The sequence below is a fragment of the Myxocyprinus asiaticus genome, chromosome 12 (genome assembly GCF_019703515.2).
Source record: "Myxocyprinus asiaticus isolate MX2 ecotype Aquarium Trade chromosome 12, UBuf_Myxa_2, whole genome shotgun sequence".
In the NCBI taxonomy this organism is placed as follows: domain Eukaryota; kingdom Metazoa; phylum Chordata; class Actinopteri; order Cypriniformes; family Catostomidae; genus Myxocyprinus; species Myxocyprinus asiaticus.
Genome location: NC_059355.1, coordinates 37,586,222 through 37,658,310, shown reverse-complemented (window position 1 = coordinate 37,658,310; position 72,089 = coordinate 37,586,222). Strand labels below are relative to the sequence as shown.

Here is a 72,089-nt window from a genome sequence, read left to right as displayed (position 1 = left end):
GTCAAAGGTGTAGAAGTATGCAGAGAAAGCCTGAGATGGGTACAAAAACATACAGGAATTCATAACCATGCAAATTTCTAATTAAAACCTTAGTAATGGGTACTATACAGTGAGCTGGTCATTATCGCAAAACTTGACAGGTTGATCAGGTCTTGTATCACCATAAAGCGGTTATTTTCTGATAATGGCTGACTGACTGCATTATCCCACTTATTACATGAATTCATACCAAATAAATGAATAATTGGACAAGAAATATGGATTTCAGCTAAAAGTATGTTATTATGTGAGAAAAAAGAGACTGCAAAGCGATATGACACTTGCCTGGAGCAAGTTGCAGTATGGCGGACATTATGTAAAAATATTTGACCGCAGAAGGCTGTGATCAACCAATCAGAATCAAGTATTCCAGAGAGATGTGGATTAATTCCATTTAATTACTTTCTAGATAATATCAATACCGTAATATTAAATATGACAGTGAAACTTTGTAACACATTTCTATTTAGCAAAACACAGCAATTCCTGTTGATTTTTCTTTTTTTCAAATCCACAAGTTCTTGCAAAATACGATAATAGAACAAAATATGTGTTTTCTATATGTTGCGCAAACTGTATATCTTTCAACAATACTTGTTTTTTTAATTTATTTTTATTTATTTTTTTATTTTTTATTTCAAATCTTACATTAAAACTACTGGTAAAATTTAATAAATGTATATTACCAGTAACTATTCAAGCCAGTTTGATAAAGAAAGCAACACTCACAAAGAATTCCCCATTTACAGGAGGCTGATAGACCCCATCAATGCCACAGTCTGGAGAAAAGGTGCAGTCAGTTAGGTTAACAATGTTCTCCATTAGAGAAAGACAGAGGGAAGAATTACTGGTCCCTGAGAAGGTGATCTTAGCTGTAGCGTTAAAATTGTTTGGTGTGACCACACAAGGAGAGTTGTAAAGTTCAGCCCAAGTAAGAGTTAAGTTATATCCTTGATGATAGCATGGGTGATTGACAACAGATGATGCTCCAGCAGTCTAGATGGAGTAAAGACATGATACCAGACATTCAATGTGAATATGCATGATAAATTGTAAATATTGTTTCTGCCACAAAGTCATGTGCTGATTAAAACATTTATCTCACGTTTGAATGTGCATATACTGTGTATATTGGTATAACCAAAACCAACCTTGTGAAGCCAAGCCTGAAGCTTCTTCAATGCTTGGTCTTTGCCATAGCACTGGTAGCTGTGAGTGTACACCTCATATTTGTAGCCATAGAGCTTGGGATTAAAAGATGATTCTGGAACTCTCACGGGGTCTCTGAGGGTGAATGAAATCTGTGTTGATGCGCCACCCAGATCTAGAGCTCCAAGGATCCGTCCTGCTTTAGGGTGGACCCACTTTCCCTCAAAAGTGTGCTGCAAGGAAATCCATTAAGAGTTGCTGTTGATTGATTGACCTAATTGGGTTAGCTTTAAAAAAAAAAGCTTGAAAGATGAGATTGAAGATAGCATTACAAGTTCCATTGTTTCTATTCTTCATTGGCCTTTAAATTTCTGTTTAAATTTGGGAAACATTAAAGGTGCTGTATGCATTTTTTTTTTTATATCTCACAAAAATGCCTGCCATATCACCAGAATTTAGCAACAGTATTTTGAAACTTCTGCAGCTGAAATCGCTCTGTACTTTCTGAAATTCAAACCACTGCCCTCAGTGGCGTATGCTGGAAGTGTTGCAGAAAGTATGGGCATGTGTAAGCTCCAGTGTCTGGGTGAAATGTCCACAGGGTGGCTCCAAAAGCGATTTGTAATGATGTAATACAGTTAATATGAATGCATATTTTTTTAACCATACATCAAAACTCAAACCCCAACCCTAAACCAAACCATCAGTGGAGAAAAAAATTTAATCTTAGAGGAAATTCACCTCCAAATGGCGCACATCATTGTTTATGTGAACGTGATTACTTCCTGATTTCCAGTGGACCTGATACTGTGTCACTGAGGCCAGTAGTGCCAGTAGTAAAAACCCTTGAATTGATGCAAAGATGTCTGATGAGAGATGGCGCTTGTCAGTAACTCAGCATAATGGGGTTGATGTCAGGGTACTGTAACATTCGGTCATGTTAAAATTATGTCTGGAAGGTGGGGGTTTGTAGAGACGGAGTGGTTTATAAGATGGAGCAGTGTAATTCAGTGGCTGAAGGCTAGCGGAATTCATCAAAATGGTTAGAATAGCATATAACACCTTTAATAGGCAATCAATCATATTTTCATCTATTCAATAATCAATAAAGCCTTGTAGTAACCTTGATAAAGCTCTCGAAGAGGTAGTTTATGGTGATCCAGCCATAGGCCCCCTCCTCCATGCCAGTGAGTATTCTGGCCCCTCGGAAATCAAAAGGATAACTTTGGATTGTTTTGGTGACCTCTGCAAGGATAATGTCTGCTTGACTCTTGTTCTCTAAGCTGCATAACCAATGGTAATTGTTTTGACAAAATTACCCTTTCATGGTGTCGCAGACAAAGTACTACATAGATCATCAAGAAAATCAATATAATCCAGCACAATCAATACTGTAAATATAGCCAAATATTTTTCCATAATATTATGACAAATAAGAGGTTGATGAGTACATTTACCTAAGAAGTCGCATGCCTGCAGTGGCACCTAGATACACAGGTGTGGCCCTTTGCTGTCCTGATGGTATTGCTGCCTTGGCAACAGCCAAGCATTTCTTAAGACTTTCTCCTGCACCTGGAGGGTTTTGGACATAGCTGGATATGCCATCACCTAGTTAAAAATAAATTTAAAATATCAATTGTATGCATGATTAAAAAATGTAAGGTAAATATTATATTAAAATACTCTATTGAACTTATATTACTGTATTAATATACTGTTTTATGTTTATACGCCATTTTTCTAAAATACAACAATCAAGGCATCAACTTGGCTGAACAGAGACCTAAATAATAACATATTGTGGCGGAATGATCCGCCCCTCCAGCTCGTCATCGTCGCCCCGCCTCTTAGGGCCGCCCTTCAGCCAGGCTCACGGGAGTTGGGCAGGAGAGCGAGAAGAGGTGCATAATTAAAAAGCCTCGTTCTGACATCGGTGAATGAAGCACACCTGTTGTGAATAATGCTTCATCACCGCTGTCTTTAAAACGCAGAGCGCACCCCTTCACGGGGAGCCGGCTTCAAATCGCCATGTGTGCACACACTGGCATCCTCGCACGCACAGGACCAGAGCTGGGAGGGTTCGGACGAGGTGATGAGCCGCCTGACCCGCTCCTCGGACCCCCCGGTAAGATGAGTCGCCGGGGGAGAACTGTATACGTCGCGGCCAACGGGCTAGACGCCGGACCGCCTTCCCCTCTCAACTAATGCGGGCCTGGGAAGTCAGGCCGCCAAGAACGCCGCCGTCCCTCGCGCCGTGGACACTGGAGGGGTGAGTGTGCGGCCGACGGACCCAGCTTATGCCTGGGCCATGCCACGGACATTACCCCGCCCTTCACAGAGCCCCGTCTCACCGCGAGGATGCCAGCTTCCCCCTTTATGGACACTAGTTCCCCTGGACACTTTACTTTTATTTCCAATAAATGCCTCTCCGAGGCTTGACGCCACACCCATTGTGCTGTCTTTTGCTCACCCCGCCACAATATCAAAACAATAAAGTATTCCAATAGATTTATAGTATCCTTATAATTTATAGGCTATATGTCAAAGAGCTTAAAAGCAACTACACTTGACGTTTGTGTGTACACACCGATCAGCCGCAACATTATAACCACCTGCCTAATATTGTGTAGGTCCCCTTTATGTCGCCAAAACAGCACCAACACGCATCTCAGAATAGTATTGTGAGATGCTAGTCTTCTCACCACCGTTGTAAAGAGCAGTTATCTGAGTAACCGTAGACTTTGTCAGTTCGAACCAGTCTGGCCAGTCTCGATTGACCTCTCTCATCTACACGGCATTTCCGTCCACAGAACTGCCGCTCACTGGATTTTTTATTTTTTTGGTTTGTTTTTGGCACCATTCGGAGTAATTTCTAGAGACTGTTGTGTGTGAAAAATCACAGGAGATCAGCAGTTACAGAAATACTCAAACCAGCCTGTCTGGCACCAACAGTCATGCCAAGGTCCAAATCACTGAGATCACATTTTTCCCCCCATTCTGATGGTTGATGTGAACATTAACTGAAGCTCCTGTCCCATACCTGCATGATTTTATGCACTGCACTGCTGCCACACAATTGGGTGATTAGATAATTGCATGGATGATTGCTGGTGCCAGACGGGCTGGTTTGAGTATTTCTGTAACTGCTGATCTCCTGGGATTTTCACACACAACAGTCTCTAGAATTTACTCCGAATGGTGCCAAAAACAAACCAAAAAAAAAAAAAAAAAAATCCAGTGAGCAGCAGTTCTGTGGACGGAAATGCCATGTTGATGAGAGAGGTCAACCGAGACTGGCCAGACTGGCTCGAACTGACAAAGTCTACGGTAACTCAGATAACTGCTCTGTACAATTGTGGTGAGACTTGCATCTCACAATGCTATTCTGAGATGTGTGTTGGTACTGATTTGGTGACATGAGGGGGACCTACACAATATTAGGCAGGTGGTTTTAATGTTGTAGCTGATTGGTGTATATATGTGTGTGTGTGTGTGTGTGTGTGTGTGTATGTATGTATATATATATATATACACACACACACTGTATATAAACATTTTGACAATTAGAACTTTTACATATGAGTACACTAAACTGATGGAACACATTTACCTATAAATATAATCACCTCCATGCATAGCATATATGATGTTCTATAGCCCCCAATGAAAAGAGAGCTGTTAAATTTTACAGTACTTTACTCACCATCTACATCACAGCTCAGACTCTGGGAGACTATTCCAGTGCTATTCTCTTTGCTCCCGAGCCACTGGTACAGGAAGAGGGCCGTGTGAGTGGAGCCGGCATCAAACACAATCCCATACTGAGGAAGTCAAACAAAGACTTTCATTTGAAAAAAAACCTTGACTTATGGGGTGTGACTGCTTTCCTAACACTAAACACACACACACACACATTTCTTGAGAAAATATTCCTGAGACACTAACTATCACATTCATGTTGAACTGATGTAAAATTGTTTTGTGTTTAGAACAAAAGCAAAAGTTTTCCTAAATAGAAACACATTCCTTTGGCCATTCCAACCATTCAATTATAGCATTTATATTGTTACATTTCTAAATGTTTACAAAAAAAATGTCTAGTTATAAAAAATAAAAACACTGGTATCACTTTACAATGAGGTTGTGTATGTTAAAATTACTTAAAGCATTGGGTATCATGATCTAACAATAAATATTTTTAATAATAATAATTATAAATATATATGATATTATTATAAATATACTACTATTCACTCTTAGTTCATGTTAGTTCATAATGCATTAAAGGAATATTCCAGGTTCAATACAAGTTAAGCTCAATCGACAGCATTTGTGGCATAATATTGATTACCACCAAAATGAATTTCGACTCACCACTCGTTTTCTTTAAAATAATAATAATAATAATAATAATTTAAAAAAGCAAAAAACAAGGTTAAAGTGAGGATGGAATGAAAGTTCAATGAAAGTGAATGGGACGTTAAAATACTCACTTTTTCAAAAGTATAGCAACAAGACAAACAGTATGTGTGTTAACCAGATTTTAGTGTGATAAAATCACTTACTAACCTTTTCTGTGTAAAGTTATAGCCAGTTTTAGAACTTTGTTGCCATGAGTATGTAATGTCAACCAGTGCTTGAAGTGGGCGGGTTCTCACATTACGCAGTACGTGCACTTCTCTAATTTAGTGTACAGAGTACAGGCAGTTTTTCTTGTGTACCATCACTTCTCAGAGTCTCCCGGTACGAAAATGTATTTATTTAATTTAAGTAAGTGATTCGATGAGGCCCGCCAATTAAAGGTATGCATTCCCGCGTAACTTCTTCAGATTTCTTGCGCCACCGGATTCAATTTCCGAGTTGTGTGCGGTTCAGGAGTGGGAGGTCAGAGAAGAGCATAAAAATCCAATGTGGATATCTATTTTTATATTATTATGAATGCAATATATATAGACGATCACTGATGCTGTTGCATTTGTTGAGAGTGTTGTTAAACTCACCGCTGAGTTTTGGGCAGAGAGCGCTCGGATTTTTACTGTTATTTTATCAAAATCAATCGGAGGGTCAGATAAAAAGTGGCGGCAGAGCTCTGCATGGGACTGTTTTTCCCATATATATATATATATATATATATATATATATATATATACAGTGGTGTGAAAAAGTGTTTGCCCCCTTCCTGATTTCTTATTTTTTTTGCATGTTTGTCACACTTAAATGTTTCAGATCATCAAACAAGTTTAAATATTAGTCAAAGATAACACAAGTAAACACAAAATGCAGTTTGTTATTATTAAGGGAAAACAAAATCCAAACCTACATGGCCCTGTGTGAAAAAGTGTTTGCCCCACCTGTTAAAACATAACTGTGGTTTATCACACCTAAGTTCAATTTCTCTAACCACACCCAGGCCTGATTACTGCCACACCTGTTCTCAATCAAGAAATCACTTAAATAGGACCTGCCTGACAAAGTGAAGTAGACCAAAAGATCTTCAAAAGCTAGACATCATGCCGAGATCCAAAGAAATTCAGGAACAAATGAGAAAGAAAGTAATTGAGATCTATCAGTCTGGAAAAGGTTGTAAAGCCATTTCTAAAGCTTTGGGACTCCAGAGAACCACAGTGAGAGCCATTATCCACAAATGGCGAAAACATGGAACAGTGGTGAACCTTCCCAGGAGTGGCCGGCCGACCAAAATTACCCCAAGAGCGCAGCGACGACTCATCCAAGAGGTCACAAAAGACCCCACAACAACATCCAAAGAACTGCAGGCCTCACTTGCCTCAGTTAAGGTCAGTGTTCATGACTCCACCATAAGAAAGAGACTGGGCAAAAATGGCCTGCATGGCAGAGTTCGAAGACGAAAACCACTGCTGAGCAAAAAGAACATTAAGGCTCGTCTTATTTTTGCCAGAAAACATCTTGATGATCCCCAAGACTTTTGGGAAAATACTCTGTGGACTGACGAGACAAAAGTTGAACTTTTTGGAAGGTGTGTGTCCCATTACATCTGGCGTAAAAGTAACCCTGCATTTCAGAAAAAGAACATCATACCAACAGTAAAATATGGTGGTGGTAGTGTGATGGTCTGGGGCTGTTTTGCTGCTTCAGGACCTGGAAGACTTGCTGTGATAAATGGAACCATGAATTCTGCTGTCTACCAAAAAATCCTGAAGGAGAATGTCCGGCCATCTGTTCGTGACCTCAAGCTGAGGCGAACTTGGGTTCTGCAGCAGGACAATGATCCAAAACACACCAGCAAGTCCACCTCTGAATGGCTGAAGAAAAACAAAATGAAGACTTTGGAGTGGCCTAGTCAAAGTCCTGACCTGAATCCTATTGAGATGCTGTGGCATGACCTTAAAAAGGCAGTTCATGCTCGAAAACCCTCCAATGTGCCTGAATTACAAAAATTCTGCAAAGATGAGCGGGCCAAAATTCCTCCACAGCGCTGTAAAAGACTCATTGCAAGTTATCGCAAACGCTTGATTGCAGTTGTTGCTGCTAAGGGTGGCCCAACCAGTTATTAGGTTTAGGGGGCAATCACTTTTTCACACAGGGCCATGTAGGTTTGGATTTTGTTTTCCCTTAATAATAACAATCTTCATTTAAAAACTGCATTTTGTGTTTATTTGTGTTATCTTTGACTAATATTTAAACTTGTTTGATGATCTGAAACATTTAAGTGTGACAAACATGCAAAAAAATAAGAAATTGGGAAGGGGGCAAACACTTTTTCACACCACTGTATATATGGGAAAAACAGTCCCATGCAGAGCTCTGCCGCCACTTTTTATCTGACCCTCCGATTGATTTTGATAAAATAACAGTAAAAATCCGAGTGCTCTCTGCCCAAAACTCAGCGGTGAGTTTAACAACACTCTCAACAAATGCAACAGCATCAGTGATCGTCAAGCGATCCGTGGTCCAGTTCCGGACCAGAGCAGGCATGTTTAAACTCAACTGGGCGTACTTCAGTTACACTTCTCTACAAACCATGAACGAGCAACTTTTAGGAGAGCACATTTTATCACATCTTATTCCATCTTATCTATTTATGCAGATTGCTTTGCTGCTGGGTGCAGTCAAAACTACATACAGAAATTAATAATAATAATTGAGTTTACTACTAACAATGAGAGTACCTGCACTTTTTTCTTCCACTTACTTCTCCCTTCAGTTTCCTGTTCCTTGTCTGTTGAATATACTTTAATATAAATCCTTAAGCTTGACCAGTATGACTTTCTAAAAGTTTAACATGTCCTAGTTAGATTCAACACAGATTACTTTAAAACTTTTTCAACTTTTCAAAACAGGTCAAACATTTGCTGAATAGCAAGTCACACATAAAAGTGTCATCAGCTGGCGCCATCCTATATTTAATATGATAACATCTGATAAAGCAAACATCAACACACTGACACTGTAAGTGTCAGCATATATGAAAGTTAACTTGGCATGACATTTTCTGGTGAATTCTTCCTGGTGGGGCTGAATGCAAATATCCCACAGATACCACACACGATAACTTACTCCTCATAGTACTACATGAATGTCTTTGCACCTGTGTTGAGTGTGGCAGATCCAAAGTGTGATGATTAGCAAGAGAGAGAATCAGAGCGATGAATGTTGTACAAGCAACAGCAGCAAACGCAGCGCCCAGCAACACAGGCTTCATCTGAACTCCCATGAATTCTATCCAAAAATAAAAACAAACAGAAGCACCACAGGTACTACAAAGTTGGGACCCACATGCCGAAGAGCTGAGTTCATTTCATGACATAGTCAAATAGTGAAATCCTGGTTCAGACATTCATTTTTTATTGCTTTGTTTACACTTTACAAGCCCATTCAAATCTTCAAGGAAACATTCAAGAGAGTTAATGATTTACCCAGAGCTTCCAATGGTCAGTGCTATTTTAATGCTGATTGGAGGATAGAGACATAACATAATAGACTGAGAAAAAGCAAGCATCTTACCCTGTTCTGTAGAACTCTTTTTATGATTAAACTTTGGCTCCTAGATGCCAGATAATGAAGAGAGGTGAAACTGCACAATGTAGGTAAATCCACACATTTCCTCCAGTCAATGCTTCTGGGAACTGAAGTTATACTCCCACTTCCCCAGTATATATTCAGCCCATTACACACACCTAACAGCATATACAGACACACATTCACACTCACTCACTTTTCCTCATTCACACACATAGATAGGTTCTGGGTACTGACAGACATCCTTATCTTAACAAAACTGAAACCATAAACTAAACTTAATGACTAATAATGATTTTAACTTAATAACTAATCTCTCTGTGAATCTCTTGTGTTAAAGTCCTTGGCTTAACAGTGTAGTTAGTGCTTATCACAAATTTACACAGATGAATTTCAGTGAAACTTGTCTTTTCTACCATTTGTAGTAAAAGTTGAATGAACCTATTGCTTAAAACCTCCATTACAATGTTCTGAAATCTAAAAATAAGGATCTAAAAACAGAAAATGTATTCAAGTATTTATTTCAAATATCAGGAAAGTTTAGCTTGACTGAACACCATTTAGTGAAGTCAAAGCCAAATGAGTCAGCAATTTAACAATTACATTGCGATAATGACATAACTTCTTACAAAATCAACTAAAATCAGCCTCTAACGTGTTGTTTTGTGAACTGCCAAACCAACAATTGTTATATTGTTGTGACTTAATGTTATGAAATCTAGGAATTTTTTTACAACTATTGGTCAACTTATTTTTATTTTATTTTTTTTTGAGACTGAGAATGTCATTCATTTTTGTCACTATCTCAAACTTTTATAATTTATTTTCTTTAACTCAATTATTCATTCATATGCAGGCTTGAATTCCTTAATCTTTATCATATTTGAGTGATATTACAGTCCAGACAAACCTTAAGAGCAACTTTTACTTCAATCTCATATACTTCAAATGACATGAAAAACTCATATACTTGAATGAATGGTTTTACTAGCATACACTCACTCTTTCTTACTATTTCTATGGCAATGTCCTGTTAGATTTGAAAAACGTGTGCAAAACACTCTCATGTGTCCCTGTAGCTCAATCACCTCAGCATCCTAATTGAGGTCTTACAAAGGATTTGCAGCTAACCGTGTACTTGCACAAAAAAAAAAACTCTAATTGCTCATGGTCACACTCAGTTATAAATTAGCAAGAAAAAAAGCCATGGTTCAGTTGGGACGTGTCATAAATCACCACCTAATTTTTCAATGAATACCTTCTGCCTACTACTGTCCTAACTGTTGTTCCCAATCACACAATCACACCTGTTGCTCATACTCTTTCACTCACAAACAAATACACACAAGCTCTTACATGTGTTCATGTATCAGTGTTTTGAAAATTGGAGCCTGTAGACAATAGTGATAAGTAATAGCAGGAATCAGTAAGTTCCAAGGTGTTTGATAATCCTGACATTGACATTGTCTTAACATAATGCTCAGTTCTCTCTGAGAAGCAAAATTGTCCTTGACAAGAAAGCCGAGCATATGGCAGAGTCTGGGAATGGCTAACAACTACTGAGAATTACTGAGAATGGATAACAACTATGTTTTATTTGCCTAATTAATCACCATACATTTTAGTTAAGTGACTTACATAAATACTAAGCACTGACTTTAATGCCAACAAAAATGAAAAGAATATGACTTTTCTGTTTTTGGCCCTCTAGAATTCATATAATTGTTGAATTGTAAAAATTGCAATTAGGAATTAAAGCTGCAAGCAGCGATGAACGGGTCCTCGCACCCTGGTGCACGTTGGGGCTGCTGTGCCAGGGGAATGTCACTCCAATTTTTTTTTTTTTTTTTTGCATTTTTTAGCACTTAAATGTTGTTAAGAGTGTATCACAGTGTAAAACGTAATTTCCTGTTGCCAGTAGGAGGTGCTATGACTATAACTGAATATTGGCATATAGAAGTGTTCAGGCCGGGACTCTTATAAAACATGTAAAGTTTGGAGCAGATTGGACATTGAAACATCGAATTTGTCAGACCGTCACGGCCACACTGTACAGTGAAAACTCAAAAGCTTTGCAATTTAGCATCACCGAGGCCTTTAGATTAGAATAACCAAATATGAAGTAGATCAGATGAAATCTCTAGGAGGAGTTTGTTAAAGTATGAGGCCTGGAAATGGCAAACACTGAGCAAAAATTTAAGAGAAAAATCAAAAGGGCTGACTTCCTGTTGAGTTTAAGGTATGGGTCCAAGAGACGTTTGTAGGTATTGACATGTTACACATGTGAACTAATTTTCGTACGTGTAGGTGAAACATAGCGTAAAGCACACATCATTGAAAGATTTTGGTGGCGCTATCGAGCTATTTTGCATTACCTAATTCTGAAACCCATATCAGATGTAAATTTTCGCCACTTCTGATACATGTGAGTTTTTGAATATGTTTAGGCCCTCAAAAATGCAATTCATTTGGGGGGGGGGGGATACACACATAGAAGAACAATAGGGTGCTCGCACCATCGGTGCTCGGGCCCTAATAAATACATGATTACACGCCTTGTCAATGTTTTTTTTATGAGGTTAGTGAATATTTACAAGAAATGCTAACCAATGTAGCCTTTAACATCATATAGAAAGCTACAACCGATATATATATATATATATATATATATATGATGAAAATGCACGTTGGAGCAAAAGTTTTTTTTTTCTCTAGTAAGACCTTTGATATTAGAGCAAAGATGTAATGCAAAAATCTTATTAATGAGAATTAAAATATTGTTTTTCTGTAAAAATATCAAAAAAATCCTTAAAGCAAGACAAATTTAAGTGAATTTTCTTACTTTATTTATTATATAGTCAAAGTTTATAGTCAAAACAAGTGAAAAATTTGCAAGTACTGAAGAAGTAATCCAAAGTATTTAGATTACATTAATCACTTTGAGTAATCTAATGGAATACGTTACAAATTACATTTTACAGCATGTATTCTGTAACCTGTAGCGGAATACTTTTTAAAAGTAACATTCCAAACTCTGCACATATGCTTTAGAATACATCACCTTAATACATTTATATAATTCACAGCATTTTATGCATTTAAGTACTTCCTTAAATCGGGGCGGCATGGTCGCTCAGTGGTTAGCACTGTCACCTCACAGCAAGAAGGTCCTGTGTTTGGGTCCTGGCTCAACCTTTCTGTCTGAAGTTTGCATGTTCTCCCCGTGTTTGTGCGGGCTTCCTCCAGGTGCTCTGGTTTCCCCCACAAGTCCAAAAACAAGTGAATTGGAGACTCTAAATTGCCCCATAGGTGTGAGTGAGCCACTGGGGGTTGCATCAGGAAGGGCATCCAGCATAAAACCTGTGCCAAGTGAAATATGTGGTCATGGATGGTCTGCTGTGGCAACCCCTAATAGGAGCAGCCGAAGTACTTGCTTAACTCACTCATGCATTTAACACATGCTTACACACACTATATTTTACTTATTTTTAATCTGACTTTAAGCACATGTATAACAAATTCAACAATACCACACATCTTTTCACATATAACACGTATTAAACTTATTCACTAAATTGGAAAACACTCTGGGCTATAAATCATTAAAGTGAGATATGATTAATACTAAATTTACATTTGTACCAAAACTTGGTCAAACTTCACACATGCAATACATATGCATCCTTCAAAAATGATCCATAACAAACACTCAGTTTTAACAACTCTTGTGAACACATACAAATTTAATGTAATTTATAAGCATTTTGTGTAAAATGTTATATTTACCCAAAGAACTATCAACTGATGAACAAAACTGGGAACTCTCTTGCACAATGTATGCTCTCATGTTTCTAACACTAGACAGTGCTGGAAAGCAAAACTCCGGTATCGCAAAACTCTTTTTTAAAGGGGCCACATCTCATTTATGACTAGAGTTAAATTACATTAAATGTCTCCACTTGGCTACATAGAGCCTATATTTAAATTGGTACATTATATCATTACAAATTTCTATTTCTTATTATGTTTTTCTGAAATATTTGCAAATACAGTTAAGTACATACACCTTTCCATTTGTAAATTCTTTTTTTTTTTTTTTTAGCTGATGATATATTCTATAAATAGATGGTGATAATCTAAAGCAGACTTTCTCAATCCATCTTAATCTAACCTCATCATACCTTATCAAACACACCTGATTCAACTCATCACTTCATTAGTAGATTGCCTGTACTTGGTACTAGGTGTGTAAGATTATTGCGAGACATGTGCAAAAAAAAATGTGCAAATGTGCAGGCCGAATGGAGAAACACTGATCAAATTTTTATATATATATATATATATAGATAGATAGATAGATAGATTAAAATACACATTGAATTAAGATAAACAGAAATGGAGTCATGTGACGCTGTGCAAGGGTTGGTCGCTTAGAGGCGAGCTCTGCTTAAACTTTGCTACTATTGTACTTTTAAGCAATATTAACTGGTGAGAACTGTAATAGTTTTGTTTGTTAAACTGTGCTGGGAGGGCTGGATGTCGAAAAATTTGAAATCATTGGTCTGTGGGAACATTAAAAAGCACTTAAGTTCTCACACGTCGGATGCCTTTAGGATCAAGATGGCAGAGGTCCAGTCGATAGTGACAGAGAGCTTCATGACGTAGGTCGGGATATCTCGAACATTTATGCAGCACTAATGAAAATCTCGACCGACATAGAGGGCCTCGCAGAAATACGTCAAGCGACCACATCTATGGAGAGCGAAACATTCCACCCTGATCACAAGAATGGACGATGTTGAAAAATGGGTCGTGTTTCTGGAGTCATCCGAAAGAGAGCTACAGGCTAACCTGCCTGCTACTAAGGCTGATGTGGAAAGGGTGTGGGAAAAAGTAAAGGATATGGAAAATCTGAGCAGATGTAATAATATTTGTTTGTTGGAATCCCCGAGGGAAAGGAAGGTCAAGGTATGGTGAAGTTTTTGTAGGGGCTCCAAATTTGATTGACACAGCGGACCACCAGCTCGAAAAGAGTCCACAGAGTTTTTGGTCAGCTTCTTGGGGCGGGTGACAGACACTGATCTATCCTGACAAGACTCTTGTGGTCGGCTGACAGAGACTTTGTTCTACAAACGGCAAGGAAAAAAGGCAAATTGTGCTGGGAGGACCACAACATTGTGGTTTTTTCGGACTTTGCTATAGCTACACAAGCGAAGCGGGACGGATTCAAAGAGTGAAAAAAATTCCTGCACCAACAGAAGGAAAGCTTCGCACAGCTTTATCCTGCTAAGCTGAAAATTGATGCCAAAGATGGATGCAAGACTTTTTCATATCCACGACAAGCTATGGCCTTCATTAAATCAATGGTGTGAGTGGGTAATTTTGCCTGCACTCGATCAACAATACAGACTACACATCGTGCATGTTACTGATGCAGCCTGAGACGGTTTGTTGTTCTGTTGTCTGCCTACTGGCTCCAGCCTGACTTTTTTTCCCCTTTGTTGACTTGCTGTTGAGCTCATTCGTTCACTTTCTGGGTTCGATGTTATTGTTTACTGGGGCCTATAAAAAAATGTATTTTACTGAACACATTTATGTACAGTTTAATAGCAAGGTTTATGTTAAAGAAAAAACAAAACAAAAAATACATATATATACAGTATATATACGTATATGTAAAAGTCACTGGACTTGAGCAATCTGGTAGCAATAGTGTCTCGGAAAATGCAATGAGCGTGCATGGACTGTCAGATTTCCGAGTGATGGACACCCAGTTGGGACTGTTATGCGTGAGTTTGAAGCGCATCTTTTTTCTGTTCTGTGAGTTATTAAGGATTTTATGGTTACATCAATGTTGGATAGTGGTTTATATAATTTAACCTTGGGAACAATTTTTCTCTGCATGTCAGTATGTCACACTTTAATATAGGTAAAATGTTTCTCTCCACGTGGAATGTTAATGGGCTGTGGCACCCTATAAAAAGAAGGAAGGTGGTATCTTTTCTTAAGCGTAAAATTATTTATATAGTGTCCTTTCAAGAAACGCACCTTTCTTCACAGGAAGCTGAAAAACTTGGCAGGGCATGGGGTGGGCATGTGTTTTGTAGTGCTGGTTTGAGTAAGAGCAGGGGTCATCACATTGATAAGTAAGCATTTACAATTTAAATGTCTCAAACAGATCAAAGATAATCTAGGAAGAGTCATTATTGTTTTGGCTGAAATACAGGGGCAAAATCTTATTTTGGTTAATATTTATGCACCCAACACTGATGATCAGAACTTTTTTTATAGATCTTGAGGGAAAGCTACAAGCAGCTGGGATCCTTCATGATATGGTTTTGGTTGGAGGCTTCAATATTTTAATGATCCAATTCTTGATCATAGTGATGTAAAGGTGTGTAGACCCTTTACAGCAACGTTGGCACTACAGAGGATGTGTAAAAATCTTGGCCTTACAGACATTTGGAGACTTCTGAATCCATCTGGGAGGGACACCTTTTTTTCATCAGTTCATAAGATTGACTCTAAAATAGATTTTTTTATATATATATTTAGATATCTATTTATATATATATATATATATATATATATATATATATATATATATATATATATATATATTCTATATAAAGAATCAATAAAAAGTGTTTAAAAAAGATAACCAGAAATATTAATGCACTATACCAGGAAAAGGTTCAGACAAACTTGACTGAGGTTGAGAGAATAAAATATAAGATAACAAAAGTTTTAATGTGTTTAAAAATTGTTAGTCGCTACATAATTCCCCTAAGACACTTCCGTTTATTTAATAGTTTTGATGACTTTACTATTACTCTTAAATGTGGAAAATAGTAATAATTTAAAAAATGATCCAAAAACAGTTCATGGCACATCAACTTTTCTCAGTGCTTTAGCCTATTTTGTCCCAGTAGACCTTTTCAACAATCCATGTAAGCATTAAATAAATAGTTCAACCAAAAATGAGAATTCTCTCATCAATTACTCACCCTCATGCCATCCCAAATGTGTATGACTATCTATCTTCTGCTGAACACAAACGAAGATTTTTAGAAGAAAATCTCAGCACTGTTGGTCCATTTAATGCAATTTAATTCTGGCCAGAACTTTGAAGTAAAAAAATAAAAAATATATGTAAAGGCAATCCATACAACTCCAGTGGTTAAATCCATGTTTTCAGAAGCGATATGATAGGTGAGGGTGAGAAGTCCTTTTTACTTTAAAACTCCACTTTCACTTCCACATTGTTCTTTTGTTTTTTGGCGACTCGATTTTATTGGTGAGATTTATAGTAAAAAAAAAAAAAATGGATAGACATTGATCTGTCTCTCTCACACACCTATCATACTGCTTCAGAAGGTATGGATTTAACCACTGGATTACTTTTATCATGTGATTTTTGGAGATTCAAGGTTCTGACCACCATTCACTTGCATTGAGTGGATCAGCAGAGCTGAGATATTCTTCTAAAAATCTTCATTTGTGTTCTGCATGAGAAAAAAGTTATACCAGAGACTATTTATTTAGTAGAGACAGGCTACTACTTTTAAAATAAATGGGAGAAACTGGAACACCTAACCGAGGAGCTCAAGCCCCCAATGGTCAGTGATGTAGAAAGGAAGTCCCACCTTACAGGTAAAAAAAGCCAATCACCTTTTAGATACAGACATCCCCTGTCAATCTATTCGAAAACGCACATACGAATTAGCTATACGGGACGCGATTTGTCCCATATTTAAGCTGGTCAGATGGCGTCACAGTGAAATCGTTACAGATCGCCAATTTAACATTGATATAAATTGGAAAATGTGCCACGGTGGGTAAGGGACCCTCTGAAAAATCAAAACAGTGTGTGTGTGTGTATAAACCATCCAAAATGTATACATAAATAAGATAAAGAAGACAAATAATCGAAAAAATTTAAATAAATATATTTTTAACATATAAATAATGTATTGTTTTTTATAAGTCATGGGTCAGGAAAGTTCTCATTTTGGCATATAAGAAAGGATATACAATTTTTATTAATAACGCATATTAACTCAACGCATTTATTGATAAAACTGTGGAGGATGTGGTTAGGAGCCGTTTTTTGTCATGGTCATCTGCTCACCCTTCTCACAGGAACAGTTGGGTACTACAGTGTTAACATTGAACTGAAGTTAGCCTCTCGTCCAGTAGAGGGCAGTGCGAATGTGATCAATGATGGAGTAACGCTAGTAGAAGAAGAATGTCACGTTGTTTCTCCGAGTAGCTGTGGCATATTTAAGCAATTGATGCTTCTCCGATAACATGTCATTGACTTTATATTGACTGATCATTGTGACATTTTCTTCTGGACAAAATGGCAACGCAAGCTGCACGGCTTTTCCGCAAAATGGATGGTCTTTTTGCTGTTTACAAACCGCAGGGAGTTCACTGGAAACTTGTTCGTGACACCATAGAGTCAAATTTACTGAAAGGTAGTTTATCTGGACAGTAAAGTAGAAAAATGCTTAGAGATAACGACTGCATTATACTTATGATAAAATATTTCATTTTGTGATACATGATGTAATTGCAAAAACAAAGTACCACATAGTATCTATAAATGCAGTTGTAAACTGTGAATCTCTCTCTTTTCCCACAATCCATTCATCCATCCATGCATCTTCCTGAAGCGCTGAACTCCTGTCCTCCACCAGCTCCTCAGCGTGAAGTGCAGTTTCCGCTTCTGCCCAGTGGAGAGAACAGCAGTTCTACAGATCTCATACCGTCACCCTCCACCATGCTCCCGGCCACTCTGGCAGACCATCCTTTAGGTTAGTGGGTGAATCTCACAAAAACATGTCCAGGTCCAGTGTTGGGTGTAATCTATTTACAAAGTAATTAATTACTGTAATCTAACTACTTTTAGTACAAAAATGAAGTGCATTATATTTCAAATTATTGTAAACAGATAACAGTTACTGACTTTGAGTTAATTATTTTTTATTTCAAGGGATAAACATATTTCTATTTCTAATATTATTATACATATGTAATGCATTTAAAATATTAATCTGTTTGCATTTCTGTGACCGCTGAAGGGCGTGCTCTAGAAGGTGACTACCCGGTTACCTAAAGTCTTGCGAGAGCCGCATGCAACGTTTACACACTCTGTTTATTGTGTTTATTTGGAGTCCTACAGAAACCTTATACCTACCGCTACCCCAAAACCTAACCTTAAAGGAATAGTTCACCCAAAAATGAAAATTCTCTCATCATTCGCTCACCCTCATGTCATCCCAGATGTGTATGACTTTCTTTCTTCTGCTGAACACAGATGAAGATTTTTAGTGTGTGGGTGAATGGGTACCAAAATTTTGATGCTCCAAAAGCACATAAAGGCAGCATAAAAGTAATCCATACAACTCCAGTGGTTAAATCCATATCTTCAGAAGTGATATAATAGGTGTCGGTGAGAAATAGAACAATATTTAAAGTCCTTTGTTACTAACAATCTCCATTTTCACTTTCATATTCTTCTTCTTTTGTTTTTGGCGATCTGCATTCTTAGCATATATCGCCACCTACTGGTAGGGACAGGTCAAAGTTGGAGATCTATAATAAAAAGGACTTAAATATTGATCTGTTTGTCACCCTTACTTATCATATCGCTTCTGAAGGCATAGATTTAACCTCTGGAGTCGTTTGGATTACTTTTATGCTGCCTTTATGTGCTTTCTGGAGCGTCAGAATTTTGGTTCCCATTCATTTGCATTTTATGGACCCACAGAGCTGAGATATTCTTCTAAAAATCTTTGTTTGTGTTCTGCAGAAGAAAGAAAGTCATACACATCTGGGATGGCATGAGGGTGAGCAAATGATGAGAGAATTTTCATTTCACTTTAACCCTACCACTAAATTTAACCCTACATCTAACCTTAGTAACAGTGAATGAGACTCTCGCGAGACTGGGTGTTACCTTCTAGACACAGCCAACATTATTTTTAATTTGTTGACCAGAAAAACAAAAGCTTTTCTGTGAAAAGTACTTTTGAAAGTAACGGAAAGGTAATTAATCAGAGAAGTCAGTAATCTGATTAAAATTTTAGAGTAGTTATTAGAAATTTGTATTGAATTACTTTTGAGTAACAAACCCAACAGTAGTATTATGCATCCAGATGTTTTACTTTCAAGGTTTTTTGTAATTCTCAAAAAATGTCTCCAAAGTGAAAGCTTTTTTCCCCCCTTGTAGTGACAGGGCCGCAGTTTCACAATGTTCATGTTGGAGTTGGTCATCGCTTGGATGCTTATTCCTCTGGAGTATTAGGTGATTTGGGATTTCTTATGCAAAATTAAAACCCTCAGTTCTGAAGTTATTACATTTGTGATGCAAAAAAGCTTATTTGTCTCTTTCCAACATCTCAGTTTTAGGAGTGGGGAAAGGAAATGGAGTACTTGAGCATATGTGCAGATCACACGTAACCAGGGTAAAAGATTAGGCTCAGCCTGTGTTTATATTACGTAACAGTTCATCTGGCATGGTTTTGAATGCCATGCTACATTGTACTGCTACTTTGTTGGTTAATTTGTTTCTTTTTTATATTTGTCTGCCTCAATTGTTCCCACAAATTTGTACTAAGTGATGACTAAACCAGAACTTGAAGTGTTGTAGTAGACATTAGTTTGTTTTGTTTGTTTTATGGTAATAATGGCATTTTTATGGGGATTTTTGTTTGTGTTTTTTATATGAAGGACTACATGCTTCAGGGGGAATTCGGAATGGCCACAGACAATTTCTCTCACACAGGTCGAGTCATAGAGAAAAACACATATGGTAAAGCTTGTACATGATAGTAACTGCAGTAAAGTAAGAAACTTATCAAGAAAATGCTGTATTGAAATTATGTAGTATAGACTTTATAGTAATCTTTGTTTTTGTTTTTTATTGTTCATTACTTTGTCCTAGACCACGTTACCCAGGATAAGTTAGAGAGAGTCCTTGCCATGATACAGGGAGCTAATCAAAAAGCTCTAATTACGTGAGTCATTATAAGACTATTATTTTACATGCAACATTTCATGCTGTCAGACTGGGTCTGTAAACTTTACTTAATGTATCATGCGTTTTGTGCCTTCAAGTATGTTAATATGTCCTCTGTGTAGGTATTCTCAGGTGGACCTAAGCACTCAGGAGGCCTATGAGCTTGCAGTGAGGGGCTTGTTGTATCCTCATGGTAAAAGCCCTCCCATTCTGACTGGCCTGCGATGCATACATTTCAAACCACCGCATTTCACTTTGGGTTAGTACATAGCATCATGCATATAGTTTTATAAAGGACTCACAAAGTATATATGTTTGCTTTAAGTATAATGCCAATAACCACTGTTCTTTAAAATGTGTTCTCTACACCAGTGGTCCAGTGTGTGAACGAGACTCAGAAGTATCTACGTAAATTGATTCATGAGGTGGGATTAGAGCTGCGGACTACTGCAGTCTGTTCTGGTGTGCGTCGGACGCGAGACGGTCCCTTCAAAGTAGAGAATACACTCACCCGCCAACACTGGACTGCTGACAACATCATACAAGTGATTTCTTATTTCCGCAACACTACCCGCAAAATCAGGAAGTCTGGAATCTACAGACAGAATGTTGGCCAATCAAACACAAGCACAGAGATCCAAGAGCAAATCAGAAGACAAAATGCACAGTCTTAAGTGAATAAGCCAGGTGCATGATGTACTAAAAAAAGCATACTTCTGATACAGTTGTGGACAAAGAGACATCTGGGACACAGGGTGAATGCAAACATTTGAGTTAATTGGGTCAAAATTTTTATTTTGTCCTAAATGGGTTAATTGGAATACATATGCATTCTGCATGATGTGGTTTTGTCTATAAAATGTAAATCAGTGGGGTCCAAAACTTTCAAGCTCCGAAAATAATATAAAGGCAGCATAAAAGTAATCCATACGACTTTGGATACTGTCCATACGACAGTCACTTTGGGCAAGAAACAGACCACAATTAAAGTCCTTATTCAGTTTAAACCTTGACATCCGGCCCAGTTGGTGCAGACACAGTGCAGACTTCAAGACCGTTATGCTTTGAAGCTGCACGCTGTTGCAAGGTACTCAAACCTGTTATCGTATTGTATATCAGTAAGTATCGTTTAATTTTCATCTTCTAGTGTTGATCATTTACCATTAGCTGACCGTGCACGGTGTGTGTGAATGGGCTTCTCTCATGATTGCACCAAGCAGACTGTCGATGTCAAGATTTATATTTAATAAAGACTTCAATTTTGTTGTATTTCTCACCCAAAACCGACCATATATCTTCGGAAGACATGGATTAAACCACTCAAGTCATATGAATTACTTTAAATGCTGACAAAAACACATCATAAAAGTTTGAGATGGCATGATGGTGGGTAAATGAGAGAATTATCATTATAAGATGGACCTGTTTGCCAATTCACTGATCTAAATTATTGATTTGTTGTACTTTAATGATTGTCATTAAAAATATGTGAGTGTTTGTTCTCAACGCTTCAAATACATTACATAAGACGACAATTGCCTAAATTAATATTTTTTTAACTATTTCTGAAAACTGTTAACTGCTCAAGTGACCCAATTTCAGAGGACTTTTGGGGCCAATTTTAATTAATCTAGAGATACTGTATATTAGGGAGTGACAAATAAGAATATTTTAGGTTAATAAATTAGCATTTTGGGCCATATTTCATGACAAGTATATATTACTTTGAGTACAAAATAAAAAATATCAAGACAAAACCTTTAATAGACATGGATACCAAAGGATTGTCTACATTGAAAGTTTAAAATAATAACGTTGGCTTAATTTGACTTGTACAAAAACAATATTTAAATGTCTTTCCACAATATATTCGAAACCGGAACCGTTTGTTATTGTGGAACCTTTGATCGTTCAGTAAATTCTGCACGGACATTAATTATGCCGAATTCGTTTCCATAGAAATACAACAATGGGTAGAGTGGCGATTACGCTTTACATAAATGTGTTTTAAAAAAAATAGACGGGGCCTGGTGGATCTAAATAATGGTTATCCTATTTTAACTTTACACTGTGTATATTTAATTCAATTTTTTTTTTTTTTTTTTTTTTTTTTACCGTTTCTGACTGTCAAACAGCTGTATTGGCTGCATCCGAAAACAGGCAGTTTGCATGCTGCCTAATCAGTTAATGGCTTAACTTACAGTTCTTTTGAATGAATGGAACTCTTAAGGAAACTGGTCTCCGAACTGTTTGAAAAGCACCTTATTTTCATCCTGCCTTCGTATACAGCTTCCGAAGGCAGCATTTTCCTGGTTTCGGATGCGGCCAATAAGTGTGCATTGTGTTGCAAGTAGCACAGTAGCCACGTGGTACAAGTTGTTATTCAAGTTGTTATTCTCTGCGCTGTTCAGGATAGACCAATCAGAGTCGTTCGTGATTACAAAATTAGAATTAGCATTTTATATAAAGAATTTTAGTTTGCTGTGTCACTCTATGTCGCGTATAAATACTTTAAATTATTATATTTAAACAGATTATACTTTGTGTACTAATATTTCAAGCTTTACCACATTAAATGTCCCGAGTTTTGAATGCGGCTCACACGAGGATTTGCCTTACTGAGCCGCTAAGCACCCCCTTGAGGAAGACATATAGCTTGCAACATATGCCACACTGTGGTCTGCTTTAATGCGTGTAAATTCTCTTGTCGGAGCATAAGACAAATCTGAATGGGGTCAGAGTAGTGCTGTGTTGCAAGATGCGAGGGCCCGTGCGTTGGGTTTTATGGGACGTGAAGGACACGCTGTTAAGGGTCCGGCGCTCTGTCGGTGAACAGTACAGTAGCGAGGCAGAGCGAGCCGGACTGAAGCTGCCAGCCGAACAAGTAGAAACTGCTTTCAGACAGGCTTACCGGCAGCGATCTCGTCTATTTCCCAACTATGGCAGAGCTCAGGGAATGGGCAGCCAGGTCTGGTGGACCGGACTAGTGCGGGACACTTTTGCCCAGTGTGGGGTAGATGACCCTGCGCTGCTGGACAGACTGGCCAACAACCTCTATTACAACTTCTGTGGACCAGAAAACTGGGAGGTAAACACTAGTTTCACTGTTCAGATATCTCCGCCTTTCCTCTTTACTTTAATAGCATTGTCTCAGTATTTTCATTTGTGTGAGAACGTCATAGCTGTAATTCCGCAAAACACTGTAGGGGGCACTGATTCATCACAAAGTTATTTTTCATCCTCATAAATGCCATATTGAGACATCTTGCAAAGCTCAAGATCATTTGTTTTCTGGTCAGGCCAATTTGCAATAATAGCTATCTCCGTGACGGTCATAAATATGTGTGTGTGTGTGTATATATATATATATATATAATTATTATTATTATTATTATTATTATTTTTTAATGGCTGGAAAATGGCATCAATACCAAACATTATTGATTGGTTTATCCTTTGCACCCATTATTGAATGTCGACAAAACCATATCTATGTTAGCCAGCTTGATAACTTCACCTTGGTGACTAGTTTAAATCAGGAGAATTTGTAACAGCAATGTCCAATACATCAATACAGAAAATTAAAGAGTAGTTCACCCCAAAATGAAATCTCTCTCATCATTTACTCACCCTCATGCCATCACAGATGTGTATGACTTTCTTTCTTCTGCAGAACACATGAAGATTTTTAGAAGAATATCTTAGCGCTGAAGGTCCATACAATGCAAGTGAATGATGGCCAGAACTTTGAATCTCCAAAAGCATATAAAGGCAGCATAAAAGTAATCCATACAACTCCAGTTGCTAAATCATTATCTTCAGAAGTGATATAAAAGGTATGGGAGGGAAACAGATCAATATTTAAGTCCTTTTTTTTACTATAAATCTCCACTTTCACTTCCACAATCATCATCTTTTGTTTTTTCGCGATTTACATTCTTTGTGCATATCGCCACGTATTAGACAAGGTGAAGATTTATAGTACAAAAAGTAATATATTTCTCACCCACACCTATCATATTGCTTCAGATGGCATGGAATTAACCACTGGAGTCTTATGGATTACTTTTATGCTGACTTTGCAATTTTTTAAGATTCAAAGTTCTGGTCACCATTCACTTGTATTGAATGGACCTACAAAGCTGAAATATTCTTCTGAAAATCTTCATTTGTGTTCTGCATACAAAAGTCATACACATCTGGGATGGCTTGAGGGTGAGTAAATGATGAGATAATGTTTATATTTGGGTGAATTATCCCTTTAAGTATTGACGATACACTAACAAGATCAACAAGTGTAAGATTTACAAAGCCATTGACTGGAAATACATACTCTACAAAGCTCAAGCAAAGTGTACAGAGACTACACTACATTTTTATTGCACTACAATAAAAAATAAAAAAAAGTGTATCTTACACTAATCTCAAATTGTTACTTTCAGGTGTTTTCTGATTCTAATGGCACCCTGAAGTACTGCACAGCTTTGGGATTGAAGCAAGGCGTTGTCTCAAACTTCGACAAGCGTTTGGAAGGGATCCTCAGGGGATGTGGCCTCCTGACTCACTTCTCATTTCTTCTGACCTCAGAAGAAGCTGGGGTAGCTAAACCAGACCCTGCCATTTTTGCCCAGGCCCTGGAGCGGTGTGGCGTGCCAGCCACCAGTGTAGCTCATATAGGGGACCATTATGTAAATGACTATCTCACTTCACGCTCATTGGGTATTCGGGGTTACCTGCTTGGCAGGCAAAATTGTCTTGGACACCTTGATGTTCCCCCACAACATAGATTACTGAGCCTAGATGAACTACCAGCTCGACTGCAACAGGAAACAGACTAAGAGTGTACAATTTTCTCTGATACAATTGACTAACATGTAATCACTGCAGGTCTAACTAATTGAAACTTATTTTTATTGGACCAGATCTGCAGTTTCTGTGCTTGTTTGGAACGATGAAAGGCTAAATGAAAGCCTAAGCATTAGAACAATACAAAAATTGTGTGGTATTATACCATATGTACTACTAACACTTTAGTTAGAATGAAATTACTGTCAATATTTTAATAAAATCGTCAGATTGTGCAGATTGTTTTGTTCTATGCATAGAACAGTACTGCCCACAGCATTCATATGGTGTTTACTGTGTGAAGATATGACATTAGAACCCTTTACAATACAGCATCTGTGTTATCTGTACACTTATTGCAGTGCAGGCATAGCCATCCACATTAAAATACCAATCCCCAAATACAAAGGCAATAAGACAGGTTAAAATACAGCACCCAGCAAAATTATTCAGACCCTTAACCAATTCTTATTTGCATTGATTTTTTTTTTCCTGAGTGACTATCTGCACCCTGGTGTAAATAGCATCTGCCGCACAGTGCAGCTATTTGCACCCCAATAGTTTGGTGAAACCACAGAAAAACACAACAGACAAGACAATAGATGTCACTGCAGTGACGCGGGGTGTAAAGATGGTGAGTGCATGTGTAGTGTTGTCCAAGCGACCCCAGTTCTAATCTGCATTTTGTCCAACTCTTTTTCTCATCCGAATTCCTGTTTCCACTTTTAATATTTCCTTTAATACTACTGTACTTAAAATAACAGATAAAAATGAATGGAAATGTTGATTTCATCACAGTGATTTGGTCACGGTGAATGTCGGGGAGTGCAGAGAAGGGTTTGATCCGGAGGCGAGGTCTGTCGATCATACTTGTTCCCGCGGCTCAGCATCACTTGTGTGTAGATTGCATTAGACTACTATATATTGTAGTAACCATAGTTTTAATGCAATTAACCTTGGTTTTAGTACAGTAATGTGGTAATATAGTAACTGGTTAATTTTGTGGTTACTGTAAATTTACAACAATATACATTGGTGAAACTATGGTTACTGTAGTAGAACCAAGGATATTTTTTATAAGTTAAGGTTAGGTTTAGGGGTAGAGGTTAATGTAGTGTGTCTGTGGGACTCTAAATAAACGCAATAAACACACTGCAGTGATACCCATTCTGTGGTATTTAAATATGGGTACAAATAGTATCTGACACTATATATTTTTACAATGGACCAAAATGCATCTCCTAAAAGTCTTATTTTCAGCATGCAGCCTGATTTGCAACTACCCATTCTATTTCAATAGTTAAACACTAACAGATTCATTCTCCCTGGGCAGCAGTGGACAGCAGATGGGGCTACAAAAGATACAGTAATAGACTGAGGGATATTTTGAGTTAAGTGGCGTACCCATTTTAACCATCCAAATTTTCATTATGTAAGTCAACATTCATTAAGTACTCAAAAAGAAACAAAAGCTTTCTTCATTTACTTGTGATCATTTTTCTCTTTTACTTCATTGGCTATATGAATTTGAAAAGAAGTGAAACAATTCAGACAATAATATTGTAGACATTAAAACCCAGCAGTTTCTGTAGAGTGCTGATATCAGTGTTCCAATGCTGATGGGGGAGGCTGTTGGACACCAGGTGGATGGTGGAGAGGGAGAGATCACTTAACCCTAATACCCAAATATTCTTATTCCTCCCCATCTGCTCCAGCACAGATATCAGCTATGCTCTTATAATGAAAGAACTACAAATTGGGCCAAAAATGGAAGGCAAAAAACAAAACAAGAACCATTTCTCCAGAGCCCAGATGGTCCTTCATTACTGTGGAATTACTGTTAATATCAGGAGACACTAAAATGAGGGCAAGCATCTGCAGAGTGTCCATTCTCTGGGCATTTCCCCAGGAGATGTTCACATAACCTACAACTGGAATGTATCCTCTTCTTTTGTGTTTCTATTTCCCTTCTCTACAAGCTTATTGTGTATCTTACGGGAGTTCCCTCCACTGAGCGCTTAAATCAAAGCTGGTTTTAGAGGCTCAGCCAGTCGGCTATGAGGGGCTGTGCAGCAATCCAATTGAAAACCTTAATGGGATTGGCAAACCCATCCACAGAGGATCGTGGATGGGGAAGGAAGCAAGAGACTGATGTTAAGAGATGTAAAAAGGGAGTAAGAGATAAAATTATCAAATGAAAATTAAAGGGGGGAAAGACAAGAAAGAAGCACGAGAGATTCTTTGCAACAGCAAAAAAATGTAGTAGAATTTACACACACAAAACTATTCACTCAAAGAATAAATATAAATGAAGAAAATAAAATGGGAGGGAACTGAAGCAAAAAAACAGTATGAGCACAAATGGGCAGACAAATTGTTACAAACAAGTAGAAAAGCACTAACGCAAAGTCCGTCAAGCATGCACTTTGCATCATGTGCTCACTCATGCACGAGCTTAGCTCCTCTCCACGCTGATCTCTAGGGGCCTTCCCCCGTCATCTCACAAAAGGTTTAGCCAAACAAACAAATAAATAAATTGGCAAGTAAGTAAATAAAAGAAGCTGAGCTTTTCCCTTAGCAAAAAGAGCACTTTGGTGGCAGGCTCTTTTTTTCAACTGTGCCTGATGTTTTCTGCTTTTATGTTTGTATTTCCGATTGACCCTCTTAAAATATTCAGAGGATGAAGGATATAAATGGATGGTGAGGTTAAAAAGGAATATAACTTGGCGAGTTATAGTTACGTATATAGGGGCAAGTGGAGTAAGCTGTGTCACTCTGTATTTAAATTGTCTTCTAGGCAAGGTGCAATGAGATAGGGGTAAAACGAATATGCATAATTATATTAAATGATATCTGCTATCAACTGAAATTAGAAAAAAGCGCCAATCACATACAACCATGTTAAGGGTAAATTGAATCATTGGGGAATACATGAATACTTGACAGTTCAAATAAAAATGTGAACATAATTGAGGGAAAAAAATCTTATTCCCAAGTCTTATTTTGATGTACATTAATAGCATTTTCATAAACCAGCCAGGAAATGGTTAAATATTAAAAACATTTAGATGTAGTAAAACAATTATCAACATTTTGTTATGTTAATATGTAGAAAAGTAACTTTTAAAATGCAAAAAAAAAAAAAGGTTGAAAATTCTCATCATATACTCAAATCCATGCCGTCCCAAACTTGAATGACTTTCTTTTAAAGAGCACAAACGTGATGTGATTGCTTTAGGTGAGAAACAGCCTAAAATTTAATACCTTATTCACAGTCAATCTTGACACACAGTCTCATTGGTGCTTTCATGAGAGAAGCTTGCCACATGTGCAGAGCGCTGTACACAAACTAGACACAGTGTTGCTAGGTTTGCGGTTTTCATGCCCCGTCCAGCTATTTTGAAAGTTAAAATTATAGTCGCAGGTTGAGTTTTTTGGATACTTTTAAAAGGTACCATGGTCACCAAAAGGTTGGTGGTAAACATGAGAAAATGAAAATGCCAAGTCTTATTGATGCTTGCATGAAAATGCAAGGTCTTTTTAAATAATACCAGGATTGAGTACCAGGCAACTGCATGCAGCAAATCATTTCCCTCTTGAAGCCTGCACTGTGTTCAAATCAGGCCGGATGTCAAGATTGATAGTAAATAAGGACTGTTTCACACCCAAAGGGATTGCATCGCTTCCAAGACTTAGGTTAAACCACACAAATTGTATGGATTACCTTTATGCTGCTTTTATTTTCTTTTTGGAGCTTGAAAGTTTTGGACCCCATTGACTGACACTGAATAAACCAAAACATCTCTACATTGTTGAAAATATTTTTGTGCTCCGCAGAAAAAATAAAGTCATACCAGTTTGGGATGTATATAACTTTTCTCATGTGCATCTCTCACAGGCCCTTGATATACTATTGGCCCTTTCTAAATAGATGGTCACTCGAGATTAGGGGGTTAACACATCTAACCCCATTCTCCCCTATGAACTCCCAAACTGCCAAAACACTCAAAAGTTTAGATTAAATTAGAAATAATCACAAGAACAAATAAGTCCACAACAAAATTTGCAGCACTTTGTGTTATTTGGAAAAATATGCAAAATTAAAGGTCAAGAACACTCAAAACATCATTCAGTCAAGCATGTGACAGCCATGTCAGGATAATCTACCTCTGAGCATTTCAATATCTTTTCATGCTTGACTGATAATCCGTGACAGTCAAGAGAACACCTCATTCTCCAAATACAAATCAAAACACCATTACCACACACTATTTACAAAAGTATTTTTTCTGCAACATGAAAAGTCTTTAACAAGATCTTATTTCAAAAAGAAGGATGTCAGTCCACTGTTTTGTCAGTGAATAAGCAGCTAACCAGGATGACCACGTTTAAATGGGATTCAGTTGGAACAAGCTGGGGATGCAATACTGAGCATCATATTTGGTGTAAAGCACAATTCAGAACATGCGTTAGTCTATGAGTATGACATCATAATCATGGATGACTGCAATTCCATGTCTGGAAATCATGCAATAACTGTCCGTTCAAAGACTACTCAGTCTAAAATATCCCAATGCTCATTTTATCACAACAAAGATCCCCCCCCCCCACCAAAAAAAAAGTTAGCATGTTCTTATTATAACACAATTCACCATTTGATCAAACTTAACACTCAATAATGCACCTTGTCTTTAAATGAATAGTTCACCCAAAAATGAAAATTGTGTAATCATTTACTCAGCCTAATGTTGTTTCAAACACATACGACTTTCTTTCTTCCATGGAACACAAATGTTTAGCGTGTTTTTTTGTTTTTGTTTTTCAAAAAAGGAAAATGAATGGTGACTGAGGCTAACATTTTGCGTAATATGTTTTTTTAATGGTCCACTAAAGGAGTGATAAGGTTTTGGAACGACAAAAGGTTTGATAAATGATGACAGAATTTGAATTTTTGGGTGAAATATACCTTGAAAACTTTCTAATTCATAGTATTTTTATTCACATTAATTGAATATTCAATTATTTTTTTATACAATTAGGAATGAAATGTTGTTTACATAAATGAAATGATTATCATGTGGCTTCCCAGGGTCAGCCAAATAAATAAATACACAAAACATTGAAAAAAAGAAAAAAAAAATCAGGCAGCCTTTCAGTTTCATTCACAAAGAAAATAACTCGTAAATGTTGCCCATGCTATAACCGTCCATCGAAATGTTTTATTTGATTAGTCACTTGCAGGGGTTTTAGGATTATTCCATCAAATTCTTATGAAACTCCACACAGTGATCAAACATTAGCCCTTGGCTACATGATCTGACACCAGAACATGGCCAAATCTAAAAAGACCGAATTATTATTTACATTACTTCTGCCAGACCAGTTATATGCCAGCTTCTAAGTGTTCTGATTGAGTGGCATATTTTCATCTTGGACAACTCTGTAGTTGTTAAAGAATGTATAAATAGTAAAGATATTTAAATATCTCTGAACTGGGAAAAACCATCCGAAGGGGTCAAATGTCATTTGTTTCATTACACGAGATCATTGACAAAAGCTTAGGGACAAATTAGACTAAAAAGAAAAAAAAATTACATAGCTTTTACACTGAAATCTTTTTAAACCATTTCATATATCTTGAATAATACTTAGAAGTTGATAAGGATAATATGCATCAAGTTGTATATAATTTCCATTATTGTTTAATTGTACCATAGATTTGAGCCTCTGTATGGGCATGTGTGCTCCCACAGCTGTGAAACATCACGTGCATGGTGTAATTTTGATAACAGTGAATCAAGCACTTTAAAGTAGTGTGGAAAAACCATGAGTGATTATTAAAGTGATTTTATAAGGTTCTTTATGCAAATAATCTACATAAAAAAAGCATGCCATGCCTGTGCAAGTCTTTGCTTATTGAAAGCCAATTACTGCACATTACATATTTAAATGTGACTGTGTTTACAGTGTTTTTGCATGTGTATTCAAAAGGTGCACTGTGAAATATGTGGCTGTATTTGTGATCAAACATGCTTTGCATTCAATCTTTCCAATGTGAATATGAATGCAGATGTGGATTATATTATAATCTTGATGTGATGTGATAATTTTACTATATATAGAGCACATACAGAGACTCCTTATACAAACCATTTACAGACTCTACAATGACATAAACCTTACAACAATGTTCTCCATCTTATTTGAACAAACACTTTGTGCAAGAGGATTGTGTGGGATTTGTGAGTACTTTCATAACTTATCAAGTTACATGTCATAAATTAAATGTTTTCAATAATTCTGTGCATTTCGAAAAATAAAAAAATATAAAAACTGAATTCCATTTGGGTAAGTGTTATATAACTTATATTATTAGTCCCTCAAAGCCATTCATAGTCTCTCTTGTCTCTGAAAATTACAATTATTTATCATTATTATAAGGAGATCAAGTTAAAAGAAATGGCAAAGACTCAGAAGGGAGTCTATTGTAGTTCTAATATTACATGCAACGGGACTGACCAAAATACTCAAATGACATTAAAGACAATATTGTTAACAAAAGTCTTGGAATAACCTCCCATTCTTTATCCATGATGTGATAAAATAATGTGATTAATATATATTCCTGTTAAAAATCATCTTAAACTAATTTAGTGAGTTTCACATCCCATTACTGGCATATTATAAGTGTTTTTTTTTATTATTATGGTATATTAAAAAGACAAAAAAGGGAGAATTTTTATGTGTCTTACACACCTAGAAGGATATGTTTAGCTGTATCTTAAGAGTAGGTTAAAGCTCTGTTAGTAATACCTGAATTCTCTCTGATATTTTCACCTCAAGATCAGCTGTTCCTGGCCATTTCTTTTTCAAATGGCCCTGTTTCTACACCACTGGGACCTGGATGAATTCTCACACTGTAGTCAGTTTACCCATGTCCATTAGAAGTAAAATGACACAACCATGTTTTTGTGTTGTGTACTCGAGTGCCATACTTATACTGAGTTCTTCTTTCAGAGTTCTCAGTTTTGGAGTTCCATCTTTGTTTAGTTCTTGTCATTGATGTTGTGGTTCCAAAAAAAACTTTTTGGAATGACTCAGTCTGTCTAAATATAAAAGTTACACTTTTGGTTGGGTTCTCCCATTGCCCACATCGAAATACTCCCAATATGTGTTGCGCTTACCAGCTGTGCTGAGAAATGGGGCCAATATGTAGTCCAGGAGTAAAGTGGAAGATATTGAGGTCTCAGGAAACAAATATTTTGAGAGAGCATCCGTGTAAGCTTCAGAAAACATGTGTCAAACCACTGCATGGGAAAGGACAAAAATAAAAAACAGATTTGCAAGTTATTGCAAACAACATAGAGATGTAATTTCCACATAATTGGTGTAGGAAATGTAGGAGGGGGAAAAATAGAAAGGTTTCACCAAACTACTCCACTTGGTACACTACACAGAGATAAAATGGTACCTTGTGTGTAGGGAATATTTTCTGATGAGATGAGAAGAAAACAAGTTGGAAGTGGAAGAGAAAATTGACAAGAATGTACATATTTAAAGAATCATTTAGACAAACACAACACAGTGTTTTATTTAAATTTGATGACATGCAAATGTATTAAAATGTTACAGTGGAAACGCTGCCACAGTTTTACCTAACAATTGGAAATGCCTGACAATGCGGACAAAATATGTGAGGTTTAATTTGAGGTTTGCAAACCTCTGTAAACAAGAGGCACTATGTCCAGACTGGTAGTCATGACTGAGGGTATTTGTCTGGACAAAATTCCAACAATTCTATTTCTAATTACATAAATGTTGTCTGGGGATGTTCTGTTACTCCAGCAATGCACTGCCCACTAAGAGATGGAACACAGTGGTGCCTGCAGCTGTATGGTTGTACGCACTGTGCGTACCATGAGCGCTCCGACTGACCTAAGAAAAATTTACTCAGAATATTTCATCAATCATGAAATGTGTCCCGTATTTCTGTTGGCTGTTTAAAAGAACTAGAAATGCCCAATTTGTGAATGAATAATTCTTTTGAGTCAGTTCTTTTCAGTAAATTGACCAAACGGTCTTGCAAAATGGTCTGAATCGATAAGTGATTCAGTACAATTCGTTCTGAGCACTCTCTTACGGAATCATTTGGAGCGGTTTCTCACACAGTAAAACAGTATCGGGATATTTACGAATACAGAGAACAAACAGTGCTGAATACAGTGGAAATCTACCAACAATCAACTGAAACAAAAGTATGTCTTTTTGAGAGTTAACTTTGAGAAACTTCAGCTAGTGCTGTGTCATGTGAACAAGGGGCTGTTCAAACTGAACATGTTTTTGAGTCCATTCACGCTGTTTTTTCAATCATTTTCATTAGATGGATGTCTTTTGACAACTGCGTCACTGTGTTTTTAGCATCTCTCACGGGAGCGCTGCATTTTTAGACGCTGTGTCAAGTTAAAAAGAACTTCAACTGATAAAAATGCATCTCGAGACTCCTGAGTTCTGCTCTATTCGTTGTGGTGCATTTTGCTTTTTTTAGTGCGAAAACACGTCTGTCTGAATGGTTACTGGAAGAAATGCTTTAGCCAATAGTTACATGAATGCTACTCATACTTAAGAAAATAAAACAAATGCTTATCTCAAAGTCACCGGTATTGAGCGCTTTGGCATTTAATCTCCCGGGGTAGCATGCCCCCATTTGTATAAGGTTTATTAGGCAGATTTCTGTGCGTACCCTCAGATTAAATCCTGCAGGTGCCCCTGATTGAACATATACTGTTTGCACAATATCATATGAAAATACAAAAGCAACCAAAAGTCTGGACACACCTAAATTTATGATTCTAGTGCTCAAAACTAAAGACCTTTTTGACCTAAAGGCTTATGCATTTAAATTAGTTTTATAGACAAATATAAATTCTACCTACTACATATTAATTTCACAAAACTAAATTTTTAATTAATTGGACCGGACAGTGAAGGAATATTCCGGGTTCAATAAAATTTAAGCTCAATTTACAACATTTGTGGCATAATGTTTATTTCCACAAAAAATATATTTTTTTAAATAAATAAATAATGCAAAAATCAAGGTAACAGTGAGACACTTACAAAGGAAGTAAATGGGGTACATTTTTTAAGGGTTTTAAAAAGGCAGAAATGTAAAGCTTATAATTGTATAAAAGCACTTACATTAATTCTGCTGTTAAAATTTGTGCAATATTTGAGCTGTAAAGTTGTTTAAATCATAATTTGTACGGTCATTTTAGGGTTTATGGTGTTACGTCATCATGGCAACAAAGTTATAAAATTGGACATAACTTTACACAAAATAGGTTAGAACTTGATTTTATCACACTTAAATCATGTTAACACATATTTACATCTTGTGGCTATACTTTTCAAACGTTAGTATTTTAATGTTTACGGTTTGGCCAATTCACTTCCATTGTAAGTGCCTCACTGTAACAGATTTTTGCTTCTTTTAAAGAAAAGCAGTGACGAGGTAATCAAAATTATGCCACAAATGCTGTTAATTGAACTGAACTTGTATTGAACCCGCACAATTCCTTTAAAATATAGTTTAAAATGTTTTGTTTGTTTAACATTTTTTGGATCGATTGTGTGTGTTATAGTCAGGATAAAGGTAAAAGCACAGATACATGTCCTAAATATAAGATGATAGATAGATGTACTAAATATAAATAAATAGACAGATAGATGTCCTCAATATAAAATTTGATATACCTATGGAGCATCAGCCTATTGAGTAATCATAACCAAATGAAGTACCCTCTTTCTACATTCCCATAAGTCTCATGTTGAATGAAGGTCTTAGGAAAGAGTGACAACAGATGGCTAAACTAACAGCTTAAACCCTTGAGCAAAGACAACTCATAGGCCATTAAAAGTTAATGTTATGGCACATATGCTGATCTCACTATGCAAGCACCCCCTATTGATTATCATAATTAGTCACCACATGACACCTAACACATCAAACTCCATCTCAGCAAAAAGTTGTGCAAAATGGGAATTATAGCACCAAAATACCTGTTTCTGAGTGACAGCAGGATGTCCCACCCGTAAAAATACTTCTAGGCTTCTCCGACCAACACGCAATAGGGTTACCTCGTCCACATCCACCCCGCCTCCACCAACAACTAGAAAGACAATGTGTAAAGTTCACGAATGACCTCTTTGTCCTTTCACAACAAAAATTACCTTTCATAGAAAGTGCCTTGTGCAAAGTTAAAAGGATAGTTCATCCAAAAATGAAAATTCTGTCATCATTTACTCACCCTCATGTTATTCCACACATGTATGACTTTCTTTCTTCTGTGAAATACAAAACGAGATGTTAAGCAGCCTCAGTCATCACTCACTTTCAATGTATGGAAAAAAAGATGCAATGAAAGTGAATGTTGACTGGATCTAACATTCTGCCTAACAGCTTTTGTGTTCTATGGAAAATAGGAAGTCATGATGACCGAATTTTCTTTTTCGGGTAAACTATTCCTTTAATCAACAAAGTCAGTGAATAATAGAAAGAATGAAATAAGTAAATAAATCATGCTTTGTGGAAAATATGTAAATTATAACATTCATAAAGATTCTTTAAATGTGTTCATTTTCAATAAGATAACTAATTGAAGAACAAACTCACTTTAGTAGTGTGCAGAGCAGCATGAGTAGAACACTGCCCACCACACACAGCACTAACATGGTGGCCACAGTCTGCTGTCGGTGGTTAGATGCCACCACTGCCAAAAGGTCTGCATGTTCACAGCGCATACCCACAAAGCCAGGGTGACACCTATACACATAGATGCAATTTATTATCATTGAATTACACAGTATTACAATATGCACTGCAAAAGACAAGTTTGTTTAAAGGTATAGTTCATCCAAAAATGAAAATTATGTCATAATTTACTAACCCTCATGTTGTTTCAAAACCTTATGACTTTTTTTGGGATGTTGGGCAAAATGACAACATTAGACACCATTCACTTTCATTATATTTTTTTATCTTTACAATGAATGTGACTAAGGATGAGACTCTCATTCTGCCAAACATCTCCTTTTGTGTTCCACAGAAGAAAGAATTTCATGTTGTTTGGAACAACATGAGAATTTTAATTTTTGGGTGAACAATCCCTTTCTAAGTCACTCAACATTTACCAGATAGAAGAGCATGTTAGTAAAAGCATTTCATTCAAAAATGAAGAATCTACTAGTATTATTGTCATTTTCATTCAAATTTGATATTTTGTGGTAAATAACTGCATATGGATGTGGATGTAGACAATACAAGTCTCCTCACTAAAGGAGAACTCATACCAATTTAGATATGAATTCAGCTAATGTGTCAAATTTTTCCACAGAAAAGCAATTTAGCTAATAACAAAACATGCTTGTCTACACAAGACAACAAGTGAGTCATCTAAGTGAGTCAGTTATTCAAACTGGCAGCACCAATTCAAATCTTTTTAATTTTATGTAGTATGAGCAAAAAAAAAAATCAAAATCATGCAATGAGATTTTGTACAAATCTACAATCAAAATATTAGGATTTATGGAATTTGAGTTTTTTTTTTGCATTCAAGATCCAAAATGACTTTACATGCAAAGTGCCATAGTGATGCTAGCAGTGACGGCAGAGGACAAATTTCTGACCTTCTGCCAGCATGTTGAACACAGCTGTTATAGCCACTTGGCCGCATGGTAAAAAGTCATTACAATAACAACTGATGTGCATATGCCACAAAATGATTATTTTGCTTGAACACATATCTGATTTGATCACTTGAAAATAACAGTATAAGCAGATTTTAAGGATCACCTTTGAAAAAAATAAATAAATAGATCAAACATCTGCAGTTTAAACAGCATTAGGCTTCTCGATTGAAAACGCTTTGATTTTGCTACATTTACACCTCATCCATACTGAAGTGGTATTTTCCTCCACCAAAAACAGAGACTTTGGATAACGCTCTCTAGTACCGCATATTTAAAAAAAAAAAAACAATGATGTTAGGGAACGGAAAATGGTTTTCACCCTGTTAGTGTGGATGTGGCCATAAAGAACAGTTTATAAACAGACAAGCGTAAAAAAAAGTGCAGATAAAAAAAAAAAAAAATAAAAAAAAAATATTGTCTGTGTGTGTGTGTGTATATATATATATATATACACACACACACACACACACACACACACACACACACACACACACACACACACACACACACACACACACACACACAAAACAAAATAAGTAAAAAAGTCATTAAAAAAATAAGACTATAAAATTCAAATATTTAATTGTAATTTTCAAAACAGCAATGACTTAAAAAAAACACATTATTTACAATGAGTACATTGAATTTGACTTTAAATAAAATATTACAATAAAATACAGTAGAACTTAAGACTGTGGCATTACAAAACCACTAAAACTGTGACATTACACTTACAAAAAGTGATATTATTTGATGACGTGCTTAACACGTGACATGATTTAAAATTGCAAATATCAAATGAGACTTTCTATCGACATTGATGTGTGAGTACCACTATACTGTATTTCTCTTACAATTTAATTGTTGTTCGATATAAAATGCTTAATGGTGATGTGTGTAATTCTTTTGATTTTATCATCAACGTTTTGATGTTTATTTGGTTGAGCATCTCTGACATTTAAACATTGGTGAGTTTGGGCGGGACTATTTGTTTGCCAATCAATGGAAGATAGGGGAGTGTTAGGGAAGCCAATTAAAAAAAACAGTAATTATTTTTTGCTGACGCCTTAGAAATTATACTTGTATAATTATACACTTCACCTTTGACATATAAATTAACCTGTTCTTGAATCTTTCTGGAGCAAGACAGGTTTCAGTCACACAAGGGGACACAGGTAACCACACACTATATTCCTAAGTCTTTAAATCTTAGGTTTTTGGACTCACACACAAGCAGGTGTCTCCTCCAGGATGAGAAAGCGGCATGTGCCGTGGAAACAGAACTGGCTGTGGGAGTCGGGACAGTCATCAAAGTGAGAGTGGACAGCAGCTGCTATAAATTCTTCAAGCACAAAATAAAGAGAGACAGAGTTTATTGCTGAAATCAGTGGCAATTTTAGTCAGGATAGAAGCCATAATTAATTTAACACAAATGACAGAGGCAGTAAGGGATACAGTCTGCTCACTGGGAGGTACTCTTTTATGCCTTGACGTTGAATGACAAAACATAAAAAAACTAAATTTCCTTGGTGTCGATCGAGGGCTGATAATATTGTATGTGACTTAAGATCTTAACACAAAACCATCTAATCTCTACCTTAGCTAACATCCATAAAACACTACAAATCTAAACAAGAATTTCTTAGCATTTTTATGGATTTGCAAGTGTTATTTAGGATATCTTATAGGCCTAACACGTTCATGAACATTTATGCCCTCACTTGATATCTCATAAATTTGTAAACAGCCTACAGAATGACCTACATTATCACTGACCTCACTTTAACACAAACAAGAAGTATCTACTTCAATTAAACTTTGAATAAATTTCCAACCCTTAACCAAGCTAGAACCAAATTAGTAATATATAAATGGAAGGCACTGGAGGGAAGAGAAAGAAAGTGAGAAAATAAACTCCAAGTTAAAATTATAGTGTCAGCTACTATCTGTAAGATCAGAGCTCTCTGGATTTTTCTCAGACTCTGTCCTCCTCAAGGCACACATTTGCTCTGTCCCACAAGAGTAAGCCAGTATTCTCTTTTCTTAGGACGGACAAGATCTCAGGGACTTTCGTGAAATTGCTGGATTCTCTTTGCCAACAGAAGGGATTTACATTGTTATTTGTAATAGAGCAGACAGTTTTAATCCAAAGCAAATTGAAATTCACCAATTACAGGGATAACCTTCCAAAGGAAATAACAGTTTTGATAAAGGGCAGAATGATTAGAGCCATGACCCGCCCACTGAGACATCAAGAGCTGTCTTACTGACATATGAAGCAATCAATCACAGTTCGTCTTGCATTTCTCATGTCTTGTAGAGTCAGTGTTATCGGAGTCAGATTTAAAAAAATAAATAAAAATTAAATAAAGAATGTTGCGGGGTGGAATTGGTCAAAGTGTCGCGGTCTCCACGAAGGACTGTACAGAAAATACACAGAAAAATAGCAGGAAATGTGTAGAGACTCAAAGTACAATACAAAAGACAAGAAAAGACTATTTCACACATAGCTACGAAAAAGTAGAATATACAGTTCTGCTTGTGAATATCTAGATATCTTGGATATCTAAGTGCCCCAAACAAAACTCTAATAATCTTTCAAAGATTTTGTATCACTAACCTGGGCCTCATTTCCCAAAAGCATCGTAAGCTTAAGTAGATTATAGAAATAGACTGTAGAGGTGAAATTGTTTTTCATTTTATTTGTCATGGTCTCAGTGTGAATAGCCCTTTCGTCAGCAGTTTGTCTCACAAATTTGTCACGATTTTGGCGCGAATAGGCCTTCATGCTTACTAGATCGAGAAAGTGCTTTTCAGTTTTGTGTGCAAAATGCATCGGACTGTTCACATCAAGAACAATAACATTAATGATAACTATAACCATCAGACTGTTAGTGAACAGACTGTGGATAGTCTGTAGGGGTGCCATCTAAAGCTAAAGCCCCATTCACACCACCAACAATGTTGCTTGGTGTCGCTAGACAAATGATATAAACTCAGCAAAAAAAGAAACATCCCTTTTTCAGGACACTGTATTTTAAAGATAATTTTGTAAAAATCTAAATAACTTTACAGATCTTTATTGTAAAGGGTTTAAACAATGTTTTCCATGCTTGTTCAATGAACCATAAACAATTAATGAACATGCACCTGTGGAACGGTCGTTAAGACACTAACAGCTTACAGACGGTAGGCAATTAAGGTCACAGTTATAAAAACTTAGGACACTGAAGAGACCTTTCTACTGACTCTCAAAAACACCAAAAGAAAGATGCCCAGGGTCCCTGCTCATCTGCGTGAATGTGCCTTAGGCATGCTGCATGGAGGCATGAGGACTGCAGATGTGGCCAGGGCAATAATTTGCAATGTCCGTACTGTGAGACGCCTAAGACAGCGCTACAGGGAGACAGGAAGGACAGCTGATTGTCCTCGCAGTGGCAACACCTGCACAGGATCGGTACATTCGAATATCATACCTGCGGGACAGGTACAGGATGGCAACAACAACTGCCCGAGTTACACCAGGAATGCACAATCCCTTCATCAGTGCTCAGACTGTCCGCAATAGGCTGAGAGAGGCTGGACTGAGGGCTTGTAGGCCTGTTGTAAGGCAGGTCCTTACCAGACATCACCGGCAACAACGTCGCCTATGGGCACAAACACACCTTCGCTGGACCAGACAGGACTGGCAAAAAGTGCTCTTCACTGACGAGTCGCGGTTTTGTCTCACCAGGGGTGATGGTCGGACTCGTGTTTATCGTCGAAGGAATGAGCATTACACCAAGGTCTGTAATCTGGAGCGGGATCGATTTGGAGGTGGAGGGTCCATCATGGTCTGGGGCGGTGTATCACAGCATCATTGGACTGAGCTTGTTGTCATTGCAGGCAATCTCAACGCTGTGAGTAACAGGGAAGACATCCTCCTCCCTCATGTGGTACCCTTCCTGCAGGCTCATCCTGACATGACTCTCCAGCATGACAATGCCACCAGCCATATTGCTCGTCCTGCAAGACAGGAATGTCAGTGTTCTGTCATGGCCAGCGAAGAGCCAGGATCTCAATCCCACTGAGCACATCTGGGACCTGTTGGATCGGAGGGTGAGAGCTAGGGCCATTCCCCCCAGAAATGTCCGGGAACTTGCAAGTGCCTTGGTGGAAGAGTGGGGTAACATCTCACAGCAAGAACTGGCAAATCTGGTGCAGTCCATGAGGAGGAGATGCACTGCAGTACTTAATGCAGCTGGTGGCCACACCAGATACTGACTGTTACTTTTGATTTTCACCCCCCCTTTGTTCAGGGACACATTATTCCTTTTCTATTAGTCACATGTCTGTGAAACTTGTTCAGTTGTTATGTCTTAGTTGTTGAATCTTTTTATATTCATACAAATATTTACACGTTAAGTTTGCTGAAAATAAAAGCAGTTGAAAGTGAGAGAATGTTTCTTTTTTTGCTGAGAGAAATCACTGACAGAAACATTTAACCGCTCCTGTCTTGCCTTCCATTGTTTCCAATGGCAGTATCTCACATTCACAGCAGACATTAGCTCCACTCTCTTTTCTCAACTTTGTCGTGTTGCTCGCCATGCCTACATCTCGTCACCAACGTTCGCTGTCGCTTGTGTTGTTGGAAGTCGCTCTACTCTCATTGAAAACAAATGGGAACGTGTGTGGGCCTTCATGCGTACTAGATCGAGAAATTGCTTTTCAGTTTTGTGTGATATATGCATCAGACCGTTCACACCACGAACAATAACTAGATCGATAAATGTAACCATAAAGATTTAAAAATAGTTCTAACTCTTAGAGAATAGCAGAGTCCACACCACAACTATTACAATAACATCACAGAGGAACGATATCGTTGGGATCACTTTCAAAGCGATTTTCTTCCAGCTGATGTATGATAAAAACATTGACAGCCAATCAAAATCCTTCTAACTTTAAAGGGCTCGAGCCACAACGTGCGCTCATTATAACATTCAAAATAACACACTCCAGCACCGGATTGCCACTTATAACACATGCAAATTAAATGGAAAATTCTGCTCAAGAACCGGCAATGTTTCTTCTGCATTCTTCTTCAGCATTAACGGAGATGAGATAATAAAATTACCTCAGGAATCCAGCACTAATGTCGAAACATTGTCTTGCCTCCTTTGAAGTTGCCTCCATCTGTTTTTCTTTTGGTTTCTTTGCAAAATGTACAGCAGTAGCAGTTCATCTACATCGATTATCTTGACTGTGTACTTAACTGCAGTGCACTTAAAATAAGCAGATTAGTTATCATTATAGTTATCTTTCTTGGTGTTAATGGGCCTTAAGACTTTGGGTCCATGAAAACCTTGTCTATGAAATGTTTTTGTATGGGCCATTCCATTAAAATAACATTTATATGTATCGAAAAACAGTAACAGGTCATCACTTTTAAAGTGTTCCCTTCTTACTCAGGCACACGCATAGCATTTTAGACCCAAGTAACCCAAAGTAAGTAGAGCATAAAGGAATAGAGTAGACAGAGCATACTTCTGACACGTGTAGTAGTTGTTGTTGTGGTTGTGCTGGTGGTGGTTGTTGTACTGGAGGTGGTAGTTGTTGTTGTGGTTGTTGCAATGGTTGTCATTGAGGTAGAATTCTTTTGCACCTGCCCATATGTAAAAAGGGAGCCTACAAATAAAAAACAACAGGCACATATTCAAAAACATATTCATCAACAAACAATAATAAAATTGGTGTTTTTAAGGACAGTCAAACACTTTTTGACCAATGAATTTCCATTCATACGTGATTACTTGATAAAGATTTTTAAAGTCATTTTGATTAAGAACGATTCGCTAATAAATAATTCAGGCTGATTTATAGACTGTTTTGAGTGATTCATTGAACTCAAAAGAAAAATTTGCTTATAAATCAGACATCGGCTTGCATGCAATTTTACTCTACACAAAAGCAATATCTATCAGCTGATCTATTTTAGCGCAGAGCATTACTAGAAAAATTAATTTCCATGAGTTTTAAGATGTTAGTCATTTTCAGACCTGGAAAACAAAATGTGAAAAATATTTCAAGGCCTCCATTGGCTGTGGGAACCCTGTAAACAGATCAAAACTGAAAAACATGATGATGAGTCGTCCAAAACTACCTAAATATCACTGCTACACATTGAAAGTAAATAAAAAAATTATGAACCCCTTACCCAAATGTGAAAATGATGATCCAGAAAAGTGGAAAACTGACAGACACAAAACCATTACAGTAAAGAGAAGACAGCGGAGCAACAGCATCACACAACAAAAGGCTTGAGTGGCATACAGCACAGACAAATGAGAAATAGCTACTTAAAGCCCACTTGTTTCAGAGATCAATTAAAATGTCAGGGGGATGATTGTGATTTTTGACCTTCGGACTATTCTGAGAACCATTACAGGGAGTGCGTGGGTTAAGATAAATTAAAGTGGATTTGTGATGTGGATTTCAATCTCTATTATAGGAGTGCTAATTCACTAATACATTTACAGATAATGGCTCTCAAGGCAGAACCATTCCAGCCTGTCTGGAACACCACAAACAAAGACAAGTGGAGTGATATAAACAGTGAAAAATACCAGTGCTGTATTAAGATATATCAGCACTCTCGGATAACTCTGTCCAATCATCTTAAAGGACCAGAAATAACTGTTTCAACAAAAAAACATTCCATATAGGCCTAAATTCTCCTTAAACATCTGAAAAGCACTGAATCTGCTTAAAAGAAAAAAGTCTGTCTTGTGACTATTGTTGTGCTATACTAAAATTGCTTGAAGGAGTCTAGAACCTTAAGGCACCTTATTATTCTGAGTGCTGACACAAAGCCTTTTGAAAATCCTTGGTCAATGAGAGTAGACTAGATTTTATTGCATTTTATAGATTTTATTACAAAACAAAAAGTCCTCAGACATACTTTTCTGCTTCCAGTTATGCTTTAATATGTATCCTGTTATGCCAGGTTAACTTTTAACACATAGGCAACCAACAAGCTGACCGTACTCACAGAAAAATCTTGGTGGGAGTCCAACCAACAACATAACACAACTGGGCAATTAGGAAGTGCCTGAAAAAGAGGATGCTTTTCAAACCTATTTTCATGGGATTTTTTAAAAAGCCAATAAACAGCACTATATAGCACAAAACTATGCAAAATCATTAGATGCTTTTCTACCATCGGGCAGAGCGGTTCTCGTTGCGAAACGTTTCTTTTTCCACAATAGTGCTTGAATGTACATAACAAATATGTAAGTTGGTGATGGCGTGAGAGGTAAACATTGGAGCGAGTGCGCAATGGAGGATAATAGCATATTCCAGTTTTTAGGACTGCTTTTCCCCCGGTTTTTCTTTGTGAAAGTACAGAAAAGACATGTCCCATGTCACAAAAAGGAAAGCAAAGAGAAAAAGGCGAGAGGTTAACCGTCATTTGCTAAGGCGTTGTGTATGCTACCGAACATGAACAAACACAAAGGTTAAAGTTCCCAGACTAGCTTAAAAGGACATTTATTGCCAAAATATTATACGAGTAATATGAGTTCTAATGAGCTAGCTAGTGTAATCTAGCGTGTAGAAAAAGCGCAAAGAAAAATTATGTACTATACTAGTTAAACCATCATAAAATCATGAAAATACACCAAACATATACAATTGACAATTTGCTAAGCTCCGCCCCCCTTGGCTACCGTTGCACGATCTGACAAGCTCTGCGGAACTCCCCATAGGAATGAATGGGAGACTGCCATGAATGGCAATGGTATTTGGCAAAATATTCTCATAAACTAAATAGATAATATTATTACGTGGGCTGGAATGAAGAGACACTTGTAAAGCATATTTATCTGATGTTTTTTGTAAAATAAATTGTTAAATTACACAGTAATTTGATTGAAAATTCTGCAGACTGGGAATCAGAATTGAGGCAAATGATCATCAGTCATATAAAAAGAGAAGAGCATCATTTGATGGCAATTACAAACCTCATAACATTAGTGTAAGTGAAAAGAACTGCTTATAACGTCTCATAACACACTCATTTGATGCTGTGAACTCTTTATTTACTATCCCCTTTAGTAAGACCTGAATAAATATACGAAAATGAATTAATGTTAGGTTGTTAGCGTTAATTTACCTTGAAGGAAATGTAGGTGTCCTCGCTGATGTTACACATACTTATTTGGGAATGAGGAATGACACACTTTAATACATAGCATTTTCTTCTCAATACTTAAAGAAAGAAAAAAACACTTTGTGTATGCTACCTCCTATCACTATTACAAATGACCCAGCAAGATTTTTGTTTTTTGGATCATTGATAAAATCCCACTTAAAACTACTCAAATACACATTACTCCCTATAGGCTCTCACTGTAAAAAGGCAAACGCTTGTCAGAGTAATGGTGGCGGATTGGTCAGAAACACTTTTAAGGTGGGGCTTAGCGAAGGGTCAATTTTTTTAAATACATTTTACTTACCCCACCACAGAAGTTTGCCAGCTACCTAGAAACAAATGGGTTACCTTGGTGTTGGCAAACTGACAATTGTGAGTCACCACATACTAAAGAAATTCACAAAAGGTCACCATTCACTTTCATTAAATTGTTTTTCAATACAATAAAAGTGAATGGTGACTCAGGCTAAATGATAACAGAATTTTCATTTTGAGGTGAATAAACCCTTTAAGTGCCTATAGTTCAAAGGGCACAATGTTGATATGGTGTGGGGTCACTGTAATTAACTGTTAATTGGCAACTCCTTTGCAACCTTGGTGTTTAACAGGCCAGCAAAGATACAAACACCACTGAATAATAATACAGGCTAAATGAACAATACATTTAAAAAAAAAAAAAAAAAAACTTTAAAGCAGAGGACGGGATCCATAACTTCTAAACTTTAAAGGAATAGTTCACCCAAAAATGAAAATTCTGTCATAATTTACTCACCATCATGCCATCCCAGATGTGTATGACTTTCTTTCTCCAGCAGAACACAAACGAAGATTTTTGAAAGAATATTTCAGCTCAGTAGGTCCATAAAATGTAGAAGAATGGGTGCCAAAACTTTGAAGCTCCAAAAAGCAGATATAGCCATCACAAAAGTAATTAATACGACTCCAGTGGATTAATTAATGTCTTCTGAAGCAACACACTAGGTGTAAGAAATAGATTGATATTTAAAACGTATTTTTGTTTTTAACTAAAAATGTTCGCTTCAGGCCAGCTGTTGTATGCACGTTCATGTAAGAGCGTTGGCAAGATCACACGAGAACTGGCGTGTGAAATACATAAAATACGGAAGCGCTGTGTTGTTTACAACAGAGAAGTAATGTTATACAGATGCTGAATTGGTTTTGCTGTAGATTTGTATTTGTATCAGTTTTTTTCTCAAAATGGTGCTTGTGTGCGTGTATCCTGGATGCCTCAACCTAGTGAAAAACATTAGATTACGTCAGCGGGTATCATCGTAAGAGGAAAGACTAACTTTTCACAGATTCCCCATCAATAATCCTGAGCGACTGAAGCTATGGCTGTTCGCTGACTCAATACACCCATTGAGTCACTCAAAATATTGAGGGTGTGCAGTGAACATTTTTACCCTGCCGATTTCAGACCAGCCGAGGGATCCAACGATATCGACGTGCCAACGTGCTTGCGTTACGCGAGAGGAAGTTTGAACTCCACCCTCGGGAACGTGCATACCAAAACAGGCCAGAAGCGAACATTTTTAATAAAAGAAGTTTTAAATATAAATATATATCTATTTCTTACACACACACACACACACCTAGTTTTTCTCTTCAGAATACATTTATTAATCCACTGGAGTTACTTTTATGATGGCTATATGTGCTTTTTGGAGCTTCAAATTTTTGGCACCCATTCACTTGCATTGTATGCACCTACAGAGGTGAAATATTCTTCCAAAAATCTTTCTTTTTGTTCTGCTGAAGAAAGAAAGTCATACACATCTGTGATGGCATGAGGGTGAGTAAATGATGAGAATTTTAATTCAGGGGTGAACAAATGTGCATAACAAATAATAGATTTGCTTTGCTCTCAGCACATATAATAACCCACTCAACAAAATCAGTCACTTTGAGGCATCAAGCAGTTTTAAACTGTATTATGATTTGCTTACTATCTATGTGGAGTGACAATACCACTTTCAAGAACAGAATCATCCAAAGGATAAAGGTACAAAATAAGGACAAACCTAGGAATTTGCTTAGTCAAACTCTGTAGCTTAACAAAAGAATTATAAAAAGCTTTCCATTGAAACTTGAAACAACGACTTGGATGAAGACTTGATGAAACCTGAATGACTTTCCCTCTCTCTAACAGCTTACTGAGACATGAACGTGTCTTCATTGTTAGGACAAAGCCATAAAGGATGGACGCTAAAGAATGGCTCTATATTTAAACTAAGCTCTGTTAACCTTGTTAATGACAGCAGAGCTAGACCACTGAGCCAAGGAAACTGCTAGTCAAGGAAGAACAGCAAACTACTATACATATATATTAAAAAAAGAAAATACTTCAAATCACCTACATATAATTTATACAACTTTTTTGAAAGACCCTTTCACAGCCCACTTTCAAAATGCCATGTATGAGCTCAATAACACAGATGCGGCTGAAAATGACATGAACAAAAAATAAATTAATACTCACCGGTGAGGAGAAATATTGTATCCCAAAAAGCACGATACATCTTTATAAGGCTTTGCGTGACGTCTTGGTCAAGGATTAGCAGCGTTGTCTCCTAAATGAAGTAATATCTGTTTGACAATTTAGATTAAGGCACGCGTTTTCTTGAGATTGACCAAAATTATAGGTAGTCTGTTGCCTTTGTCAAAAATTGAACTTCCATCGTAAAACTGACTGCATTTTCATCGTAGTTTCATCTATCCTACGCGACACAACACGCCATGCGGCGATCCAGGTATTTTAAACTTGACGTCAAACTTCAGCAACGGTGCGCTCCGTCTTACCACTGACGTCATATGAAGCTGTATAGCGATTGTTTTCTAATAATTTTGTTTATTTAATTTGAGGATAAAAGTCACCGAGTAACAATGGTGATCTACAGATTTTTTTTTTTTTTTTTTTAATACAAATACAAATACATATCACTCATTGAGCACATTGGTCACATTTGCACTCTTGACGTCCTTCTGTTGTGTGCGTGCGCGCGTCTGTGCGTGCGCGCGCGCGCGTGTATTAGAGAGCAAAGGGGTTACATCTGCATCTTTATTCTTGTTTCCAGATATATACTGGCGGCCAAAAGTTTGGAATAATGTACAGATTTTGCTGTTTCGGAAGGATATTGGTACTTTAATTCACCAAAGTGGCATTCATCTGATCACAAAGTATAGTCAGGACATTACTGATGTAAAAAAACAGCACCAACACTATTTGAAAATAGTCATTTTTGATAAAATCTAGACAGGCCCCATTTCCAGCAGCCATCACTCCAACACCTTATCCTTGAGTAATCATGCTAAATTGCTAATTTGGTACTAGAAAATCACTTGCCATTATTTCAAACACATTTGAAACCTATTTGGTTTGTTAAATGAAGCTTAACATTGTCTTTGTGGTTGTTTTTGAGTTGCCACACTATGCAATAGACTGGCATGTCTTAAGGTCGATATTAGGTCAAAAATGGCAAAAAAGAAACAGCTTTCTCTAGAAACTCATCAGTCAGTCATTGTTTTGAGGAATGAAGTTTATGCAATACTTGAAATTGGCAAAAAAAAAAAAAGAAAAAGAAAAAAAAAACCCTGAAGATTGCATACGAAGGTGTACACTACAGTCTTCAACGACAAAGGACAACTGTCATTAACAAGGACAGAAAGTGATGTGGAAGGCCAGATGTACTACTAAACAAGAGGATAAGTACATCAGAGACTCTAGTTTGAGAAATAGATGCCTCACATATCCTCAGCCAACCCGATCTCATGAACATTTTTACATAATTTACGCGTTGGCTATTTCGTATGGTCTCGCACGATGTTGTTCACATAAAGTTGTAGACTTCATCGCGTGCAAATTCCCGGATGTCTAATGTGGAATTAAGTGCAAGTTTCGCGCACAAGGTGTTAAGGACATGCTTATTAATATTATGCCCATACCCAAACCCCTTATCTAAACCTAACCAATCAGTAGAGTGTGTAAACATGATAGGACGCTGTTGTGTGTGATAGAAGCAAGTAACTGTCGTGTATTAGATGGAAACGATGTCCAGTAACGTCATTGGCTGTAGTGAAAGTCATACGAATTCATACGAGTGCAGTCGCACGATATCATACGAATTTGCCAAATTTAGAAATGTCATATGAATCCTGATGATTTCGCCTTGAGAGTGTGTTGCCTCAGCTGATAGCTTCATTGAATTCTACCCGCTCATCACCAGTTTCATGAACAACAGTAAAGAGAAGACTCATGGGTGCAGGCCTTATGGGAAGAATTGCAAAGAAAAAGCCACTTTTGAAACAGAAAAACAAAAAGGAAAGGTTAGAGTGGGTAAAGAAACACAGACATTGGCAACAGATAATTGGAAAAGAGTGTTATGGAACTTAACCCCATTGAACTTTTGTGAGATCAGCTAGACTGTAAGGTGCGTGAGAATTGCCCGACAAGACACCCACATCTGTGGCAAGAGTTACAGGAAGCGTGCGGTGAAATGTCACCTGAGTATCTGGACAAACTGACAGCAAGAATGCCAAGGATCTGCAAAGCTGTCATTGCTGCACATGGAGGATTTTTTTGATGAGAACTCTTTGAAGTAGTTTAAGAAGTTCTGAACAGTTTTTTCAAATTGTAATAGTAATTTTTCACATTATTAATGTCCTGACTATACATTGTGATCAGTTGAATGCCACATTGGTGAATAAAAGTACCAATTTCTTTCCATAAGAGCAAAATTTGAACATTATTTCAAATTTTTGGCTGCCAGTGTACGTATAAAATATGTTTTAGTGTAAAACATTATCTCTTCACAAGAATTTTAATCTCGTTTTATTAAAAGGCTTTTTATTTAGTATCCACAAATTGTATTTAACAATTTTTTACGAAAGTTTATTCAATCCAGCAGGAAATGTTGCAACTTTTTAAACTGTGGATTGTGACTTGTATTGACTCTGACTGTCAGTGATATACAGACATATAAATACATGCATTCTGTTATATTAAACATACTGACCACAATTCCACTCTTTCTTCACTTTCACAATTGATTACTTTGAACAGAAAATGCACACAATTCCCTCTGATGCATTTGAAACCAAGTATTTGTTATTGAGCAGGAGAAGTGTTTGAAGAATAAGTATGATACTTTTTCTATTTTTATTGTCTGGCTATTGGCCAGTTGTTCCTTTTGAACTGGTGGAGCTGGTTACACTTAATTTTAATTTTAATAAAAATGAGGAATTCTGTTTGTTAAAAAGCACACTTTTGGTTGTTTTTTTAAACTGTTTTTTTAGAATTTGATGCAAATACTTCTTAAATATTTTTTACTTGTCATTTGCTGAAACACACATGGGGGCAGACCCCACCTTTACTTTTTGTCCAGGTCATGAGTCAGGTAGGCATTTCTTTGTGATAACTGGAGTTAAAGTTTAAACTAGAACATGGTCCAAAAGGTGTATTGGTGATTTATTCCATAGGTAAACCCAAAACCCAATCTTCAACCCATTCCTTTCACCACTGCAGTTCCATGATGGAGTCAAGAATGGAAAATTTGTGACGATAAAGTTATGTTGCCCTCTAGTGGCATAAATGGATAAGCTCATTATTATTTTGAATGCTAATAGAGGAGAATTTGTCAAGGTGATCTGGAACTTAAAGCTAGCACTATGTGAGAGTAATAATAAATATTTAATGAGTTAGATGGAACATGCCAAGGAAAACCCAACAGATGAGATAGATAAAAAAGTTAGACATTTTTTAAATTTAAGATAAATAAAGTGATATATGTGATAAATGAATATCTGTAGGTACATGGACACAACTTAAAGGAATATTCTAGGTTCAATACAAGTTAAATTCAAACTACTGCATTTGTGACATAATGTTGATTACCACAAAAATTGATTTCAAATTGTTAAAAAAAGAAAAAATCTGGGTTACAGTGAGGCACTTATGGAAGTGAATGGGTCCAATCTGTAAACGGTAAAATACTCAACTGTTTTAAAAATATAGCCAAAAGACATAAACCATGTGCATGTATACATGATTTTAGTGTGATAAAATTGCTTACTAACCTTTTCTGTGTAAAGTTATTTAATTTTACAACTTAGTTGCCATGATGACGTAACACCTTAAATCCTAAAACCTGAAAATGACCATAAAAACAACAATATAAACTTTATAGCTCAAATAATACCCAAGATTTAACAGAAGAATTAATGTGCTTTTATACAAGCTTCACATTTCTGAATTTAAATCTCCAAAAATTGGCCCCATTCACTTCCATTGTGAGTGCCTCACTGTAACCTAATTTTTTGCTTCTTTTTTTTTATTTTTTTAAATAAATGTAGGGACGGGTCGAAGTTGATTTGTATTTTTGTTGTAAATCAACATTATGCCACAAATATTGTCAGTTGAGCTTAAATTGTATTGAACCAGGAATATTATATATATATATATACAGTATATATATATATATATATATATATATATTGCCAAAAGTATTCGCTCACCCATCCAAATAATTGAATTCAGGTGTTCCGATCACTTCCATGGCCACAGATGTATAAAATGAAGCACCTAGGCATGCAGACAGCTTCTACAAACATTTGTGAAAGAATGGGCCGCTCCCAGGAGCTCAGCGAATTCCAGCGTGGTACTGTGATAGGATGCCACCTGTGCAACAAGTCCAGTCGTGAAATTTCCTCGCTACTAAATATTCCACAGTCAACTGTCAGTGGTATTATAACAAAGTGGAAGCGATTGGGAATAACAGCAACTCAGCCACGAAGTGGTAGGCTACGTAAAATGACAGAGTGGGGTCAGCGGATGCTGAGGCGCATAGTGCGCAGAGGTCGCCAACTTTCTGCAGAGTCAATCGCTACAGACCTCCAAAGTTCATGTGGCCTTCAGATTAGCTCAAGAACAGTGCGTAGAGAGCTTCATGGAATGGGTTTCCATGGCCGAGCAGCTGCATCCAAGCCATACATCACCAAGTGCAATGCAAAGTGTCGGATGCAGTGGTGTAAAGCATGCCGCCATTGGACTCTAGAGCAGTGGAGATGCGTTCTCTGGAGTGACAAATCACGCTTCTCCATCTGGCAATCTGATGGACGAGTCTGGGTTTGGCGGTTGCCAGGAGAACGGTACTTGTCTGACTGCATTGTGCCAACTGTGAAATTTGGTGGAGGGGGGATTATGGTGTGGGGTTGTTTTTCAGGAGCTGGGCTTGGCCCCTTAGTTCCAGTGAAAGGAACTCTGAATGCTTCAGCATACCAAGAGATTTTGGACAATTCCAAGCTCCCAACTTTGTGGGAACAGTTTGTGGATGGCCCCTTCCTGTTCCAACATGACTGCGCACCAGTGCACAAAGCAAGGTCCATAAAGACATGGATGAGCGAGTTTGGTGTGGAAGAACTTGACTGGCCTGCACAGAGTCCTGACCTCAACCCGATAGTGCACCTTTGGGATGAATTAGATCAAAGACTGGGAGCCAGGCCTTCTCGTCCAACATCAGTGTCTGACCTCACAAATGCGCTTCTGGAAGAATGGTCAAAAATTCCCATAGACACACTCCTAAACCTTGTGGAAAGCCTTCCCAGAAGAGTTGAAGCTGTTATAGCTGCAAAGGGTGGGCCGACGTCATATTAAATCCTATAGATTAAGAATGGGATGTCAATTAAGTTCATATGCGTCTAAAGGCAGATGAGCGAATACTTTTGGCAATATAGTGTATATATATATATGTATGTATACACACACACTCACTAAGCACTTTATTAGGAACACCATCCTAATACTGGGTAGGGCCTCCCTTTGCTCTCAAAACAGCCTCAGTTCTTCGTGGCATGGACTCTACAAGATGTTGGAAACATTCCTTTGAGATTCTGGTCCATGTTAACATGATTGCATCATGCAATTTCTGCAGATTTGTCAGCTGCACATTCATGCTGCGAATCTCCTGTTCTACCACAAACCAAATGTGTTCTATTGGATTCAGATCTGGTGACTGGGAAGGCCACTTAACAACAGTGAACTCCTTGTCATGTTCATGAAATCAGTATGAGAAGACTTTTGCTTTGTGACATGGTGAATTATCATGCTGGAAGTAGCCATTAGAAGATGGGTACATTTTAGCTATGAAGGGATGCACATGATCAGCAACAATACTCAAATAGGCTGTGGCATTCAAGTGTCAAATGTGCCAAGAAAACATTCCCCACACCATTACACCATCACCACCAGCCTGAACTGTTGACACACGGCAGGTTAAATCCATGGAATTATGTTGTTGGCAACAAATTCTGACCCTACCATCTGAGTGCCACAGCAGAAATCGAGATTCATCAGACCAGGCTATGTTTTTCCAGTCTTCAACTGTCCAGTTTTGGGGAGGCTGCAACCTCAGTTCTCTGTGCTTTGCTGACAGTAGTGGAACACGACGTGGTCTTCTGCTGTTGTAGCCCATCTGCCTCAAGGTTCGACATGTTGTGCATTCTGAGATGCTATTCTGCTCACTACAATTGTCAGCTTAATGTACCAATAAATGTCTCACAGATGTCTATATCTTTGTTTGTTTATGTTTGTCTTTTGGCCTTTCAATCACATACATTAATTCACCAACTAAGAGCAATGTAAACCAAAGACACATCCCTTGATTTGCATATGCATGTGATGTAGCTTGTCACTGCATTTGCCAAATCATAATTACAATGCAATGGCAGGCTCGTACAGTTATGATGTGTGAAACAAGCTCAGATGATTATCAATGTTTTAGAACTGTATTAAACCCAAGTTGGTTAATAATATGAAAAATCACTATAAACACCATTGCACAGTAGAGCCTGTTTGTCACGACCACTGAAAACGACAGGTGGAGTAGGTAGCTACAAACAAGAACTGCATTTTAAAGCATTTAGTACGTTTTGCTTATTTTTTTTAATCAAAGTGCTTACAAAGATTGGATGGAAAGTACAAGTTGTCAGTTTTCAGCATTGTTTTATCCAGTCATCTTTTACTTACCAACTGTGATCGTTCTTGACCGGTTTAAATTATAAAGTTACTTATTGCCTGTCTGAGGAGGACTCGTATCTCTCTGCATCCTTTAATCAATATCTCAGTTAATGATGTGCACTGAAGCTTGATTGCTGCTTACTCTCTTGATTCTATTTAAAACTTTAAACAAGTTTTTTTTTTCTTCCCCAAAGCAATATGGTCACATACAGAGAGGAAATCATAACTTCAAAGGAGATGGTAAGCATGATAACTTTCTCTTGTAACATTTGCTGTAGCCTTCATAAGTCCTTTTCTGTTGGTCTGATTTTTGTTGTAATTAAAGAGAATATAGGTATATGTTTTAAGATCTGTATGTTTTATTGTGAACTCGTTGCTGACATTTAAAAAAATACATTAACCAAAAAAATCATACATTATTATATCCAATATAAATAATATATTTAAAATTTAACTAACGCAGCACACTAACATTCCCAAGTTATCAAGTACATCAAGGTAAAAAAAAAAAAACCAGAAACCTACTAAGAGTCAGTATACAAGACATATTCTGAACTTCACCTTTATACTGTTGCCACCACTGCAAGTTAGTCTTTGATGGTATAATTTCCATTTCTGTACTGTATTATCCTACAGCACTGTACTGCAGATAATGTTTAGTTTAACTTTAAAATGAAATTATAAGCTTGCATTATTCTCATTTGCATTTATTCAGAGATTTTGATTTAATTCTAGTAAATGTTTATTTTTGTTGCTTACAAGTGCATTAAATTATCCATAAGATGAATGTTAATATCACTGATTTGTCTGAGCAGGGTCATGCATGCACTGGCATTACTGGTGACATCCTATTTGGGGAACATTACAATATGGATACAACCTGGCCATAATGAATGCACCGACTGTTGTAAAGAAGGCACTCATTTTGTGGGTTTGTGTGTATGAGAGAGTGCATTTGGAATTGTTTTGTATGCAAATATTCATGTTTGTCTGTATATTTGCTTATTTGTTGTCTTCAAGGCTTTAGTACATTCAAAACTTCCTTAATGAGACATTTCTAGAATGATGGGGAATGTCGTTAGAGGTTTATGAGATAACACTGATATGGACTTTTATAGTTTCCATCTTCTCATTGGGCGGTTTTATTGGGGCCTTGGTGGCAGGGCCAATGTCTATCCATTTCAGGAGGTATTATCACTTTCTATCTCTCTCCTGTCTCATTCAGTCATGTTTATTTGATGGCAATATTAGCTAATTGTTATCTACTATTGTTCTAAATAACAATTTCAATTCGAGATTTTTAGTTTAGGGTACTTTAAATTAGTTTTGGTTGAGTCAAGCTTATTCCTCATTTGGAAAGACAGAGGTACTTATACTGGTATAGTTACATTTCTTTATAGTTTGCATGTTATGTTCTTGTCCTCCAGAAAGAAGACTATGTTGCTGAACAATGTCTTCCTAATGTCAAGTTTACTGCTAGCATTGCTGAGCAGAAAAGCCATGTCTTTTGAGATGATTATCATCTCCAGATTTCTGGTTGGCATAAATGCAGGTATATACTATCAAAGTTGCAGCAAATGTGTTTTAAATTGAATCTAAGCTTCTTCTTTTTTTAACTGAATACTAATAAGTTCCAGCTTATAGGTCATATGAATGGCTCCTCAGAATCAAAATACATAGTTCTCAGACATATTCATGTCTTTACATTTAAAAAAAAATTGTTAGCGTCTTCTTGGTATGATTAGAAACCATGTTCTCTGTTTATATGCAGGTATGAGAGTGCTCCAAAACACTTAAGAGGTGTTGTGTCCCTCCCCTCAGCTGTCTTCACCTCATTTGGTTTTGTGTTGGGACAGGTGGTAGGTGTGAGGTATGTCTAATACACATACAATACATGCGATACAGTACTTCTGAAGCAGCATTTAAAAGAGAAATGTGATCACCATTGGCTAATGTGTTGTGAAAGCCATCTCGAAAGATTTGCCTTTAAGATGTAAGATGTGCATTTGATCTTACGATCACTCAACATACACACACTGACCACCATATTGGGTACACCAAAAAAATCCAGCGAGCGGCAGTTCTCCGGGTGAAAACAACTTGTTGATGAGAGAGGTCAACAGAGAATGGCCAGACTGGTTTGAGGTGACAGAAACGGTACAGTAACTCAGATAACCCTTCTGTACAGTTGTAGTGAGCAGAATAGCATCTCAGAATGCACATGTCGAACCTTGAGGCGGATGGGCTACAAGAGTAGAAGACCACGTCGGGTTACACTTCTATCAGCCAAAAACAGAAAGCTGAAGCTGCAGTGGGCCTGCCATTTGCATGTTGCAACAGAAATCGAGATTTGTCAGACCAGGCGATGTTTTTCCAGTTATCTACCATTCAGTTTTGGTGAGCCTGTGCCCACTGCAGCCTCAATTTCCTGTTTTTAGCTAACAATAGTGGTACCCGGAGGGGTCTTCTGCTGCTGCAGCCCATCCGCCTCAATGCTCGACGTGTTGTGTGTACACAAATGCTTTTCTGCATAGCACTGTTGTGGACCAGTCTGGCCATTCTCCTCTTACCTCTGTCATTAACAAGCCATTTCGCCCACAGAACTGCCGCTCACTGGATGTTTTTTGTTTTTTTGCACCATTCTCTATACACTCTAGAGACTGAAGCATGTGAAAATCGCAGGGGTACAGCAGTTACAGAAATAACCATCCCGTCTGGCACCAACAATCATGCCACAGTCTTAATCACTGAGATCACAGTTTTTCCCCATTCTGATGGTTGATGTGAACATTAACTGAAGCTCCTGACCGTATTTGCTTGATTTTATACTAGTGCTGTTGGCGTTAAGGCATGTGATTAATTAAAAATATATAACGGGCTAATTTTGTCTTAATTGTGATTAAGGCATGTACCGATTTGACATTAGATACTGACATTTTATTCAGCTCTGTGTGAGTTCTGAACACTCGTTAGAGGGCGGAACCCTTGCGATGTGTCCATCGGGAACATTACACTCGTATACACACTACAAACAAACACACAACAGTGAGTCTGTGCTGGAGAAAGGACCTCTTATAAAACAAACACTTATGGGACATGTGACAAAAGTTAAGTTCTTCCTGTCTTTTGTAAGTCAGCATTTAACCACATGGAGGGTCTTTTGACTCTCCGCTCAAATGTAACATAATTTCAACTTTGTACCCATTGCAGCCAAGCTTCTGAAGCGTCAGCTAATGATTACCAGACAATTCTGATTAATTATATTTCCATTGGCAGTGCAAGCACTAAAAGCAGAACAAGACAGCGCTTGCTGCCCTGAAACAAACCATGTGCATTCCATATTCAAAGTGAAAAGACAGCCTGATGACGATCAATATTGTGGAGGATTAGGGTTTAAGAGATTTAATGTACATTGCAATGAATAAGTAGTTCTATCAATTAGTCAGCATCCCACATAGACTTTGGTAAATGTTTAATGTTACTATAATTAGCGCTATTTCAGTGAATTTCTGTCTTTGTACTGTAGAATTCAGAAAATGTCAATGAAGCATTATTGTTACATATTGTTTTATTATATTGTATTGTTCTTTACAAAGAAGGAAATAAATGCATTTTGACAGGAAATAAGTATATACTGTATAGAGTCAAATTTCAGCATTTTTCAAATCTGAGATTAATCGCGATTTACTATGAAAAATCATTCGATTAATCACGATTAAAAATGTTATACATTACACTGCTGCCACACGATTGGCTGATTAGATAATCACATGAATAAGTAGGTGTACAGGTATACCTAATAAAGTGGTTGGTGAGTTTTATCTCACTAGTTATCATATTGTTCGAAACGGTTGCTAAAACAATCAGATAACTGTTACATTTAAATTTTTTCCTTCTTGCCGATAGAATATCGTTCACTGGATGCCCTACTTAAGCATGGCTTGTGTCTTCACCTATACACTGATCAGCCACAACAATAAAACCACTGACAGGTGAAGTGAATAACATTGATTGTCTCGTTACAATGGCACCTGTCAAGGGGTGGGATATATTAGGCAGCAAGTTACCAGTCTAGTTCTTGAATTTCATATCACTGCCTCTTAAATAGAAATGTAAGTGTCCCAGAAAAGAGCAAGGGGTGGGAACACGAGACGATGCCTGATGGGATGAGATTGACACAGATCACACAATGAGCACAGCAAGAGACCTTGATTTTGTAACTGGCTCTGCATTAAATTACTCCATAAACTGACCGTTAACCAAAGAAAATACACACAACAGTTCATTAGGTGTGCTTATGTTGTAGGTTTGATGTTAATATTTAAAAGAATATGTACAGAGTGTACATTTCATGTTTCTAGGTAGTAAGAAATTGCAAGCAAATGATTGAAGCAAACTGTGAAGTTACACCTTCAGTCCAATTTCATGTTTCTGTTGAAGTTTGCATTGAAATTGAATAACATCAACCTTACATATTCTGAGGTGACTTCCATGTCCTTTGATGTTAATTTAAGGTCATTAGAGATATGGTCTGAACTTCAGAGTTTGTTGAAATGACACGTTGAAAGTTCCAGACTGCAAATGACTTTTGTTTGAATTGGAAAGGAAAAGGAGTGAGAAAAGGTAAGGGATATTGGAAGATTTGATTTAAGAATAAGCTTGCAAGGCTCACTCCTCCTCACATTCTATCTGATGAGACACTTAAAGTCACTTTTTGCTGTTACATTTAACCAGTGAGTTTGGGGTTAATTATTACCTGCTAAGTATATCTTAGAAAAAATGTTCAACGAGTAAAAAAAAATCTATCTCTGGACATTAGAAACTGAAACGGTGTCGGACTGAGTGAGTTGCCTTGCATGAAGCTTTGGAAAATCATCTCTAGTTGTACCCAACACATCTTATGTAACTAAAAATAGTTAAGAAGGATTTCATCCAAAGCTTTAGTGCTGGTGTGTTTGTGTTTTGCACTCTCAGAATTTCTAAAGACTAAGCAAATTTTTTTTCTCTCATTCCTCAGATTCACTTCTATGCCTAATATGTATTCCAAGAAGCAGGTATATCTGCTGGGCAGATCCAATATGTGACCATTGGCACTGGCATGTGTGAATTCATCACCTGCATTCTGTGTGTGAGTGTTCAAATAATCCGTTCCAAAATACGTAACTGTCCCAGAACAACGCAATGCCTTGATCCATTTGCAATCCACTATGAGTGACTGCAAGTTAATTACATTAAAAGTTAAAAGTGTTTTAGCCTCCTGAGCCAAAACAACATTTCTTTGGAGGACTTCGGTTACCACATTTAATAGGATGGCATATTCCCACACTGTTTTTAAAGCAGAGTCATTTCTGTTTCGGGTGACATGGTTACATATACAGTACTAGTACTGATTACTATCTGATGAATTGTTTTTTTTTCTGCATGAACTAAAAGTCTGTGTGGCGGCTGTGTGTGTATTCAGAACTTGTTGATAGGCTCGGCAGGAAGCTGATGTGAATGTGCGGCTATATTCTTATGACCGGATGGGCTGTAGTCTTTACTGTGGCTCTTTCACGAGGTATGTATTGTTCACGGTTACAAAACCTGCACACATGCATGCAAACACATATGAAACCTAACATGGAAGCATGTATTGGACAGTGCATGCTGAAAAACTATAATATGCATTTCAAATGCATTCTCTAGAAGCCCTGTTTACCTCTAAGTGGCCGCATGTAATGTCAAAACAGAGAGGACACAAAATAATGTCTAACTTTAATCACTGTGTTTAACTGAAGTAATGTAATCAGTGGTAAACTATGACTGGTTTATTGTTGTAAGATTACAATAAGGTTATTATTTTGAACTTGTGCTATGCAGGCCAGACAGAGTTTCTCACTAGTTATCATTGTTCGAAACGGATGCTAAAACAAATCAAATAACTGTTGCGTTTACATTTTTTCCTCCTTGCCGATAAAATAGCGTTCACTGGATGGCCTACTTAAGCATGGCTTGTGTCTTCACCTATACACTGATCAGCCACAACATTAAAACCACTGACAGGTGAAGTGAATAACATTGATTATCTCGTTACAATGGCACCTGTCAAGTGGTGGGATATATTAGGCAGCAAGTGACCAGTCGGTTCTTGAATTTCATGTGTTGGAAGCAGGAAAAATGGGCAAGCACAAGGATCTGAGCAACTTTGACAAGGGCCAAATTGTGATGGCTAGATGATTGGGTCAGAGCATCTCCAAAATGGCAGGTCTTGTGGGGTTCCCAGTATGCAGTGGTTAGTACCTACCAAAAGTGGCCCAAGGAAGGACAACTGTTGAACCGGCAACAGGGTCATGGGTGCCCAAGGCTCACTGATGTGCGTGGGGAGCGAAGGCTGGCCTGTCTGGTCCGATCTCACGGAAGAGCTACTGTAGCACAAATTGCTGAAAAATTTACTGCTGGCATGATAGAAAAGTGGCAGAACACACAATGCATCGCAGCTTGCTGCATATGGAGCTGCGTAGCCACAGACCTGTTAAGAGTCCCCATGCTGACCCCTGTCCACTGCCGAAAGTGCCTACAAAGTGAGTGTCAGAACTGGACCGTGGAGCAATGGAAGAAGGTGGCCTGGTCTGATGAATCACGTTTTCTTTTAGATCATGTGGATGTCCGGGTGCGTGTGCGTCATTTACCTGGGGAAGAGATGGCAGCAGGATGCACTATGGGAAGAAGGCAGGCCGACAGAGGCAGTGTGACGCTGGGAAACCTTGGGTCCTGGCATTCATGTGGGTGTTACTTTGACACGTACCACCTACCTAAAGATTGTTGCAGACCACATACACCCCTTCATGGCAACGGTATTCCCTGATAGCAGTGGCCTCTTTCAGCAGGATAATGCACCCCGCCACACTGAAAAAATTGTTCAGGAATGGTTTGAGGAACATGACAAAGAGTTCAAGGTGTTGACTTGGCCTCCAAATTCCCCAGATCTCAATCAGACTGAGCATCTATGGGATGTGTTGGACCAACAAGTCCGATCCACGGAGGCCCCACCTCGCAACTTACAGGACATAAAGGATCTGCTGCTAACGTCTTGGTGCCAGATACCACAGGACACCTTCAGAGGTCTTATGGAGTCCATGCCTCAACGGGTCAGAGCTGTTTTGGTGGCACTAGTGGGACCTACATGATATTAGGCAGGTGGTTTTAATGTTATGGCGGATCGTTGTATTTTCAGCTTTGGCATGGGACCAGGTGAATCACGTAGTACCACAACATACCATTGTCCTTCCACATTTGTGAAAACTCTTTTGAATGATTTTCAAATTAAGAGATAACGTGACCATTTCCACAATGTTTCGTATTGTTGTTTTATCATTTAGCTGGGGTGACATCCTCCCTACAGAGATATTTAACCAGACAGCACGTCCTGCTGCCTACATGATCGCTGGTTCTTTAATGTGGCTGAACCTCTTCATTATTGGCATGATCTTCCCATTCCTTGTGGTGAGGGCATAATATACTTAAAATACACCCTCTCCTCTTAGCTGGTCAGTTGTCTGGTTTTAGAGGGGTTTTGGGCACTTTTTAGCTGATCAGGCTTAGACCAGCTTTGGCTGTTTTTCAGCATCTTTGATTGCTGAAACAGAGCTCTCAATTTTTATGTTGTGTGTAAGTTTACCTTATAGCTGGTATTTCTGCCTAAAGACTTAATTTGCATTCACAGTAACCGATTAAACAATTTGAGGTCACTAAGTAGATTGGTAGTAGGTCTTCCTAGCTGGCTACAGTATTCACCTGCATGAAGGCAGACCATGTGAGTTTCACTGTCTTTACTCCCATTGGTAGTTCCCGCTTCGTGTCACTGCTCATTTGCACAAAGTTAAACTCTGTTCTACTTCATCAAATCGTTGACTGTCCAACAGTCACTGTTACTTACGTCATCTGACGTCATTAACGCTCACTGAAAATGAATGACTTCTGGTCACTTTGTCAACTGTAAATCGCTGTCAGTGTAAATGCACCTTTAGACAGAGGTGTAGTGGAATACCAAATGAAACTTATAATTGAAGAATTGTAGCTGTTGCAAGTCTGATGAATGTCCGCTGTGTGTGTTTTTGCCCTACCATACTGATGATTACTAAAGAGTTTAACCTGCTCAACTACTGTGAACAGGAGAAGATGGATCCAGAGCGAAAACAAGCGCATTACCAGTTAGGGGAAATCTGTCATTCCACTGCCTTATAGAAGTGGCCTATCTAGTGAGTCAAATACTGTATTTTCATCAGCTAAATTGAAGCTTTTAGGGGAAAAAATGTCTTTTTTTAAAACAGTGCCTTAGTTTTTCTTCACCCACATTACCTGCTTATCAAATGTATTATTTACCATATTACTAGACCTTTACCATTACCTTATTAGATGATTCTTTTTTTTTTTTTGTAAATCTTTTTGTAGTTTTGTAAGCACATCTGAAACAGCAGATCAGCAACAGAGAGTTTAAATTCACAGAAAGCACATGGTTCGGACTGCTTTTTAGAACAGATTAAGAAAACTACGCTCCTAAATCTATTGATGCTTATTTCTGCATGACTGTCTGAACAAATAGGCAAACATTTTTAGAAAAGTCCTGGTTATTTATTATCGGAAAAGACCTGAAACAATTTTGGCAGCAGATTTACCTTATAGATCCTGTGCCGTTATAGTAGTAAAACTGTCAATTATGTAACAAATGTGTGTTTTTTTTTTTAAATAATTAATAATAATCATTATTAATAAGAAAAAAGTAAACAAAATGTTCCACAAATGTTGTAATGTGGCTTTGTTTTATTTTGGTCATAAATATCTGTTCTATAAACAAAAGTATTGTCACTAAGTTTGATAAAAGTCTCATTTAAATGTACAGATGATATTATTTTGAGACCTCAACAAAATGTTCCACAAACATTTGCAGTTTGGTCTAGTTTTTTTTTTTTCTTCCTTGTATAGACCAGGCTCCACACTAATGTATTTCAGTTTAATAACAGATTGATTTCGCTGCATTTATTATATGGTCAAATACTATATAAAATCAGCACTTGACCTGTGTCCCGAAAAAAAAAATGTTCATGGTCATCTGGTCACCCTATAGTTGTAATGACACCACCATATCAGAAGATGGCATCAAATGAGCTAAATATTGTATTGAAAACCCAGTACCCAGTAATTAAATAATTAAATAAAATGCATCGGTTTGTTTGAATTAAATTCTGTGCTCATGCCATGCAAAGGAAATATACAGTACATTCACCCTCTAAACACCTTACATAACATTTAAAACAATTTTACTAACAAAATCTGCTTTTCAACAACTAAGATTTTTTTTTTTTATGCTTAGAATTCATGTTATGAACTCTTGTACTGTATACATTTACATACTTAGAAACTTTTGGCCAGAAAAGTAGATCAAGCAGAGATTTGTAAATGCCCATGCACTGAATTGTAAAACATTGCTTGATTTTTGAATTGGCATGTAAAAGGAAAGAAATTCCCACTGTTGGAATCAGTGCGATATGAGATACAGTTCTGGTTTACACTTAATGCCTTGGTATCTATTAATTGACATTCTATGAACACTGGCATTGAATCCCTCCTCATGGCAGCAGTCACATCTAATATTAATCTATCCTAATATTAATGCTTATTGATGGTGTGCACAGTATCAGCAAATTTTTTTTTTTAACCTTTTTACTAAATTATTTTCATTTATTTAATCAAATAAATGTGACGTACTGCACCATATAAGTGACATACAATGTCACTTATAATATGGCGAAACTTAAAATAAACATTTAATATGCAGGATTTATCACAATAAAGTAAATTCTCAGATACAATTTTATTTTAAACCCATCTCTGTACCAAATAGACAGAGACACAAAAACAGTGTACAAAAACAAACATCGATAGAAAAGTATGCTTATATCCAAATGTCCAAAAATTAATGAACGTTGTGACATAAATTGCAGAGAAACAACGTTATTTTCAGAGAACAACAGGGTAGAATACCAAACATACATGTACAAATGTACACTTTTCTATATGCATGTCTTTATACAAAAGTGTCAATGCAACTCGGTTCATTTATGGTTATTTTAAGATAGATCCTTTTAATGACAGAATTTTTTCCTACCCATCACTGTTCACAATCAGTACTGGGAAGGCACTTTGCAACATACAAATATCTGAGAAAGAAATCAAAAAAGATTCCAGTGATGCAATAAGCCTTAAAACAACACAAGACAAAAAGTTGTACAGCAATAATCGAGGGCTTCCCTATAACTTTGATTTTGTAAATAAATAAAGGCTGCAAATATTCAGATCACGTTTACTGTTAGAGGCAGACAATGATTGTTATTACTAGAAGCATAATTTACTTAAATTACAATCTGACATTAGCATTGATAAGACAAATGAGTGCACTGAAGCTATATTGTACCATAGAGCACACTGATTTTTGTGTGCACTGCTCAGCGTGCTTTGGATTTTAACAGTAAGCCTAACAAACATATACTGTAACACAATAAAATCATGTTTTGGAGAGCCTCCGTTATCATGAGTGACCGCTTGTAACACCTCTGCAATGTTGTACTCTCTGCCTTACCAAATACATTTATAGTACACTAAACTATTAGCTTGGAAAGTAAAATAAAAGGAAAGGTAACCAGTATGCACACTGCATTTAAAGTAACATCCCAGGGGAACAAGGTAACACCAAAACACAAATACTTGCATAATATCAAAAAGAAGCAACAGAAGTATGGCTCTGAACTTTAAACATATTCCTCCATAGAAATATCCATTCATTCTCCAAGGCCAAGGAAAAAATCTATATACAAGGATCCCAATCACATAACGAACAAAATTGGCCATACATTTGTGTGTGTGTATATATATATATATATATATACACACACACACACAAATTTCTTGTGTGTGTGTGAATGTTACAAATGTATAATGACAAGACTTTAAGTTCAACAGGAATGTACTGAACCTCTTAGAAAAACTCTGATATATATATATATATAATAAAAAAAAAAATAAAAAAAAAGATTAAAAAGTCCTCTGTTTATATTACATTCTGGAGATAAAAAGGACATTGGAGAGACCACAGCATACACACGTGTACTCACACATACATGTCATTATGCTCATTTAGACACACTGGGGCTCACACTGTCCTCCTGTCAGGTGCATGATTTAAGAGGAAAATAGCACATTGCAACTCTACACAAAAACTCAATATATACCTTTTTGTAAAGGTTACTTGGAAACCAGTATCAATAAGTTAATAAAATATATTCTTTGCTTCTTGCTATATCTTACAGTGAAACCTGAAATTGGTCCCTGTTGGACACAAAACTGAATTTTGTTTTGACCAAAAAAAAAAAAAAAAAACAATCTGTCTCAGAACTATCAATGATAAAAAGAAGAAATCACAAAAAAGTACTATTCTAACAGCCATTATTTGGGCTGAAATTGTTAAGGATTTATACTCCTTACATTTCTTGCCAAAGTAATTTATACACAAGAGCACAAGATTGAAAGATTCTCACTAGTTTTGTATGCTTGACTCTCAGAACCTTAAGTCTCGATGCCTGATGTAGCTTTGATTCTGAAAACTTCTGCATTTCATTGTAATTCTGTTAAAATTGTAATGCTTGGAAATGTTATGCTTTTTTTAATTGCAAATGCACAGACATACAGTGGGTTTCAAAAGTCCAAATGTGGTATTCAAAATCACATTTAAACCTAAAAATGTAACACTTTACAAATAGGTTCCATTTGTTAACAGTAGTTAACATGAACTAACACTTAACAAGACTTTAAACACTCTTAAAACAGCATTTATTAATCTTGGTTAATGTTAATTTCACCATATACCAATATATTTTTAAAATCAAAAGTTGCACAGTATATGTTAACATTAGTTAATGCACTATGAACTAACACTTGTATTTTTATTAATTTACATTAACAAAGGTTAATAAATGCTGTAAAAATACTCACTGACCACTTTAAGTACATGTGTCCAATCAGCCAATCGAAGAAATATCATGATATAAATTGAATAGGAAATGTTTAAGATGGTGTCCTGTTTTATGGTCACTAATCAAATAAGCAAAATTTGTGACCATGTTAACACTTTTGTACAAAAAGTTTGATTTCCTTGCTTCCATGGAAGCACACAAAACGCTCTTCAAAAAATTATCATATCATGCTTGGATAACATGGATCATCAGGTTTTGCACAAAGTGATACTGATAATATATTTGAGTTAAAAAAAAAAAAATAAAAAAAAGGGGACTTTTCAACCCCACTGTAAATTTCCATTGTACAGTTACCTACTGTGCAAGTCTGGGCAATCAATATGAAATTATCTGAAATACATTCTGAAAATGTTTGGGGCATTGGCTTAAATTTTAAAGTAAACTTCACCCTAACTCCACAAATATGGAAGCAGAGACATAAACATTTTAACATGTGAAAAGTAAGGTGGTTTTCATGACAAACCTTTAAAATTAGTATTTGTCAAAAGTGTAAACAGCTGCTTCACACCAACATGGAATCAGAATGACATCCATGATAGTGAAGTCAAAACATTAACAAACATTATAATAGTAAGAAATATGTGAGAAAACAAAAAGTAGTCTACATATGGCATCAAGGATTATAAGACAAAGACTAAACTCGCAGTTATCAAATGTTTGGTCGTCCATTAAGAGCAGGATTATACTGTAAGAAAAGTCTATATCTCCAGGGGGTCATTTATCCTCTAAACCCATTCCACTGCTGCCCATCTCAGTGTCCACTAGTGAGGAGGCAAAAGCTGACTGGACAATCTGAAAGCCAAAGGATTCAAGAAGTGACATATTTTGTTGGGGGGAAAAGGGTGAGGCAAGGTCACCCAGACTGGAACCCGCCGCACTCCGTTTCTTATGAACCCGGTGATGGTGCTTGTTGAGGTAAGACTTTGTGCGGAAGGTCTGGCCGCAAACGCCGCAGACAAACTTCTTTTCATGGTCTGGGTTTTGTTTGGATCCGCTTGGTGACGTCACTGTGTCGTCAGGCTGCCCATTAAAGATGAAAGAGGTGACCTCCAGTTCTTCTCCCTCGGCTTTCTGCTCATGCTTGAGCTCGGTTCCATTGGAGAGGTCACCAAAAGCCGCGTCCGAACCATCAGAATCCTGGTGGGGGCATTTCCCAGCATTCTCCTGCCCGTCTGAGGTAAATACAGAGAGGGGAAGGGGATGGGAAGGTCAGGGTGCAAAGAGGAGGGGGACAGAGAGAGGGGAAGAGGGAAGGAGCCTTACATTAAGCGAGATTTGTAAAATAAAAAAAATAAAATCACGGTTATCTGAACTCTCTTATTACCAGAACAACTTTTGTGTATTTGTTTCAAGTCAAAAACAGCTTAACTTGTACTAGTAATCTAGTATCTAGCTCTATTAGAAATAGTGATATTCAGTTGTTTTGCTCATCCAAAAATAATTTTGTTGTCACAAGTCATGAATTTCTGCTTTTGACAGAACGCAAGGATGCGCCATTACATTGGGGCTTGATTGTGCTGTTAAAAATCTAAAACGAATCCTACTGTACATAACGGAGTCTAAATTTTTCTTTTTGAATTTGATGGATTTTGCTGGGTTTTATGGTAGTTGGAGTTACATTGCTATTTCGGTTTGTTCTTCAAAATTGTGAGATTGCAGTGCCACAACGCAAACATACCCTTATTTATGTGCACAGACATCATGTGTGCTGGATAACTGGAGTGTATACTGTAAGTGTGTTCGTTGTGCGTAGATGGAGTAAGACAAACACTGAAGAAAGTCCGGTTGGACCGAAACGTTTGTGTCTTTTTTTTAATATGCACAAAGCACTTTATTTGCACATTTTTGCATGAACAAATAAAAGAAGAACATTGGATATCTCAGCTGACAATCCCTCTTTTTGTAAATAAATAAAAGTGAGTTGCAATTTTTTTCCATTTGGACTATAGGGATTGAAGCATTTGCACTCACGTCACTTGTTTTTTGTTTTTTTTACTAAGGCGCAAGATCTCTTTTTTTTATATGATTATACGCACAGACAAACCCTACACTAATTGACACACACACACACACATACACACACACATAAAGAGACACACACAAAAAACCTCATCTCTGAATGTTCGGTACAATAACTTTCCTTTAAGGAATAGTTCACCCAAAAATTTAAATTCTGTCATCAGATGTGTATGACTTTCTTTCATCTGCTGAACTCAAATGAAGATTTTGAGAAAAATTTCTCAGCTCTTTTGGTCCATACAATGCCAGTGAATGGTGACAAAATTGTGAAGCTAAAAAAAAATAAAAATCACGTAAATCAGCATAAAAGTAATCCATGAGACTCCAGTGGTTAAATCAATATCTTCAGAGGCGACATAATAGGTGTGGGTGAGAAACAGATCACTTTCACATTCTTCTTTTTGTGTTTTTGGTGATTCACACTCTCCATGCAAACCTACCGTGCAGGGAGAAGAATTTCTAGCAAAAAATTACTTACATATTTATCTGTTTCTCACCCACACCTATCATATGACTTCTGAAGATTTAACTACTGGAGTTGTATGGATTACTTTTAAGCTGCCTATGTGCTTTTTGAAGCATCCACATTTTGGCACCCATTCACTTGCATTGTGATAAACTACAGAGCGGAAATATTCTTCTAAAAATCTTAATTTGTGTTCAGCAGAAGAAAGAGAGTCATACACATATGGGTTGGCATGAGGGTAAGTAAATGATGAGAGAATTTTTATTTTTGGGTGAACTTTCCCTTTAACCTCAAGCTGAGCTTAAATTCCATCAGTTGCACATGAATATTATGATAAAACTCGGTTTTAGATGGTTTTTATGGACCCCGATTGCTAACATATCAATGCTATTTTTTCAGAGGCCTAAAGAACATAAAAGTACAGGCAGGACATCATCTCTTTAAACTTCCAATCCAATGAACAGTATAATTTACACAAAACACAAAAGGCCATAAGCAGGTGTTGTCAGTATAGCAATCAAATGAAGATCAAGTAGATTCTGAGGTGCTTTCATCATAAGCGAATACAAATTTAGCAAATTGTGAAACAAGGATTAAAATGAGACCAATAATTAATTTAAATGTTCATCCTGTCAGAGGTTGCGTTACTGAAAAAAATGAGAAAATTAATTAATGCAATAATTATTTTGGGTATATCAAGATGATATCAAATAGACAATTGAAATGACGTGTCTATATACTTATCTGGGAAATTAAAACAAACATGACAGTTAAACATAGATGAAATTTTACAACTCAGTCCATCAGAATGGCGGATAATAATGATCATTTGTAGCGCAAACTCTGTGTCCTGTACCCCTTTTCTTGTACAAGTCAACTGAATTTTGCAGTTTTCACTAATGACCAACTTCGGTTAGTTTATAAGCTACTTCTAAAAATATGCTTTATACTCCAGTGGCAGATATTTGCTCCTGACTCATCAGCTGTCACATCCAATGTCCTCACCCCATTCCCACCCTCCATATGGCCCATACTGACCTGTAAGAGGCCCATGAAGCGGAAACCCTGCTGCTCCAGAAGAGCGGCACTCCCAGAAATAGGGAGTTGGACATGGCTTGCCCAGGAGCAGCTCAGGCTGCAGGCCCAGGGCAGGAGGGACAGGCTGAGTTAGAACTGGCCCAGATAGCCCCCGAAAAGACCCCTCTGTCTCGGGAAAGGTAACCAGGCGCCGGCGACTGGTGCAGAGCTCTACACCGCCAGTAACCGCCCCAGCAATGTAGTAGTAAGGGATATGGATAGAGGAAGACAGAGAGGCCAAAGGGGGACAATTCGCAGTCAAAACAGACAGATGACCATTAGCTTCACATCAGTTCAGAAACCACCAGAAATTATTAAAAAACCAATTGTCTTTCCAAAGCTAAAAATAATAAATGAATCTTTTTCCTTCATTACATGCCAAGCCAGCAGCTTGAGTGAGGCTGTAATGAGAATTCTGTACTGATGTAAAGTTAATGACGCCTTTCTGATGCATTTCTGTATTTTTTTTTCTCACATGAACTACCAAATCCTTAAACCAAAACCAGTTCTCACAAAATACACCTATAAAGATGTTTCTTATATTTGCTTACGCGGAAATAAAATGTTAATGATATAATACACCCTATTAAGTAAATTCTGCCATTTACTCATCCTCATGTTGTTACAAACCCTTTGATTATGCCTAAAGAGATGTTAGGTATTATGCCTTACTCAACATTCACTTTTATTGCATCTTTTTTCCATACAATGTTAGTGAATGGTGACTGAGGCTTAAATTCTGCTTAACATCTCCTTTTGTGTTCCACGGATAAAAAAGTCAATGATTTATAAAATAGGGTGAGTAAATAATGAAACAAATTAATTTTATGGGTAATTATCCCTAGTTAATAGTTTGCATTATCTTTTCCTCACTTGAAAAAAAAAAAAAAAAATGCTGGGAGTCCACAAAGATATAAAATACTTGGCACCTATAATCCATTATTTGGGAATCAAGGAGAGATTCTAAGAAACTTAGTCCTATAACAAAATGCTAATATACCGTATTCTTCCTATCATCTCCAATAAGGATATTCCCGACCACAAGCTGCTGGATTTTAAGGCAATAATTGTTTGAAAAAAGGTCCATTGCATCAACACACAAAATATGTGTACATGTGCACTTATATGTGGACATGCATGGATGAAGGTTGATCAATTAATGCTTGTTAAGCCAGCACTTGATGGAGATGATTGTAAGCAACAAACAGAATGGGACACTTGGCCATGCTAAATTGGTCAGCAGCAATGTAAGTGACTAGCATTCAATAGCAGACAAAGCTGATTGACAGGGCTGCAGCCTGTAACTGTTTTTTAATTCATATCCTTATTCAACTATGGTATCTCAATGGTAACTTGTGTAAAAAAAAAAAAAATAATTTAACATTCTAATTCTTTTTTGTCATCAGCCAAATGTTGTCTCTTGTGGATTACTAACTTTTAGACATTTACATCTGGCATCTGCCATTGTCATCAAAACCCCTGAAGACCCTAACCAAAAGGATTGTTTATGTATGCAATATTCCATCTCCCCATCTGACATATTAGCATTAAAGGAATAGTTCACCAAAAAATTAATTCATCATTTACTCACCATCATGCCATCCCAGATGTGTATGACTTTCTCTCTTCAGCAGAACACAAACAAAGACTTTTAGAAGAATATTTCAGCGCTGTAGATCCTCACAATGCAAGTGAATGGGTACCAAAATATTGAAGCTCCAAAAGCACATAAAGGCAGCATAAAAGTAATCCATGTGACTCCAGTGGTTAAATCCATATCTTCAGAATATAATAGGTGTGGGTGAGAAACAGATCAATATTAAAGTCCTTTTTAACTAACAATCTCCACTTTCACTTTCTTTTTTTGTCTATTTGCATTCTTTGTGCATATCGCCACCTACTGGGCAGGAAGAAGAATTTATAGTAAAAAAGGGCTTTAAATTGTATCTGTTTCTCACCAAATCCTATCATATTGCTTTTGAAGACATGATTTAACCACTGGCGTCTAATGGATTTATGCTGCCTTTATGTGTTTTTTGGAGATTCAAAATTATGGCAACCATTCATTTGCATTGTATGGACTTACAGGATATTCTTCTAAAAATCTTCATTTGTGTTCAGCAGAGGAAAGAAAGTCATACACATCTGGGGTGGCATGAGGGTGAGTAAATGATGAGAGAATTGTCATTTTTTGGTAAACTATTTTACATACAACAGTATATTTTTAACTTTCCTTAATGTGCACCTTAATCAACTGCATTGGATTCCTCCTTAAAGGTATAGTTCACCTAAAAATGAAAATAATAATAATAATAATAATAATAATAATAATAATGAATTTCTCACCCTCATGTTGTTCCAAATCCATATGACTTTTGATGGAACAAAGAAAGTCAGATGGGTTTGTAATGATATGAGTGTAAATAATGACAAAA

The 72,089-nt window shown here is 37.1% G+C and overlaps 5 protein-coding genes across 13 annotated transcripts in view; 2 read left to right on the top strand and 3 right to left on the bottom strand.

Moving 5' to 3' along the window:
* The window catches only part of LOC127448853 (ectonucleoside triphosphate diphosphohydrolase 8-like), an 11,876-nt gene extending 2,582 nt beyond the window's left edge, over nt 1-9,294 (bottom strand). For 2 of the 5 annotated variants that reach the window (XR_007898594.1, XM_051711709.1), the window contains exons 1-7: nt 8,756-9,161; nt 4,892-5,009; nt 2,646-2,796; nt 2,312-2,471; nt 1,191-1,421; nt 769-1,035; nt 1-30 (exon numbers count right to left, since the gene is read on the bottom strand). The exon at nt 1-30 is cut by the window's left edge and continues 81 nt beyond it. Coding sequence is in view for 3 of the 5 variants with exons in the window: in XM_051711709.1 (XP_051567669.1) it covers nt 1-30; nt 769-1,035; nt 1,191-1,421; nt 2,312-2,471; nt 2,646-2,796; nt 4,892-5,009; nt 8,756-8,881 (1,083 nt within the window). In the remaining 2 variants the exon portion in view is untranslated. The other 3 variants (XR_007898595.1, XM_051711708.1, XM_051711707.1) reach the window with 2 other exon arrangements.
* Nucleotides 9,295-17,419: 8,125 nt separating this feature from the next.
* On the top strand, nt 17,420-21,713 carry trub2 (TruB pseudouridine (psi) synthase family member 2). The gene is made up of 8 exons (XM_051711795.1): nt 17,420-17,666; nt 17,865-18,005; nt 19,424-19,498; nt 19,597-19,658; nt 19,924-20,005; nt 20,138-20,210; nt 20,335-20,471; nt 20,585-21,713. Exons 1-8 carry the CDS (start codon nt 17,549-17,551, stop codon nt 20,884-20,886), a joined length of 990 nt encoding a protein of 329 aa, XP_051567755.1. The 5' UTR covers nt 17,420-17,548; the 3' UTR covers nt 20,887-21,713.
* A 1,132-nt stretch (nt 21,714-22,845) lies between these two features.
* On the top strand, nt 22,846-25,293 carry hdhd3 (haloacid dehalogenase-like hydrolase domain containing 3). The gene is made up of 2 exons (XM_051712343.1): nt 22,846-23,300; nt 24,655-25,293. Exons 1-2 carry the CDS (start codon nt 22,971-22,973, stop codon nt 25,048-25,050), a joined length of 726 nt encoding a protein of 241 aa, XP_051568303.1. The 5' UTR covers nt 22,846-22,970; the 3' UTR covers nt 25,051-25,293.
* A 3,671-nt stretch (nt 25,294-28,964) lies between these two features.
* LOC127449132 (protransforming growth factor alpha-like) lies at nt 28,965-47,744 on the bottom strand. Of its 3 annotated transcripts, XR_007898668.1 has the most exons (8): nt 47,497-47,744; nt 42,332-42,472; nt 38,033-38,147; nt 35,730-35,879; nt 35,117-35,226; nt 32,529-32,549; nt 32,242-32,364; nt 28,965-32,163 (listed from the first exon to the last, which is right to left on the bottom strand). XR_007898668.1 is itself a non-coding variant. In XM_051712328.1 (7 exons), the coding sequence occupies exons 1-7, from the start codon at nt 47,534-47,536 to the stop codon at nt 32,357-32,359; spliced, it is 585 nt and encodes a 194-aa protein (XP_051568288.1). In that variant the 5' UTR covers nt 47,537-47,744; the 3' UTR covers nt 28,965-32,356. The 3 variants fall into 3 exon arrangements, 2 of the variants coding, with proteins under 2 accessions (XP_051568288.1, XP_051568289.1); XM_051712328.1 differs by having other exon boundaries at nt 28,965-32,364; XM_051712329.1 differs by lacking the exon at nt 32,529-32,549 and having other exon boundaries at nt 28,965-32,364.
* Nucleotides 47,745-63,823: 16,079 nt separating this feature from the next.
* patz1 (POZ/BTB and AT hook containing zinc finger 1) overlaps nt 63,824-72,089 on the bottom strand; it is a 14,728-nt gene continuing 6,462 nt past the window's right edge. For 2 of the 3 annotated variants that reach the window (XM_051711788.1, XM_051711790.1), the window contains one exon: nt 63,825-67,264. In XM_051711788.1, coding sequence (XP_051567748.1) covers nt 66,807-67,264 — 458 coding nt within the window. In that variant the 3' untranslated portion in view covers nt 63,825-66,806. Of the gene's footprint in view, nt 67,265-69,615; nt 69,826-72,089 lie in introns of all 3 variants that reach the window. The other variant, XM_051711787.1, reaches the window with a different exon arrangement.

What these genes read in the sequence shown, in the direction of transcription:
- hdhd3 (XM_051712343.1), top strand. Translation starts at nt 22,971, where the DNA reads ATGCGAGGGCCCGTGCGTTGGGTTTTATGGGACGTGAAGGACACGCTG. An exon ending in GTGGACCAGAAAACTGGGAG is followed by an intron (nt 23,301 to 24,654) that starts GTAAACACTAGT and finishes TGTTACTTTCAG; the next exon opens with GTGTTTTCTGATTCTAATGG.
- LOC127449132 (XM_051712328.1), bottom strand. Translation starts at nt 47,536, where the DNA reads ATGTATCGTGCTTTTTGGGATACAATATTTCTCCTCACCG. An exon ending in GAGGAGACACCTGCTTGTGT is followed by an intron (nt 35,880 to 38,032) that starts GTGAGTCCAAAA and finishes CTATGTGTATAG; the next exon opens with GTGTCACCCTGGCTTTGTGG. An exon ending in CTGCTCTGCACACTACTAAA is followed by an intron (nt 35,227 to 35,729) that starts GTGAGTTTGTTC and finishes TTGTCTTTCTAG; the next exon opens with TTGTTGGTGGAGGCGGGGTG.
- trub2 (XM_051711795.1), top strand. Translation starts at nt 17,549, where the DNA reads ATGGCAACGCAAGCTGCACGGCTTTTCCGCAAAATGGATGGTCTTTTT. An exon ending in TTATTCCTCTGGAGTATTAG is followed by an intron (nt 19,499 to 19,596) that starts GTGATTTGGGAT and finishes CCAACATCTCAG; the next exon opens with TTTTAGGAGTGGGGAAAGGA. An exon ending in CATAGAGAAAAACACATATG is followed by an intron (nt 20,006 to 20,137) that starts GTAAAGCTTGTA and finishes ACTTTGTCCTAG; the next exon opens with ACCACGTTACCCAGGATAAG.